The sequence below is a fragment of the Pyrus communis genome, chromosome 15 (assembly GCF_041283825.1).
Source record: "Pyrus communis isolate YQ-2024b chromosome 15, ASM4128382v1, whole genome shotgun sequence".
Lineage (NCBI taxonomy): Eukaryota > Viridiplantae > Streptophyta > Magnoliopsida > Rosales > Rosaceae > Pyrus > Pyrus communis.
In genome coordinates, this window is record NC_142579.1 from 3,945,667 (window position 1) to 4,017,755 (window position 72,089).

The 72,089-nt window shown below is 36.3% G+C and overlaps 3 protein-coding genes across 20 annotated transcripts; all 3 read left to right on the forward strand.

Annotated features, from left to right (window-relative positions):
- Positions 1-5,947: 5,947 nt before the first annotated feature.
- LOC137731170 (uncharacterized protein At5g65660) lies at positions 5,948-6,646 on the forward strand. The gene is made up of 2 exons (XM_068470278.2): positions 5,948-6,231; positions 6,331-6,646. Exons 1-2 carry the CDS (start codon positions 6,016-6,018, stop codon positions 6,475-6,477), a joined length of 363 nt encoding a protein of 120 aa, XP_068326379.1. The 5' UTR covers positions 5,948-6,015; the 3' UTR covers positions 6,478-6,646.
- Positions 6,647-38,738: 32,092 nt separating this feature from the next.
- LOC137709054 (auxin-responsive protein IAA8) lies at positions 38,739-43,580 on the forward strand. 18 transcript variants are annotated; one of them, XM_088686947.1, is made up of 9 exons: positions 38,780-38,967; positions 39,099-39,167; positions 39,896-40,049; positions 40,127-40,577; positions 40,672-40,889; positions 40,995-41,221; positions 41,368-41,506; positions 42,824-42,885; positions 43,185-43,580. In XM_088686947.1, the coding sequence occupies exons 4-9, from the start codon at positions 40,170-40,172 to the stop codon at positions 43,220-43,222; spliced, it is 1,092 nt and encodes a 363-aa protein (XP_088543073.1). In that variant the 5' UTR covers positions 38,780-38,967; positions 39,099-39,167; positions 39,896-40,049; positions 40,127-40,169; the 3' UTR covers positions 43,223-43,580. The 18 variants fall into 18 exon arrangements, with proteins under 18 accessions (XP_068304319.2, XP_068304297.2, XP_068304330.2 ...); XM_088686950.1 differs by having other exon boundaries at positions 38,792-38,967; positions 40,124-40,577; XM_088686948.1 differs by having other exon boundaries at positions 38,794-39,032; positions 39,140-39,167.
- An 11,571-nt stretch (positions 43,581-55,151) lies between these two features.
- On the forward strand, positions 55,152-58,107 carry LOC137727527 (E3 ubiquitin-protein ligase WAV3-like). The gene is made up of 2 exons (XM_068466376.2): positions 55,152-55,836; positions 55,947-58,107. Exons 1-2 carry the CDS (start codon positions 55,516-55,518, stop codon positions 57,855-57,857), a joined length of 2,232 nt encoding a protein of 743 aa, XP_068322477.2. The 5' UTR covers positions 55,152-55,515; the 3' UTR covers positions 57,858-58,107.
- Positions 58,108-72,089: the final 13,982 nt, after the last annotated feature.

Consider the following 72,089-nt stretch of genomic DNA (forward strand, 5'->3'; position numbering starts at 1 on the left):
AATACCTTCGTCTCGCAATATTATAGCAACTAACCAGGTTTCGTTGCGCAATTGTAAACTGTCATCGCGCAAAGTTTCATGAGACGAATACTAGTCGTCCCACATTTGTTCCCTTTAAATTTTATGCTACGAAGGCTAAACCGTCGCACTGTGTTTTTACGACCAAAGCTATTGTTCGTTGCGCAAATTCTCTCTTCATGATCTTTGCGCGACGGATTTTAAATCCGTTGCGCATACATTTGTGCGATGGAATGACACTTTGCGTGATCAACTTTTGTTCGTTGCGCAAATAGTTAAACGTAGTAGTGTTTATACCCACATGAGTGCGTGAATAGATCCATCGACACTAAGTCGAAGTAGCTATCATGCTAATGAGCACTAAAATTGAGCCATATGTGCATCGTGATAATATCGTTTTGATAGGGTTGTGTAAAATACAACTCCTTTCATTAGCCCCCACGACCGCGACCACGACCACAGCTTGAAAAATTACAACCAGCGCAATGGGAATTATCCAGAGGGTCAGGTGGGTCTACCATCATAACGGTTTGACTGGAATTGTAAAATGAAGAATCATTATGTTGAAGAATTTAGAGACGAAGATTTTACTCAGAGCAATTGAGCTTAGAGTTGCTTTTCAGGATTTTATTGGTCAAATGTGAGAACCCAGTAATCATGATCAATACCACGGAGTATGTTCAAAACTAACTCCTTGTCAAAGATATATGGTTGATTGAGCGGAGCTTATCATCGATGTACTGGATATGTTGGAGATACGCATCAACAAAGAGACTGCCACAAATTCTCTGTGACGTACTAAAATTCGTCATACAAAAATAGAGTGTAGGATTTTTGTAAGTTCGCCAAAATTATGTGCTCTCTGTCCATTCGATTCTCTAACATTTGCTTGACGAGTCATTCATTTTCATTTTTTATGTGATGACTAACTCATCTCATAAATATTTTCTTTTTATTCTAAATCACATAAATCTTTTTAGAAAACTTATAAGATCCAAAACGGAAAATATTGACACGTTACTAAAATCTAACTGTGACAACATTGTTGGAAGAATAAAGGAAAGTATTTTAGAAATTTGATTTAATTAGGGATTTAATTTGATTGGTCTAGGTTTTTTTGTTTTGTGGACAAATGTTGATTTAATTTATTTCCTATTATTGCTTCTTTGTAATCTTATAAAAACCTCCTTATGGAAAAAAATAGAGTCAGTATTTGAGTTTTGTGAGATTATTAGAAAATATAAATTTACAACAAACTCTTTATTTCAACTTGGTATCAAAGAAGATTTCCATCCTAGGTTGAGTTTTGTTGTGAGTGTTTTTCTCTGTTCGTGCACCCACTGACTATGATTGTCTACAATTGTTAGAAGAAAAAGAAGAAGAAAAAGTATTGCTTCTGCGTTTTCCGCTGCTGTGAAATAAGTAAAGAAAAAATTGGATGAGAAACAGATTTGTTTTTTATTTATTTATTTTTTTTTTTTTGAAAAAAGTTCTTCATTTATGGATATTTGACAAAGATTGAATCTTTTCTTGTCGGGTTTTGGTTCTACACTCAGTTTGTTTACGTCTTCCTGGTGTTATTCCCTCCTTACTATGTGGCCCCGATTGATAAAACACAGAAGATAAGTGTTGGTAGGCGTGTTTTCTCCATCATGAAGTTTTATAATTCTATCTTAGTTTTCAATTTATTTTTATACTTTTTATCATGTTTTTTGGAATAAGAAAAGCAAATGAAAAAAAAAAAAGAAAGAGAAAGGAAAAAAGGATTTGGTTGCTGCACTTTCGAAAAAGTTCGCATTAGTTGTAGCATGACAAAAAAAGATTTGACTGTTGCACTTTCGGAAAGGTTCGCGTTAGTGCCGACATAACAAGAGTTTATTGATGGGGTTTTCAAAAAAGGTTCACCTTAGTTTCACCATGCTAAGAGATTTTGTTGGGGTATCGAAAAGCATCGTTTGCTCCTGGTAGAAGATTGGCGTTAGTTCTAATTAAATGTTTGAAAAAAGACTTTAGTTCCAGCATATTATGATTTGTTGTTCTTTCAAAAAGATTGGTGTTAGTTTTAACATTTTGACAAAGGATTTCCTGCACATATGACTCTCTAAAATGAGTGATCCCACGTGAGGGGTAGTTGAACTTACATAGATTTGATTTCCTTCCACTCATGATTCCAAATCAAGAGTTGGGAGTAAAAGGAGGAATTTGATTTGATTAGGTCTAGGTTTTTTGTCGGATGGACAAAGGTTTGACTTGATTTATTATTGCTGCTCCTTTGTAATTTCATAAAAACCATCTTATGGAAAAGAATAATGTATTTGAGATTGTGATTTATTAGATAATTCTAAAGTTTACTAGAAACCTTTTTATTTTCAATTGAAATTTCACTCGTTGTCACATATAATATCTCAGGGTGACGAATCAAGTTGTCACTTTGGGCCGATATACAAACATAACTCAAATGAAATTTTGTATTCTTCTTTCAGCTTAGCACCCACTCACAGATTCACAGATTCTTAATCTCTTACTCTCGTCCCTGACTCTCGCAGTGCTCTCCATCTCTTAGACCTACTCCAATCTTTGGAGTAAAACTCAAATTTTAGGTTCTAAACTCATCCCAAATTGCTCCAATCCTTGGGGCAAATATGAGTTAAAACTCAAAACTCATTTCTGGGGCAAATTTAGCTCAGGATTCCCTTGGTCTAGTGGCGCTGATCCATCATATATTTTTATTTTTTTTTAATTTTATATTCATAAATTAATTGAAACCAACAGCTAAGATCTAATATGATCTAATCCAATGGTAAAAAAAAAAAAAAAAAAAACAAAATCTAACAATTCAAATTTAAATCCAACCGCTAAAGTAATTAAAAAAAATTATTTTATGTGTTCCATATTCTTTCATAATGTTCCACAAGTTTCATGGTGTTGGTTTTGTGATTTTTAATATTTAGCGGAATCTAAATATTTTTAGGTTAAAATGTTCATAAAATTAAATTAGGAGAGACTACATATTATCCTAAATTCATTCTTTAATAATCTTAAGCTAAAAATTTAGGGAAGTGTTATTAGCACTCCAAAAATCTCATTCTACACTCCTCACAAGTGTATTTTTCTTTCTAAATATATAAAGTTTGAAGTGTAGAATGAGAAATTTGGAATGTCAATAATAATTCCAAAAATTTAACCCAAAAGGATTGGAGGAGAAAAACTATTTTTGAGTTAAAAATTTTAAGTTTTAACCCAAGGATTGGAGGTGGTCTTATCAAACCTAGTGACTCGGTCAGGGCCCATCTCTTTCCCTCTCTGATTCCAGACATCCGAGGTGGTATCATACCCAATAGATAGAGTAAGAAGGGGCTTATAGATAACACCGGTGATACAAATAATAACCAATAGGTTTTGTTGAATCCAATTAAAATAGTCAGGATTGGGAATATGGCGAAGAGGCGTTTTCTTTGGCTTATGTTTAGGGTCGGCAATTTGAGATGGTGGTAGAAGTGAGAGCCATCCACAAATTTTCAGTGAGGTAATTGATTCAGTGAGTTTGAAAAAGTGGGTGGCGTTGGAGTCAAAGAGGGATGAGGAAGCCAAGAGAAGAGACAAGATACCCTAGAGAGCAAAGGAAGAGGGATGGATTGAGGGTGGACAAAAAATTTCGAAAAGGCCTAGGACCTAAATAGGATGATACCATATAATTAAATTATAAAAACGATCCTTATTGTGAAATCTTACACTAATTACAATTAATAATTACAAATGGCAACTACGAAAAAGATTTTGAAGTTCAGAAATATATTCCAACAATTAAAACCTGGAGTAAATTACACGGTAGATGCAGGTGACATATAATATAATCAAGATTCAAGAAATTAATGTAAACTAGGCGACAAACATCTTACTTCTTTATAATTGGTGTGTGTGTGTGTGTGTATTCTGTTCTTAATACTTCTTCGTTCATTTTCTTATATCTGGCTGGTTAGATAGCCATCAATTTCTATGATCTATTGTATCCATCTGTGAGTGCTTTCCTACTTAAGTTTATCTTGTACGGTTCATCAATCATCTAGACAATCTAGCCATCAAACAAATGATTGATTTGGATAAAGTACTTATCTTTGGTTACGCAATATCAATCATGAAGATAATAGAAAAAATCGTTTAATCATTTATATATATATATATATATATATATATGTATGTATGTATGTATGTATGTATGTGTGATTAAACAATCTTTAAATAAAATGAATGTTTCTTTGTGATTTTTACTTCATTTCTTTTAAAAGTGTAATGGTCGTATACCATCTTATATGTTCTTGCGGCCCATATTAACAAAGATGGCGTGATCTTTAAGGGAACCGGCCCTCCTCAAGTTTAGAAGTCCTTATTATAATTGTATTTTTGTACTGTATGCTATTATTTCTTGTACGACAAATACTACACGTATATATAAACGCACTGCTATCAATAATATTCATTTAGTTATACAATTCTATATATATAATAGTCAACAACCTTTGATTATCCATTGATCACATCAATTCACCATAGGTATTATGTGACAATTAAATCAAGGGAATTTTAACAAAAAACTTCAGGTACTGTTCATTTTAACGAAAAATCATATTTTTACACTAAAAAATCAATCATTATACTATTCACTTTATCCTTTATTTTGTTCTTATTCTTAAAACTCAAAGTTTTCAAACTTTTTTTTTATTAGTTTTCTTTTAAATTAATGCATGTATGTCTATTCTTTCTACCCATTGGCACTTAATAATAAACAAAATAACTGTGGACTTTAAACCACTAATCATATCTGTTGGTCATCCAATAACTACTCTGCAACAGTCTATCTAGTAAGGCTCGTAGTTTCTTCCCTAAAGAAACTTTTTCCTTTTACTTTTTTTAATCAATGATATTGCATGCTTTTTAAATTCAAAACCGAAATTGCGTCACTTTCCGTACTGTAACATATAAGCGTACGAGCACTACTGCCGCTATCACATATATTATAGTTTTATACTGAAACCCAACCAACCCACTACTAATCACATGTATTATGGTTTTACACTGAAACCCAACCAGCCCACAGACACACGCCCCCACAGACACGCATCTAATCTCATCTCTTCCCCAGCAAAAATATCATAAGCAGCACTGCAGCGCCACTTACACATACATTGCATATATATGATTAGGATTCGGTTTGACACAATTTTTGTAGAGCTAATTTTGCAATGCATTTTAAAGATATGATTATTTACATTTTGTCCTTCTTTAAAAATTATGTTTATAAAAAATCATACACATCTGCAACCCTATAAGCGTTGGATTAAATTTAGTGTTTCTTTGTAGAACCATATTTGTCAAAATTTTCACTACAAATGAATGTCTTAATAATTTTATAATTGCCTAATTTTTTGCAAAGATAATGTATGAACAATGTTTAAAAATATCAATAATTTGAATTGTTGAAATACATTTGAGCTACACAAAATCAAGATTCTAAAAGACGCTAGGCGCTAGTTGGATGACAAGTTGGGGCCTAGCGGCTAGATAGGGCCTAGGCGGACTACGCGAATTTAAGTAAATCTATTATATTTCGTATAAATAAGTGTCTGTTTATACTTAAAATATATATAACTTCATTATAAACTACAAATAAAATACAAAATGAAAGTTATCTATTTTCTGTCTAAGTGAGTCGCAACCTAAGCGGGTGCTTAGGCGGTCTAGGTGGGTGCCTTAGCAAGTCAAGGTACCCTTTCTTAATTTTCAAACTCTTAGGCATTAATCGGAATGGTGGCCAACTCTCTAACGCCTGGGCGGCGCTAGATGGGGATTTTTTAAACAGTGCACAAAATATGTGTCAAATGCGTTAAAAGTGCGTGTTTCCGGATCTAACCATATCTATATAAAGCAAACCCACTTCATCAATCTTTAATGTTTTCTAGGTCATAAAAAACAGGTGAGAAATTAAGCAGGGCAACAAGTATGGAGCGAAACGATGAAGTTTCAACTCGGCCATCGCTAGCTTTTCCTGTTAGCTTGGCGCTGCTTGTGTTGCTGTTATTGAGCGCCAGCATCTTCTTCTTGTGTTGCCTCCAATGGGACAAGCTTCGGTCTCTATTTCTGTCCTCTGTGGAAGAAGGCAACCCTGACGATCATATCCTACCAGATTTAGATCAGAAATCTACTCGTCCAAACATGGTACGTACGCAAATAAGTAAATCTGTGCCTTTTTTTTATTTTTTTTTTAATAAAAATTAAGTGTTGTAGTTTGATTGGTTTTAATTGTTCATGTGATAGATGGAAAAGCAAAATCAGCAGAAGAGCCTGACAGTGCTGATGCCAGGAGATCAGGTGCCAAAGTTTATAGCAATTGCTTGTCCATGTCAGGCTCCAGTAATGGAGAAGCTCACTGTGATTGTGCAGAAGCCTACCCTTTTTCTTTAATGGTGCTACTGTATCTAGCTAGTAACTGACTAGTTTCAAATGCTTAATTCAAGTTGATTTTTCCCTATTCTTAACTTTTTGGTTTATCCAAAAGTTGGAAATTGAAAAGGAAGTATATATTCTTGTACAATATTATTTGTAAAGAAGAAAATATGGTCCATTGTTGTTAGATTTTGGAGCTCATTCAACACAAACCATCATAGTCCAAATCAGTTACGTATATATTGAGCCTAATCCCTAACTTCCCTTTTCGTTCTTAATTCTGATTTTTCAGAATTTTTTTTTTTTTTTTCCCTTGAATACATGACAACCACCCAGTAACCTTTCGTAAGATGTTAAAGATTTTAATTTAATTTGTAGAACTATCACTCAGGTGCTAATTAGTTAGTAAGTTAATACACCGCTAATTAATAACTTGTTTTCATCTCATAATTGAATCTTATGGTCTGAAAGGTTCATTTTTAAGTCATTATTAAAAAAATTATATTTATAAAAAAAATCAATTAAATCAGAAATCTTTTCACTATTTACTTGTTACCCGTTCTTCATCTATCGACATTGTCACCGACGCGATTGTGTCCCTCTACTTTTTTATTTGTCATGGTCAGATATTTTTCAAATTGAGTGAGTTTATATATGTATGATTTTTCATTGACGATCTGAAACAAGGTATATTTGAACAAATGATATATATTATCTACACTAAGGACATGAACGAATGCACTAAGCCTCATAATGGGTTAGCAATAATGTGGTTCAAATTTGTCTTTGACAAGAATCGAGTCTAAGAATTCTTACTTAGAAGTGAAAAGTAATACCACTAGACCGTAATATATTACTATATTTAGATCATGAAAAATATCATGTAGTGGTTTAGCCACCAATCAACTTACAAACTTATTGCCATTTAGTACTACACTTTAGTGATATTTCTCTTCATTTGTAAGTGAGGTATTAGGTTTGATTTTCATCAAAAGAAAATTTGAATCACATTATTACGGATTTTCATCATAAATAACCAAAATTTAACCCTAATTTCATATAGGTCAGTTTTTGCAATTTCTTTCAGATATAGCCGAATTATTATTTAAATAGACCTTAGTACCCTTAAAATTAGAGCTCAATTACGTATAATAAGCCTCGTCAAGATGACTCCCGATTTTATTTCTTCCTTCTTTTATTATCACCACAAGACAAACAAAGAAATTCAAAAGATCCCCAGGCCATAAAGATATCAGATTGTTTTTTCCTTCTTGTAAAAATCAAAATCTCATTATTTTATTTTGGGAGAACTAATAAGGGTTTAGCTAAAGCTTATGTCTTTACTCAAATAATGTGTGAACGCCTTCAGCCAAATTTTGGAATTAGAACCCTTTGAGAGAAAGCATCTCTTGTTGATTGTTCTATCCCAACTGGATACGAATGCAGTTTCTTTTTAATTTTAATTTGAGATAATAGCAAAAATTGTGTTAATTCAGTTTAATACACTCATCTCCTCCTTAGTGTAAATAATATAGTTGGTTAAAAATAAAAACTTGCAAACTTGTTTGTGCTTCTAAGCACCTTTGAATTTGTAAAACCAGATCATCAATAGTTTTCTACACCGAGGATTCGAAATTGGCGTACCAGATTGTTGGAACCCAAATCATAACCGAATCAACATAGTGTAGAATGTGTGAGGATGTCAATGTTCACATAAAGCTTCTTTTTTTTGTTTTTTTTTTTTCGTCAAAATGTTCACATAAAGCTTAATATTGTATGGTTGTATTTGGTTGTTAATTTTCATGTAACAGTTCTAAGCTACCATTATTTGATAAGTCTGAAATAAGATTTGTGGGTACTCTGTAAGTTTGTCTTTAGGGGTGATTCTAAATTTGGTCTTCAATCTTTTATAACATTACAAAGAACTACCTAACGTTTTGAAAATTAAACATATGTTGAGTCACTAGCGATAAGTGTTGACGTGGATAAATGTTGAAGGAGTTCCTGACTCTCATGTTATCAATGAAATTTTGAATATGCAAATTGAACCCTTATAGCAAAGCAAAATTAGGGTTTAGTTTGGCTAAAAGGGGCGATTTGCGAATTTAGAGTTCCAAAGACAACGATTAGTGAAAGCGAGTTTTAATATTTGTGCATGTCATCACTTAACTCTATTAATTTCATTATTTAATGTTGGTAAAGTCACCACTTAAGGCTGGTGACTTAACGATATCAACTTCATCATTTATTACGTGGAGCTTCGATAAGCAAAAATGTCTTAGCCAAGTCAGTTAAGTGTAGTTCGATCAGAAATGCTCAAGTCCAACATATAGGGTCTAAAGAAAGGATTCTCCTTAACGAATTTTCGTTAAAGATTCACTAGGGATGAACATGCAATTCAGATTGAGAAGGAAACCCCTCATGGTGATATGTTGTGGCTATTAAAATCCTCAAACACAAAATGGAGCAAGCTGAAAAAACAAATGAAATCAAAATCATGCTTTTCACAACAACACTTAGATTAATTTTCTACAAGTGTTATCAACTATTCCTACTCAACGAACACAGCATCTCAAACATGTCGAACAAACATTAAGATCTGGAGACCGTTTCGGACACAATTGGTCATTTTCTCATCCTTAATCCGATCAAGGCATTAGAACAAGTTCCAAGCAAAAGATTTTTCATGGGTCTTAGACCCGGTGTCGAAGTAGGGTGATACTTCAATTATCGTAGTGGAAATCTTTATAAGCTTTGAGTTCGAGAGATGACATTCCAGACTTCAATGTTTTCGAGGGGCCTAGAGCTCTGTTGTGGGTCTACAAGCTTATTTATGTTTGACTCTTACTTAATACTCCTAAGTTAGTTAACTTAGGAAAGATTGTAGTTTACTTAGGAAAAATTGTCGGATTAACCTATATCCCGCAATAAGGAAGTGTTTTACTCTAATAGGCTTGATGACTTGAATAAAATAAACTTAAGAAAATATTTTCTAAGTCATCTAAGTCCTTTCAGGAATACATAGGCGCATTCCGAATTGCATCCAACTTTCAGCTATGCATTGGAACTCTGACCAGGGGTCAATAATATGGTTCGAAACTTTGAAAGATCAGATATTTAAGAGATAAGCAAGAAGGACTAGCTGAACTTGGCTAGCTCTAAATCAAACAAGTAAAGCGCACTCTTAGAAGTATAGTTAGGGGCAATTGTGGGACCATGACACATGGAACCTTGGGTGGCAAAAAGGACCGGAATGCTATAGCCCATGAAATTCAGACGATTGGACTAGTCAGACAACCATTCCACAACTTGTATTACTTATCTCCCAAGTAAGGAACCCCTAATTCATGTCAAATTAGGATATCTTAGGAATTAGGCAACGTAATCAAAATCCTAGGAGGATTGGATATCTTATCCTAGATTCCTTCCTGATTTAATTAGGATTACTTTCCCTACAATGACTCTCAAGATCTCTATAAATACCCTAACTTGAACATTTATCTCTCTAATCAACCCCAACTAAAGATACATATCTCTTGGGCCTGATATATTTTACAAGACGATTCATCATCTTCTCGACATGACTACCATACAAGACGATTCATCATCTTCTCTACATGACTACCATACACATATTCTTTCATATACGTGACCATCTATGCGTAGACACGTCCATAGAGAACTCATCTTCTTAAAGCCCCGCCATAAGCTATTCGTCAACAATGGTTCACGATGTACTGCACATCGCATTAGTTCTTCTTTAGAATTGTACGCATAATTTAATTCTCCATCCCTGGAGATATGTAGGTAGTCTGATCTGATTTAATCACACCCCTCCAATCAACCATATTCTCCCCTTGCGGAGATCATTGGCAATTCCAACTGGATTTTGCCCCCGTCTGTAGATATGCACAAATTTGATTTCAACACAATCCTTAGTAAGAATGCAAGTTAATCCTAGAAAAGTAATTGAAGTGCTTTTGAAATCCAAATTTTTTTTTTCACTGAAAGTTATTTCAAAGTACTCTTCAAACGAGCCCTAAAGTGCATTAATTTAAAGTTGGAAAACTATAAATGTTCAAATAAATGAAGAAATTGAGCACATTGACCCTCTCCAAAAGAGGTCAAAACTCAAAAGTGCCAAATGGTATAAAAACGGCAGTTTCTTCCAACAGATGAGTTTTATCTGAAGTGGAATTGAGGACTAATATCCCAGGCTTTTTCCACAACATAGTCCAATAACGTCAAATCCATTAATTTGATTTATTTAATAAATGTCTCAAACTATCCATAGATCACATACCGTACCCCAACCAATTTACACAACTTTTTACAATTTTTGTACCACTAGGCCCACAATATATAATAAAATGTTAGAAATATAGTATGGCATCTGAGAGAATAGAGAGACAAGATAGAAAATGGAGAATGAAACAAAGTCCATTTCTTTCTTATTACATTGCATATTTATAGGCTTCGGATTTACATAAAAAATGTCTCAACCATTTACATATTAGATATTGATCGAGAATGTGAACATTCACATAATAAATGTTATTTATAAAACTTCCCCTTGGATGTTCACCAATCAATGGTAGTTGCCTCAATAAAACCTTACTTGAAAAATCAGTGGGAAAAAACCTAAGCGAAGGAAAGTAATTGGGCACCATGGTTATGAAATATTGATATTGTCTTCGACTTGTAAAATGTTGCCTCACTAAAATCTTGACAAGAAAAATCCAATGGGATAAAAACTTGGTCGAAGAGAAAAGGGCACAACACGCTTATATGTCCATTTTATCATATTGTCAAAGACTCCCTTTGATGAATAACTCTGCTAAGCAAGTGACTCCATTTGATGATAGTGACCCTTGATTTAACTGGTCATCACTGTCAAGTTTGAAGTTATGTAACTTTGGACTTCAAGAAATTAAGCTTGAGTAGATCTTGACATGGGGAAGTGCGAAAATTTATCGAGAATTGATAACAGTTGTTTGTGTTCCTGCATAGGACAAATAAAATATAAAATAAACTATGAGTAGTATAAAACTTCATGGTAAATAATATAAACCATATATGCAAATAGCCTTGTAGGCTCTTCAAGAATTTGATCATAGACTTGAATCTTTTAAGCTAAGTTGCAACAAAATAATTCAGTTCAAACTAACAAAAGTACTCGCTAAGGCAATTTATATCAAATTTATCTAGAAAATGAAGGTAAAAGTAGACGAGATCTTAAAGAAATGCATTATCTACTAGCTTCATGGAGAGCGATTATCTCTGCATAGTTGCATGAAGTAACTACCATATATTGTTTGGTAGATTTCCATGAGATTGTTGTATTACAGAAGTAAAGACATACCCAGTCTGGGAGCGTCATTGGTGTGGATCAGATAGGTATCTAGAGTCTGCATATCCCACAAATTTGGTACATGTGCGGAGGCAGTTGAGTAGAATAGAGAAAATGTCTACATATAACATATTAACCCAGTATGTGAACAGTCACATAGTAGATATTATTTATAACATAAAAAAATAATTTGAGTCATCCTTTGAAAAAAAAAAAAAAAAAGAAGAAGAAATTTAACGTTTAACTTCAAATTGCCTTATCAGCCATCCAATGGAATTTGACAATCAAAATTTAACATCTTCATTGAAGATGCTTTTAAATTTAATTTCTATTGCCACTTAGTATTACGATCTAGTGATATTCTTATTTACTTGCACATGAGAGTTTTTAGATTTGATTATGCCAAAGGTGAATTCTAACCAAATTAATATGGTTAGCTTATTGTGAGGTTTAGCTCAATTCCTCAACAAAAACATATAATATCAAACGTATTAAAAGCCAAATCGAGAGTTGTCACCGAACTTAAACTCACCATCATCGACGCCGTCTGAGGAAGAGATCGCCATACGCGATCCAACCCTCCCGACTATTTTTCGTCACTATGTTCCCATCTCTATCCAGACTTCATCCCATCCAATTAATCAAATATGCCCTTTATCTCATCATTGTTGTATACAATTATCCATGGCTAAGTATGGTTCAGTCTTTTTTTTCTTTTTTTTTTTTTTTAAGGGTTTTTATCACAAATAGTCAATGAAATTGACCCCTCACATCAAGATGGTACCTGAAATTGAAAATCGATCAATGTAGTCTCTGAAAATGGGTGTTGCAAATTAATGTGGTCATTCTGTTAGAGTTCCGTTAAAAATTATGTTAAGTGTTGCTATGGCACATAAATAGGTCCCACAAATCTATTAAATATTACCATATGAACTAAAAAAATATTTGAATAATAAAAAATAAAAAAAAAACTTTTATTTTTACAAAAAAGAAAAAAGATGATTGTTCACCATCTTCTTTCCACTCCCATTGAGCAACCACTACAGCCCCACACCACCTTGTCGACTGCACCTCTGGGTCGAGTGACACTAGAGAGGTTTCAGTTCGATTATCAACGTCGAAGAGCACAAGGACCGCGAGAACGGGAGTGCGACTAATTCGATTGGCTGGAGCCAACGGCGCTGATACGATCGTGGGATGGGAGATGTAGGTTGGGGAGGGCATGTGGCTAGGCTTGGAGTGATCAGACGGGTGAGGGTGGTGGTGGTGGTGGTTTCATTGGATGGCGGGGAAAGGTTGGGAGCGGAGGAGGAGGAAGAGGAAGACATTGGTGGTGGGTTTGGTGGTCAATGTTGGGTAGGTGTGGGGGTATATGCATATGGCAATTGCATTGTGTGGTTTTACAGTGCTTGGGTTGATGGTTGTGTCACTGTAGGAGTCAGGGTTGGGTTTTTGGGGAGGGGAAGAAGATGTTGAACAGTCATCTTCTTCTTTTTATTTTTAAATTTTTAATTATAAAAAAAATAAAAGTAAACTTATTTAAATATTTTCTAATTCACATGGCAATATTTAATTAGATTTGTAGGACCCAGTTATGTGCCATATCAGCACATAACAAAATTTTAAACACAATTATAACAAAAGGACCACATTGATTTGTGACATCCATTTTCAGGTACTACATTGATCGATTTTCAATTTCAGGGATCATCTTGATGTGATGAGTCAATTTTAAAGACCAATTATGATAAAACCTTTATATATATATATATGAGACTTCAGCAAAAAGTGGAATAGCCCATGGCCATGGCGTTGGAAGAACTCAACTTAACAAAATAAAAAAATAAAAAAAAATTGCAGAAAAGAAGAAAGAAGAGAGAATAAAGGGGAATAAGGTTTCATCAATGTGATTTTCTGCAAACTCATCATTGTGTTTGTGCACCAATTTCTTCAAAATCACAGCATATTACCTACCAAGTGGGGAAGAAATCCCCTTCGGATCTCTCCCACCAAATTTTAGGGATCCAGAGATCTGGGCCCTTGAATTTGATCAAACGGGTACAAATAAAGGGCCCCTCTAAAGTTATAATAATTGTAGGAATTGGATCAAATTTTAAGGGTCAAAATCTCTGAATCCCTAGGACTTGGTGGGAGAGATCCAGAGGGGATCTCTTCCCACTTGGTAGGGAATATGATGTGATTTTGAAGAAATTGGTGCACATACACAATGATGAGTTTGCATCAAATCTTTATGGGATCTCTTCCCAAGTGACTGAGTTATTTTATGGGATCAAGTATCCCGCATCAAATCTTTATTTTCCAAACGTGTGTCAGATTAGGATTGGAATCTGTAAATGGCTTGAGTCTGACCATGTTGATGTCAAGTTAATGGCAACAAAGATGTCAATCAAGTTTGAAACGTATTGGCATAAAATTCATGGTGCTATGGCAATTGTAGCTATTCTAGATCCAAGGTTCAAGATGAAATTGATCAATATTATTTTTCTCTTATTTATAAAGAGAATGCTCCATCGGAAATTTAGAAAGCCTTTGACTTAGCTGTTAAGTTGGTCAAAGAGTATGAATTGAAGCATAAACCTGGGCTTCGGTCTTCTGAATCTTCTTCTTCGACTGATTTTCTATTACGGTCATGTGATTTCATAGTTGGTGATCCTTTAACATTTTATGGGCAGTTTGTTAAGGATTCTACCATCGGTAATGAACAATCTGACTTAGACCTATATTGGGGGAGAAAGTCTTGCCTAGGACTCAAGATTTTGATATATTGTTGTGGTGGAAGACAAATGGGATTAAATATCCTATTTTGCATCAGATAGCTCGAGATATTTTGGCTATTTCTGTATCTACAGTAGCTTCAAATTCTTCATTTAGTACTGGTGGTAGGATTATTAGTCCACACCGTAGAGGACTTCATTTAAGCACAATGGAAGCACTCATGTGTTCTCGAGACTAGTTGTGGAGTCAGATGCGAGGTAATTACTGTAAAATTTCATATAAATTATGTATATGTTAAGAAATTTACTATTTTAGCCTAATTTTAAATTTTTACTATTGAACCAGATTCAACTCTACTCCTCGTGTTGAAGATTCCTCATTCGGTGATGATACTAATGTGAATGTGGTAAAAACTGATCTTTATTTTTTATTTTTACTTTGGAGTTACTGGTGATACTAATTCAACTTATGCATATGGGTGTGTGAAAAATCATGGAATGTATACCTTCTGTTTATGCATATTGATGAATGGTGATACTAACTCAATTGATTTGGTACTCCGTTTTTGTTTGCTTTTTTTTTTTTTTTTTTTTTCCTCTAATAACTGAGTATAAAATGTAAACCTTCTGTGATCACTTACCTCTGTTGGATTCATGCTAATTGGTGTCGATGTTCCTAAATGGGATACTAATTCAATTTATACATTTCTTTTGTAGGCGTCTTTTGATGATAACAAGTCGATGAGACTTTGTGATTGAACGTGCTAAAGCATTAGTGTTCGAAAATGTTTAGTTTGGGAATATTTTGGAGCTTTGAATGACCTAGTATTCAAGATAATGACTACTTTTTGTTTTTAGAAGCTTTACTTTGTAATCATATGGACTATAATTAAAGACTTGCTTGGGTGTAGCTGAAAAATATCGTTCGTAAACTATTATTTCAATTATTGGAATTGTATGAGGACTTAAATGATTAAAATAGGGAAATGCATGCTAAAATGTACCTATAACGGTGTTTAATTGTTAGAAAACGAAAATTATGACAAAATTTTCTTTTGTAATTTTCAAGTTGTTAAAAAAAACAAAACAAACAAACACGTAGACGGGTGAAAAAAAGGGTAAAAGGGTAAAAAAAAAAAAGGATAAACGAGTAAATGGTTATGATTAAATGGTTAAACGGTTATAGTTAAATGGTTACAAGGTTATGGATATGATTAACCGTTTATAAACGGTTATGGGTATGAGTATAACCGTTTATGCAATTACCCAATGGGTAAACGGTTATGCAGGGATGAACATAAACGGTTATGGGTAAATAACCTCGGTTACCCGTCCACCATAACCGTTGTCCATCCCTAGTTGGGCCTCTGGTTGTAGATTAGGCTTGTGTAACTATACCTAATGTATTAATTAATCAACACAAGCGAGCATTGGAATTTTAAATTAATTAGGGTTAATTAATTTTTAATTTCTGATTAATTTTTTTAATTAATATTAAGAACGTTCTGATTAAGAGACAAAATTGGGTTAAAAGAGTTGGTTACTTTCAGATACATTCAAGAGGAATTTGAAAGGGTATGAAACAATCTATATATTTACAGTTTCATTTTCAATGTTGAATCATCTCTTTTTTTTTTTTTTTTCTTTTCTTTCTCCTCCGTACAAAACATTTCAGAGAGTAAACACACAAAAGCAATTCGTCAGAATTCTATAATTCGGTGCAAATTGTAGGATTAAATAGTTGTATCTTGGTCAAGCAGAAGTCATCAAACCACAAGCACAAGTGTGGGACGGAAATACTGTTCGAATGAGATAGCTTTGAGCTAGCTTCTATCTATCAATCAAGTTAGTATCATTTTATTTTCTGTAATTATTTTTGTTATTGCTTCATTATGTATTGCAAGTATATTTCGTTAATAAAGAATCATTATTTCAAATTTTATTATTATTTTAATTTCTTAATTGTTCTCCAACAATTATCCCCACCATTGTTGCCACCAGGACTAGCACCCCCACCACCACAACCACGACATTGCTACAACCATTGTTGTCGCCGCAGCCATCACCACCACCACCATAACCACAACCACAATCATTGTCACCACAACCATAGCCACCACCATCACCGCCTCTACCAGCATCGTTACCTTTGCGCCCTAACCACCACATCCCACTACTGACACTATCACCATACCCCACCAACACCACCACCACCACTGCACTTGCTGTTATTGTCAACACCACCATCCCCCACTACCATGTCCATATTTGTCACTTTAACATTAAAATTTTACCAAATGTTTTTATACTGCTTTTCAATCTTACAACACTTTTAAAAGTACAGTTTATCAACGTTCATCATCTTTATTTTACAACTAATTATTCTTTAAACACAATATAAACAGTTTTTTTGTTTTTTTTTTTTTTAAACACAACAATTCCAAATTGGCCTTAGCCTTAGATACTATTCTATCTTGCAAACATGATTAAATTTATCAAGCCGGGCTCTTAGATCCTTCTTTTTTTATGGCCCAATTTGCAATCCTGGCCAACACAGGACAAATTAATGAACAAAATTTGGTTAGAATTTTGATTTTTTAAGGAAAAAGAGTAAAATTAAGTAGATTACATTTTGTACTATATTGGTGTGACCGGATATATATAAATGTCATATCTGTTAATGAATTTGCCTAATTGAATAATGATTGTATGAATTATTTAACGCATCATGTGATATATCAATATAATGCAAATATATGGTTTACCTATAATTCTAGAGAAAATTATCGTATGCAAAGGAATTGCTCCCTTTTATATACAAAAATATATACGTTATACAAGTAGCGGCATACAGTCTTAATTTGGGAAAATTTTGGATTCTCCCTCCAACATTTCTGGCAAAGTGACAAATTTGGAGGACAACATATCTAATTTGTACTCCTTTGATTCATGCATGGTGTTTATAAGAAAGTATTTGTAACTGAAAAAAGTTCTAAGCTATAAATTGGTAACTCTTTTGCCATTTGATAGAATATATTCTCACTGCTGATTTCTCAAACTTTTAGTATATAAAACTACTGCAACTATAATTTAACTTTCAAAATTATTTAGTTTAAGTGTTTGTTCTCGAAGGTTATTCCTTTTTTTGAAGAGCGTTTATGCATTTAAAGAGAGAACACATGAAGTTTGTTGAAAGAATAAGTAACAAAAGAAAAACATGAAGGTGGTGAGATGGTGCTTCCTCAATTTCGTGAAGGAGTCAATGATAATTGTAAATTATTGTGGCGATGGCCAGCATTTTATCTTTAGAAGTAGCTTTCAGAATTCCTAATGTTGTAACCTTTTGCCGTACGCGATTTTGTATTGTTTTAATTTTATTTATTATAGATATATAGTTTTTTTATTAAAATATATTTTAGAAAATAATGAACTTACTAATCACTTTACTTGTCTTTTTTTTTTTTTAAATTTTAATTTTTCGGAATTTTAATCGGAGAGGAGCAATTTGGGTATTATGAAAACTTCATCCTTTTTGCCTTCTCTGTTTATCTATATAGATTACAATGTGATGTAGCTTTTTTTTCTATGATGGGCATGAAAATTGAAGTTATACTATAAAATCAATTGATAATATAGGGAATAGTCAAACTCCTTACAATCACATGTAATGCCCTTTTTTTATCCGATAGAGGGTTCAAACTCTCAACACACCCTTTCACATATGGCAATTTTAAAGATTAACATGTAGACAACACAAATTGAGTGGTATGGGGCACGTCTAGCTGTTGGGCTTAACACGTGAGTCAACTTGCTTCGTTAGCATGAAGGAAGTTTATTATAAAATCAATTGACAATATGGAGACTTTTAGATAATTATTAGAAGTTTGAGCCTTTTAGTTCAATTTCGAGATTATGTATCTTAAAGTTATGAGATTTTAAATTTAAGTTCCGAAGTTGATAGTGTGGATGCAAACTTCTTCCTTCTTGTTCTTGGATGAAAATACACTTGCAAAAACAATTAACACCTTAGGTCAAGGCCAAGAGCCTTATGCGCCCATGGTGAATTTGGTGGGGGGGGGGGGGGGGGGCAAGGCTTTGGCCTAAGAACCTCTTATGCCAAAGTTATTTTGAGGGAAAAGTGTTTGGAGAATTTAGAAAATTTTGCAAGAGGATTCAACTCAGGTTTTTGGATGAATATTTGGAGGTTACCTTGTGGGGAGGATTTGATGAGGATGGATGAAATAGGTTTTGAATAAATACCTATTTTGATCACTTTTGACCTTGATTGAGTGATGATTGTCCGCTGCTTGTGCGTAGGGATTTCGATGTGCCTTGACGGTAATCTTGTCTTTTTAACCCAAAAATCCACGTGTTGCCTCCTTATTTTTCTTGATTATTTTTGCCTTTACTTCTGAGGGTGCCGCGGCTACTGAAGGTGTGGCGACCGAGTAGTTATGGAGCGTCTAAGCTACTGAGGAGTAGTATTCTATGTAGTCTTTAGGATTTTCTTTGTTTTCCTTGTTGCTTTCATTTTGCTTGAACTCCTTCAGTCTTTTCTAGTTGTTATCAATTTTGCTAGAAAATTTAATAAACTTGCTTCATTCGCTTTTCTCCATCTTCGCTTCTTTTGTTCATGCCCTAACATTTAGACTTTATAGACCAATGGCAGGCGTGCTACTTTTCTATAAGTAGACAGGCCGCATAGCCTATGCAGCCGTAGGTGTTGGTGTATAACTGCAAAGTTGTTAACCATAGGGTCGGCAGCTGGACATCTTACTTACAGAAGCAGACAAGTCCGTGTTACCACTGGGCTGTAACCTTGACTTCCTCCAATTCCGTAAGTTGCGTTGCAAGTATCACAACACTTTAGGACTTGGTGTAGGTCGTTCCACGCTTGGCAAAGGTGAAGCTTATCGACTACGTAGCATGTCGGCAGTGGATAAAGCTTCGTATATGTGCTATCTTATTTAACATTTCACAAGAATGTGCGGTTGTATAAATCTAGCACGGCTTTACTATTCGAAAGGCAAGTCGTAGGTAGTCTTTCGGAAACCATAGGCTACATTAGTGCACTCAGTAGCAACTTTAGGGTTCCAGAGTAGTTGTTTATAAGACGTACTGCGTAATGTGTCTTTTTCATCTCTGAGGCTCGGTTCCCCACGGATTAGGCCAAGAGACTGAAAATCCTTCAGTTAGCTAAGCATTGAAAAAGACCATTGTGGCTATTTCTAGGAATCCTGGCGCAAGCTATCATGCACCTAGTTATACTAGGGCAACCCGGCTCATCCACGTCTGGATATTGGGAGTGTAAGTTTATCCTTCCACCTTAGAGAGCAGACCCATGTGGGTATTGGGGAATTGGTTTACTCTCTTGTACTGGAGAACATGGTTGGTCCCTTGGGGTATGCAATTCCTGCAATAAGTTCATAAAAACGGCGCAATCTTCTTTTGAAATGCAGGAGTGATCAATTGTTGTAGGCATGCAGCCGAGCCAAGTTGTAGATTACTTCTAAATTCTTCATTGAAAAACGAGTGAAATGAACGAGAACTTAGCTGTAAGGTAGGAACTGCATAACAATTGGATAATCCTCGGCTTGGGAGGTGGTGCTTGTCGAGTTGCTTAAGTCTTCGAGCTTTGATATGGTGGCGAAGGTGTAACTACCCTTGCCGCCTACTTTGCTGATCTTGTACGGACCTTCCTAGATAAGATCCATTTTTTTTTAGTCTTCTTTGTGGCAGTGATGAAGGTTTTTCTTAGGACTAAATCATCAGGTTGGAATTGCTGGATCTTGGTCCTTTTGTTGTAGCTGGAGAGAAGATGCGGCTAGTAGGCTACGATGTGGATGATGGTTTTGCTCGCGTTTCTCTTCTACCAGATATAAGCTTATGGCCATCTCCTTACTATTCTGCTCAATGCTTGGCAATAGAGTGTTTATACTTAGCACAATGACATTTGGGATGAATGATTTTTTCGGAACCAAATGCCAAAGAGAAATGAGTCTCACTGGTGGCTCGTCATTTGGTCATGCGATATGCCCATAAACATCCGGGGAGTTCATCTGTCCACTTTCCCTTCTTGTCGGAGAGGGATTTCTTGAGGTAGTTGAGAATCGTCTTGCTGGATGCTCTAGTCTGCCCATTACCTGGAGGATGTTTTAGTGTGGACATGTGCTGCTTGATGCCATAATTTTGGAAGAACTTCACCAAATCTTTGCCCACGGGCCGTTGTTGGTGACGATGGATTGGGGATGCCAAATCGGCAAATAATGTTCCCCTATATGAAGCGCTCTATGTCTGCCTGAGTTGCAGTTATAATGGGCTCTGCTTCTACCCATTTAGTGAGGTAATGGGTTACCATGATAATCATGCATCTGCCCTTAGTAACCGGCGACATTGGCCCTACTAAGTCGATTGCCCACTACATGAATGGCCTAAGACTCGTCTGTGGGTGTAGCTCGCTGGTAGGCAATGCTGGTACCAGTTTGTAACATTGGCATTGGTTGCATTTTTGTACTAACTCCTTAGCGTCTTGATGCATAGTAGGCCAGTAGTAGCCTGCATTAAGAGCCATCTGCGCTAAAGATCGGCCTTTAAAGCGATTTCCACAAACGCTTTCGTGGATTGAGCTTAAAACCTTTAGGTCATCATGAGGCGCTAAGTAGTGGAGATGTGGTCCAGTGTAGGTTCTTTGGACGAGAATGCCATTCCACATATAATAGTATGCTACCTTTATTTGGAGCTTTCTAGACTCCAACCTTTCCGTGGGGAATGCGCCATTGACCAGGTAGTCTATAATATAACTTTGCCAGTTTGGAATTATACTAACCTGTGACATTTCGGCTGCCAGCTCCGCCTCTATGCTTGGCTTGTCTAGATATTCCACCGGGATAGAGCATTTAAGTTGGTGATTAACTGAGAATCGGAATGAATTGCAAGCTTTTTCAGCGTTAAGTCTTATGCCACTCGGAGGCCTGCTAGTAAGGCTTCGTACTCTGTTTCATTGTTGGATTCCTTGAAGCCTAGAGTAATCGTCTGCTCGAGCATTGAACCATCTTGGGTGACAAAGACCATGCCTGCTCCTAAACCTTTGTAGTTGGATACGCCGTTAAAGTGCAAATGCCAGAAGTCTCTATCAGGCAAAGCAGGCGTGGCTAGGGCATGCTCGACTACCTCTAAAGCATCATTGAGTTGCTCTGTTGTGTCGCCTAAGCAAGGCGTGAAGGTGCGGTAAGGAGCCGTGGAGCTGGGGTCATGTTACACTTAGCAGGAGATGCTCAACTGCCGGTATCGAGCTGCTTTAGAGTTGAATTATGGAGCAAGGGTCGACTGGGGCCGTGTGATGCGCAGCAGGAAGTGGTGTTCAACTGGTCGGTACATGTTGCTCCTATATAGAATCTTCTGGGGCGACGAGGACAAAACTTGCTTATGAGTGTCATTCTAGAGTTCGTCTGCCCTTGGCATGCCTTTTGAGCTGAGTTGGTGTGTTCGTAAAAAAACTTTGTACCACCAATGTCTGCATATTTATCGTCACGCATTTGGATTGGGCGAAATAATACGTCATGAGGATGACTGCATGAGTCTGAAAGTATAACTTGAGCATCCAGGTTGCAACAACTATCGCCAAAGTTAGCTTTTGAATTTCTGGTAGTTCGTTTCTGTTTTGAGGTTAGCTTTTGAACTGTGGAATACAGGTAGTTTGGCCCCCAGCTTTTCTCGTATAAGGGTAGAGCTTATTGATGTTTCAGATGTGGCTGCTTGTCCAGTCAGACCTTGCATTTCCTTCAAAGTAGTGGGGGACTTCATATTCAAGATCGCTCGGATTTGCCTTGAATGTGCATCGACGAACCTCGTCCCAAAACACATGCTTCTTCTCTGCTAGAGTTAAAGACTCTGCCAGAGTTATATCTTTCTTTCATGATTATTTCTCTGAACAGCGGGTGGTCTGTTGGGAGTCCGTTTTGTAAGGCTGCTCTAGCTATCGAGTCGTTGCATCCGACTATCTTTGCCTTCTTTGCTTTGAAACTTTTCACATAGTCGCGAAGTGACTCCTTTGGGTTCTTCTTGACGTTGAACAAGTGGTAGGACTTTTTCGTGATCGAGCTATAAGATGAATATTCTTTGGTGAAAACCAAAGAAAATTCGTCGAAACTCCAAATGGATTGTGGCGACAGGGTGTAGAACCAATCTTGCACCTCGCCTTGTAGAGTGCTGGTAAATATCTTGCACATGAAATCGTCGTTGTTTCGATAGAGGATCATTGTGCTTCAGTGCTGCTTTAGGTGTTTCCCCGGGTCTCCATCCTCTTTGAAAGATGTGAAATGTGGCATGCTAAACTTGCATGGAGGCTCTACTTGCTTGATCTCGTCCGTGAAGGGTGACCTGCTTATATTGGTCATGTCTCATCGTAGTGCCTCATTAGTGACCTTGTTGCATTGGAAATCGTGCAATCGCTCAGTCATGAGCCTTTTTACTTTTTCCTAAATTTTCCTTTGTTAGGGTAACGGAGCTTTCGGTTGCCCCCGGTCATGACCTACTGGTCTAGGCTGTTCTTCTACATGCTCCACTCGTCTATGCCGCAACTGCGATACATGTGGTTCGTTCCTAGCAGGCGAAGGAATTGTTCGCAGGTTGCTGGTTGAGCTTGAGCCGGACTGAGTGACTGTTTCTCTTCGTCATTCGTGCTACCTACTCCAATGTGAGGTGGAGAATGCTTTTTGCGGGCCTAGCTGTAAATAAACACTTTGCCTAGAAGGTTGCTCATGTTGACTACTGGAGTGTGACCCCAACGGTGAATGTATAATTGTCCATGGGCCTAGTCGAGAGTGCATGCTCCTCTGGGCGCTAAAACGGGAGTATACGCTATCTCGGGGGCCCAATCGGAAGTGTGCACTACTCGAACACTCAGTTCATGGCTAGTCGAGTAGCTGCTTGCTGTGACATTGCTGGAGAGGCTTTTCATCTGCCCTTGTCCTACTTCGGGACACCTCGTCTAGGGCACGTTGCATCTTAGTGCGCTGGAAGAGCTAATTGACCAAGGTTGTCTGCTGTGCGAGGGCGCTCATCAATTCTATGACTTGTCGAGACAAGTGTTATTCTCCATTTGGGTTGGAAGATCTTGGAAGAAATACGTCTCCTTGAGCAGTGGAAGTGTGGTAGACTCCGGGCGCAAGATTTAAGTTGGGAAATGTCAAATCCGAGGAGAAATGTGGTGAAAATGCCCATGGTTCAATCGTAGGCCTAGAAATTTAAAGCCAGGACTGTTGAACTAATCTTGGACCAATTTGGGCTGCTTGGAAGGCCAAGGGAGCAGGCTAGACCATGGAAGCAGATTGGGCCGCGGGAGCAAACTCGGCCACGGTAGCAAGCTGGGCCATGGAGCTGGGCCACGGGAGTAAGCTACTTGGTGTATAGCGCACATGGGTGCGAGGCTAGGGCTCGACTTGGCAACACGTTGGGTTCGAGTCAAGCTTGAGTAGCTCGGGTCGTATCACCTTAGGCTTGGGCTCGTGTGGGCTTGAATGGCACGACTTGGGCCCTGGTTGTGGCGCCGTGGGCCTTGTCAAGGGTGGCTGCCGTGGTGGTTAAATGAATATTTGGATGTTATCTTGTGGAAAGGTTTTGATAAGGATGGATAAAATAGGTTTTGAATAAATACATATTTTGATCACTTTTGACTTTGATTGAGTGATGATTGTCCGTTGCTCGAGTGTAGGGGTTTCGATGTGCCTCGAGGGTAATCTTGTCTTTTTACCCAAGAATACACGTGTTGCCTCCATATTTTCTTGAATATTTTTGGCTCCTCAGATATTTTAATGATGATTTTTTTTATTTTTTATAAATTGATAAGTTTACAGTTTTTTCGAACACATACTTCAACATGGCTATGGATTTTTTGTTTAGTAGTAAATGCATGAGAAACCGCAAAACGAATCAAACCAAACCGCAATATTGATGAATTGATCATATCAGTTTTAAGCCTTGTGGTTTAAAATTTAGACAAATCAAAGTGTGCGGTTTAGTTGGTAATTTGAACCTGGAATCGATTGGATTATGACTTTCACCCGCCGTATCGTGCGCGAGCCTACGAAGAGGGTGGCGAGTGAAGCAAGCAAGTTATGTGTCGGGTTCTGAGGCCGGCAATACTAAAAAAAAAAAAAAAAAAAAAGCCGCTTTCTTTGTCCCCCAACATCATTTCGTTTGGCCCCTGTTTTTCTCTGTCCCCCTCTTAATCTCTCTCCTCACTATTTATACTAATACTAATACATGCATTTCTGTAATTCCACTCACTGTTCTAAAAATCCCTGCCTAACGCCGCCTAGGCCCTGCCTAGGCGTTAGGCAGTTGGTCACCGCCCCAATTAATGCTTAGGTGTTTGAAAATTAAGAAAGGGCCCATAGACCTACTGAGGCGCCCAGACCGCCTAGGCACCCGTCCAGACCCGCCTAGGCACCCGTCCAGACCCGCCTAGGCATCGACTCACTTAGGCAGAAAATAGATAACTTTCATTTTGTATTTTATTTTTTTTCAATAAATTGTAAGAGACTTGTCGAATACTTAAATGAGCACACATTATATGCTTGTTCCCCATGTTTTCATTATGTTCCAATACTTCATAATATATGTGTTATTCTATTTTGTAATTTATGATGAAATTATATATATAATGGATTTAGTTAAATCCGTCTAGACGCCTAGACGCTAGGCCCCAGCTCACCGACCGACTAGCGCCTAGCGTCTTTTAGAACCTTGATTCCACTTGCACCCCAAGTTTTTTTCCCCAATATTCTTTGCCATATAGGCATGTCTAAAAATGATTTGGCATCATAATTTTCTCAAAACATCAAGTTGTGTGTACAACATAGGACATTATGATGCGGGTTTCCCACATTTGCCCTTTAATAATGTAAGGTGGGGCCCCGGTTGGGTACAAAATAGGGCATGTGAATGCAGCCCGTGGGCTGTGGGATTCAATGGAACTAAAGTCATGCATGTGAGTTTGTGAGAAGAAATTACACGACATACGTATACCGTTACGGTAACGTTTCATATCAATAACATAAAAGTATGTGTAAATTTTTTGTTCACATGTCTTTGTTTTATTAGCATAAAACGCCACATAATGGTGTACATGTGCTATGTTCTTAAATAGTAATATGAAACGTCACGTAGCAGTGCACTCATGTCATGTGAAGAGTGTTTATGGTTTAAGTAGGAGTTTGGATGTAACATGGCGCAATCAGGAAGGGGAATCTCTTGTTTAGTATAGGAGAATAGGGAAATCAACAAGTGGGGTGGTTGAACTTGAATTATGAAATTTCTGGCTATTGATATGAATGTCTTTGTTTTTGGTTTGTATTTCGTAATGGAAATTAAGCCCTAATCATTTGCTTGTTTATAACTAGAAAGTGTGCATATTATACAAGTGTACACAATCATAATGTGTGTCCAAGTGATCAGAGTTAAAAAGTATGGAATATTAAGAATAATACATGTGAAATAGAATTAATTGGTCCAGTGGCGGATTTAGAATTATTTTAGGGGGTTCCCAAAAAAAATTTAGACAAAAATTGAATGAGCGACGCGAAGTGAGCAGCTGAAGGCAACTGCCTGAGTGGTGATGGCATGACAACACGTGGTTTGGTTTGGGGCTAGAGTTGGGATTTGAAGTGTACAAGTTTATAATGTACAACAGCCTATGCCTGTATAAGTCTTTATTTACAAAGGTTGAAAGCTTTCTATATTCTACAGAGAGTAAAGAGAGTTCTTCCTTTCTGAACAAAAGAAAAAGAGTTTTTTCTATTTTTCTCTAGTAGGTTTAGGTCATTTAAATAAATAAAAATGTCAACTTAGTGGACTAATCCTTTGGATGCTCTTAGTTTTGTGCCTGTCTTTGGGCGTCCGTCTCCCATTGGGTGGATTAAGATTAACACATACCAGTCTTGTAAAGGGAATGGTCAGGTGGGTATTGGTGGTGTTTTTCGTGACTCCAGTGGTATTTTTTAGGAGCGTTTGCCTCCTCATCTTCTTATCCAAGTGCAGTTGTTGCAGAGATTGTAGCTGTGATCGAGGCAATTCAAATTGCTTGGGATAAAGAATGGCATAACATTTTGTTAGAGACTAATTCTATGCATGTCATCAGCCTTCTATCAGCTCACTCTATGGATGTTCCATGGTTTCTTAAAGTTTCTTAGGCACATTGTTTATGGCATATTGCTTGCTTGCGCTTGCGTTTTTCCCATATTTTCAAGGAAGGGAATTGTTTGGTAGATGCTTTTGCTAATTTTGGTGCAATGAATTGTAGTTTTACGTGGTGTGACTTGGTACCTAATTTTGCTGATGTGTCTTATAGAAGAGACTGTGTCGGGCTTCCCTTCTTCCATTCGAGGTCATGAGGAGCAATTGTTGTTGTGGAGGTGGATTTTGGCAACGAAATATAAGCAGCATAATTATGGGAAATCAATTTCAGGTGATTGAAGCTGAAGAAGTCTTAAACTAGAACATATAATTTTTGTTAATTGTTTTTAGCAGGTATTGGCCTAGTCCCCGCCTCTTGTTTTACTTTCCCTTTTTGTTTTTCTTCGTATTATTAATAAAACCTAGTAGAGGGGGGACGAACCGGGGTTTCTGGGTGCAATGGTCTTTTCTCCTTCAGGAGAGGGTTGGTGTCTCGTACACGACTGTTAGCGAAGAGCTAATCTCACCTAATCCGTCTCTACAAAACATTTATAAAAATAAAATAAAAATAGAGTAAATAATTCCATGTGGTTTAAAGAACCTCAACATCCAAAACGCTCGTTTCATTTAACGTTAGTAAAAGCAAGAAACGACGACGTATAGGAGAAAGTAGAAAGAGTTTCGGAGGTTTCTTCCTTGCAATGACGCCACTGCATGCGTCCTTCATGGATGTACCAAAATTGCTGGGCTAAAACTGCTCCGTGAAGGAACCATTGAACAAATCGCATACATTCAATAACTCTCAACTACCGCCACAACCTGCCCAGACAATTAGAGGCGCTCGAAATATCCTCACATGCGTTTCTCCTAGACTTTGGAAGGTCTTGAGACCACCTAGGTTCCTGTATGGATTCGATAGGTCGAAAGAAGAATATAATGTATCAAATAACTTGAAATAGAAATGCACAATTACAAAAATATCATACTTAGATATTTGTTTTCATTGTGGCAAATAAAGACTTTATCCTATCTCACAAAGTTAAATACTGAGACTCGCAAATTGGTATTGGTTCTACACTCACCTTGTGAAGTAGAAAAGAGGGGAGGAGCTGTTTGAAATAACATGGATACTTGGCTCTACAGCCGATTCTAATCCTTTAATAATTTACTAAAAATATGACTTTAGCCCTTGAAACTCAAGTTTCTTTACATAAAACCTGACATTGTCTTTTTATCTGAATAAAACCCAATGACTAGGCTCCACATAAGTAAATTCATTAATTTTGTTTGCCTTTACACATTTTGCATTTTTCAGATGCCTAAAATACCCCTAATTACAGTTTTGATGTAGACATTTAATTCTATGTAGATTTGAAGGGAGAGAGTAATGAAAAGAAATGTATTAATGTTTAAAATCATTGCATTAATATATCAAAACAAATTGTATGTTAAGGCAAAAAAGAACTAATAATGTTAATACTTTCCTTAAGAGTTTGTAATTGTTTTTTAAATTTGCATAAAATTAGACAATTTTAATTTAACCTTGTCATTTTCTTACCAAATGAAAATTTGAAAGAGCACTATAAAATAATTTACCTATATTTAAAAAATATAGGTAAATTATTTGGACATGTGTATTAGTAATAAATTTGCCCTACATATGTAATGATACATGCAAAATAATTTACTCCAGGGTACCCTCTTGGATTATTGCATGTCGCCTTCTTGACATTAATAAAGTCGCTATCGTGTCAACTCAAAAAAAAAAAATTACTTATAGAATAAAAAATGTTATTTGATTCAAAATAAATTTATCTATATTTTATATGATAATATAGGTAAATTATTGCACACATATATATTAGTAGTAAAATGTGCCCAATATATATAATAATGCATGAAAATAATTCACCAACAAATAAGGGAAATTTGATTAAAAATTAATATATCTACTACTTTTTGTTTATGAATTTCAATTTCTTTTTTTATATTACATGTAACATCCCACATCGCCCAGGGGAGTGATCCTTATATGTATATTCCCATCCCTACCTAGCACGAGGCCTTTTGGGAGCTCACTGGCTTCGGGTTCCGTAGGAACTCCGAAGTTAAGCGAGAAGGGGGCTAGAGCAATCCCATGATGGGTGACCCCCTGTGAAGTTGCTCATGAGTTCCCAAAAACAAAACCGTGAGGGAATGGTAAGCCCAAAGCGGACAATATCGTGCTACGGTGGTGGAGCGGGGCCGGGAAGTGATCCGCCCCGGGCCGGGATATGACAATTGGTATCAGAGCCTAACCCTGGCCGCGAGTGTGCCGACGAGGATGTCGGGCCCCTAAGGGGGGTGGATTGTAACATCCCACATCACCCAGGGGAGTGATCCTTATATGTATATTCCCATTCTTACCTAGCACGAGGCTTTTTGGGAGCTCACTGGCTTCGGGTTCCGTAGGAACTCCGAAGTTAAGAGAGATGGGGGCTAGAGCAATCCCATGATGAGTGACCCACTGGGAAGTTGCTCGTGAGTTCCCAAAAACAAAACCGTGAGGGAATAGTAAGCTCAAAGCGGACAATATCGTGCTACGGTGGTGGAGTGGGCCCGGGAAGTGATCCGCCCCGGGCCGGGATTTGACATTACAAACATAATGTACCTACAATATAATTTACCTATTGTTTAATCTTATAAGAAAATAATGTATCTATTATTTTATTTTATTTATTTATTTATTTATTTATTTTTATGTCGAATATGTACTGTTTTATTTTAATGGAGATAATTTGTCTTGGTTTAATTTTTACGAAATAATTTAGGCACTGTTTAACTTTCCCAAAATAATGGAACTACTATTTTAATTTACCTACAAAATTAATACTATTTGATTCAAAATTAATTTACTTATATTTTACATATAAATATAGATAAATTATTTTTAACAAGCATATACGATAACAAACAAAAAATGCCTAATGTATGTAATAATCTAGGTAAAATAATTTACCTACAACATAAAAGAATATTAATTGGTTTTTTGTTGCTTTATAAAACAATTGTCACATCCCAGCCCAGGCCGGATCACTTCCCGGGCCCGCTCCACCACCGTAGCACGATATTGTCCGCTTTGGGCTTACCATTCCCTCACGGTTTTGTTTTTGGGAACTCACGAGCAACTTCCCAGTGGGTCACCCATCATGGGATTTCTTAAGCCCTCTTCTCGCTTAACTTCGAAGTTCCTTCGGAACCCGAAGCCAGTGAGCTTCCAAAAGGCCTCATGCTAGGTAGGGATGGGAATATACATTTAAAGATCACTCCCCTGGACGATGTAGGATGTCACAATCCACCCCCCTTAGGAGCCCGACGTCCTCGTCGGCACACACGCGACCAGGGTTAGGCTCTGATACCAATTTGTCACATCCCGGCCTGGGCCCGCTCCACCACCGTAGCACGATATTATCCGCTTTGGGCTTACCATTCCCTCACGGTTTTGTTTTTGGGAACTCACGAGCAACTTCCCAGTGGGTCACCCATCATGGGATTGCTCTAGCCCTCTTCTCGCTTAACTTCGGAGTTCCTACGGAACCCGAAGCCAGTGAGCTCCCAAAAGGCCTCGTGCTAGGTAGGGATGGGAATATACATTTAAGGATCACTCCCCTGGACGATGTGGGATGTCACAACAATATTATTATTTGATGCAAAATAACTGATTGTACAAAGGATTTTTTTTTGTCCAAACGAAAAATGTGCCCATAATTGTTTATGAACATGGCTATATATATATATATATATATATATATATATATATATTCCTAATATTTATCATACAAGAAAGGTAAAATTTTCATATGGGGTTAATTGCTAATCATAATTAGGGTGAGTAATAATATTTATTGACATAACTAGAGTTTTGTGGCATAAGTTGTAAATATGTGATAATAATTGGTTACATATTTGTCTACATGGTACTCTATTTGAAATTTGGATTTTATTTGGAAGTTTAATATTATGTGGGTTTTTGTTTGGAAAATAAGAATTTCAAAGGTCTTTTTCTAAAGAACCCATTAAAATATCTGATCATATTCTTTAGTATTTGGATATTGGGGGGCGGTCTGATTACACAGTCATTCCCCTGATTCTCAATTAAAAAAAAAAAAAAAAACATATGAAACATTAATGTGATGTTCTACGAAACTTAGCTTAAACGTTGATTTATGCATGTTTCATTTTTTGAGTTCATTCTTTACAAACCATGTGACAAGCGCATTTTACACTCGTTTCGTTTTTTGTATGTGTAAAACAAGAATTATTCTACAAAATATAACAAACGTACCTTAAGTAATTTAGCCACATTTATTATATTTTAGAAACTAAAAATTAGATCGAAGAAAGATATCAATCAATCTTTTCGTTTCAACATAAAAATCACATTATTGAATCGTATTATGGGGCTCTCACATAAAAACCCTTAATAAGATTATTATTTCAAGCCCTTAATTAGGATATCAAACAACCACTTAATTAGTTCGAAATTCTCAATTGTTGATAAGTACATATATATTTACATTAAGAACTAACTCAATTCCTTTTTTCCAACAAATGATAAGATTATTACATTAAATTTATCTAAACAACAGAACAAAACAACAAAAGAATGAATTTAAACTCCACTAAACCTACATCTGCAAAAACTAACTTAGTTCGAGTTTATACTCTTATAAAAAAATTCAACTCGTACCACTTCAACCAAAATAAAAATTTTAAAAATCAGCTCGTGTTGTTTATTGAGCTTTATGTCTTTGAAGTCTTACCAAACTTTTTATTTCATAAAATCGATTTGTATTTATAACATGTGGGAATTTTATGCAGTGAGGAATGTATTGAACTTATTTAGCGAGGAATGTCTTGAACTTAATCATTTTTCTATCCTTAAAACAAAATTAATAAATGAATAAAAAATGATTTGGTAATCGTTACTTAGGGTAATGTTAGGGAGATTAAATTTTATACACTAAATGACATGAAAGTATTCCCTTAAATTATTGCTTAAGCGTTGATAAAATACTCATTTCCTTTTGGTGACACTGACATATTATTTAGTTTGTAAATTTTATCTATAAATTTAATCTATCTAACATGACCCTTTAACTTAACTTTTTCTTTTCGGGAAGTACTAGAAACATTTACACTAACTTTTGCATTTAAATCTTTACACTTCCTCAAATGGCATGTGTTATTTTGCTTCACAAAAAACAAGACTTTTGTTTTAGACTAGGAATTAATGATGAAAAATATGAAATATAAGGGGAATGCTAGCAGGACTGGCTCAAAAAACGAGTCTACTGCGACTTGCTGACACGTGGATGTTTACTTCTCGATCAAACTCTTATTTGGGTTCCAGTTGAAGAAAATTAATTACAGAAAGAAATAAATAAAAAAATGCAGATCTACATAAAGAAATAAATTAATTGCAAAAGGAAATAAAAATAATGATTAGTTGAAGAAAATTAATTGCAGAAAGAAATTAAAAAAAAAAATTAGTTGAAGAATATAAATTGCAGAAAGAAACAAATAATTCTTTTGTTTTTTGTGTAAAAATAACGCGTATCATGTGAAGAAGTGAAAATGTCCAAATACAAAGATTAATGCAAAGATTGCTAGCCTTACTCTTTTCTTCATCTATAGATAAAGGCAACCTGACCTTTTTCTATTGTATTTGTTCCACCATTGGAGTAGTAATCTTTTGTATGAACAATGTCCAAAAACTAGCTTGCAAATTCCAAGATATCTTATTCTTATTATTTATCGTGAAGCAAGTTTTTGTGACGGATCCTCTTGCTAGTATTGGTTAGTCTTCTTCTAATAGTTGGTCATGATGACATACTCTTCCTCCTGAGGCGCGTTCTGCTTGGCTTCGGGCTTTCTGTGGTTTATTACTTTCTTAATAAATGTTGTTGTCGTCGTTGTGGTTATTATTATTATTTTATCATTATATTCAGGGAGGATATGAGTTTGAAAACTATTACATTAATTTGAAGGGGGTTTTGGACTCGAAATGTATGGGTAGAAATTCAATAGCTTATTCACTAAGATATTAGACTACATGCATGTGATGTGAGTTGCTATGAGCAAATCCAAAAAGAAATGATTGCCCTATAGAGGCTATGGAATTTATGTAGTTTAGCTACGCCATACATTTGGTAACCTAATTTCGTATCGAATTCGCCTTCCACGAGATTCAAACCTAAGACCTCTTCCTTACAAGTCAAGAGGGATACCACCAGACCATAGTACTAAGTGGCGATATTCCGCTTTTAAAGTCAAGAACAAGATTATCGAATTTTATTATTAGAGATAACAATAAGGAATATATTTTTTTTAGTACATCGATATTTTTACATTAAGGGGAAGGGGAGTTCGGCAAAGCCACATAATGGGTAGCCTAATTTGGTATCAAATTCACCATCCATGAGATTCGAACCTAAGACCTCTCATTTTCAAATGTAGAGTAAAGATGAAGATGCCACATCATGACTATAGTTGGTTATTAGTTGTTATAAGTTTGTTACAAATGTAATTAGTTTGTTACACAATGTAATTAGTCTTAGATAATTAATAGCCAATAGCCAAAAGGCTATATATATATATATATATATATATATATATATATATATATGTATGTAATTGTATTATTCATTTACAATTAATGAGAAAATACATCTTTCTTCATCTCTATGAAAACCTCTCTCAAGAACTCTGAGTTTCTATATGGTATCCTTCGCCTTTTGCCTCACAACCATTTCGATCTTCACTTCCGCTTTGTCTCTCTAATTCTCGACGATCTGCTCTTGTAATTCTTGCCTCTGACTGCCATGGCTTCTTCGTCTGATTCTTCTTCTCCTCATGAATCTCTTCAGAATTCGGCCCCAAATCCCTCAACAAACCCTAATTTGTCGAATTCGTATGCCTCTCTCATAATTCAGAACATTGGAAGCATGGTTCCAATTAAGCTCAAGAAATCTAACTATCTTCCATGGCGTGCTCTGTTTGCACCAATTCTCCGGTGATACAAACTACTCGAAATTGTTGACGGTACTGAGCCGTGTCCACTGCCATTTCTTCCAGATCGATCCATTAATCCATCTTTTGAGCTCTAGTATGAAAAGGATCAGAATCTTCTGATTTAGCTTAATTCTACACTCTTGGAAGATGTAATTCCTTTCATTGTTGGTGTGTCTTCCTTTCGAGATCTTTGGATCAGGCTTGAGCAGCGTTTTGGTGGAATCTCCAATGCTCACATCCATCAGCTTCGGTCTCGTCTTCAAGCAATTTAGAAAGGTACTTAATCTGTGGCAGATTATCTTCAACAACTAAAAAAATTCTCTGATTCTCTGTCTGCTGCTGGTGCACCTATCTCTGATCGAGATTTAATGGCAGCTACTCTCGTTGGATTACCTTATGATTTCGAATCATTTATTGATTCTGTCATGTTACGTCTCTCTTCAACATCTCTGGATGAGTTACATGGCCTTCTACTTATCAATGAGCTTTCAATGTCTCGTCGTAAGAAGCTTTCTTCCTCCAGCATTGAGCTTTTTCAGGCATTTTCTATTCAGTCTGAACTGCCTCTTCTTCCAACTCGACCGCCTCAAATTTATGCTATACAACCTCAACAGTCTTTCTTATTCAACTCTAATCATGGAAAGGATAACAATCGGGGCAATCAATATCACAATACTGGCCGGTTTAACACTAATCGTGGACACATAGGAAATTATCGTGGTCAATACTCCAATTGCAGTCATTAGCAAGGGTTTTGCAACTCTTCATTTTCTGGCACTCATATTCCTTGCCAAATCTGTTGATTTACAAGCCATAAAGCCATTGAATGCTTCAATCACATTAACCCTGACATTTCTAGGAAGATTCCTCCTGCAAAACTTGCAGCAATGTGTGCACATTATACCTCCAAGCCTTCCACATCTTGGCTTCTGGATTCTGGGGCTACATCTCACATCACTAATGACATTAACAACATTTCTTCACCAACATCGTACATTGGAGATGACAAAGTTTACATCAGTGATGGTAAAGGTCTCTCTATACACCATATTGGTCATTCTTTTTTGCATTATTCTAATGTTGATTTAAGTTGAGCACTGTGCTTCATGTTCCTCAAATGAAACATAATCTATTATCTGCATCCTAAATTCTTAAAGATAGTTACCGTGCCTTAACTCTTGACTCTGATGGATATGTTGTGAAAGATCATGCTACAAGGATGACGCTTTTGCAGGGTCAAGTTAAAGATGGCTTTTACCCTTTGCAAAGTTGTCCCTCTACTAGTCAATCTCTTGGATCTTCTTATGCTCTTGTTAGTGCCTAAGGTTTAGTTACACTCTGGCACAGCCGGTTGAGACATCATTCCTTTACTATATTTCGAAGAGCAATCTCTAGTAATAAGCTTGTTATTCAAGGTACAACATCTGTTAATTTCTTTTGCTCCAAGTATGTTATAGCTAAAAATCATAAACTGCTATTTGGTTCATCAACTATATCAACCTCTCATTCTTTTGAGCGATTACATTATGATTTGTGGGGACTAGCCCCTGTCACTTCAGTGAGTGGTTTTTGGTATTATTTTCTCATAGATGATGATTTTAGCAAATAGAACTGGTGTTTTCCTTTAAAGACTAAATCGAAGGTGTACTCTACTTTTGTACTGTTCAAAGCTTATGTTGAGAATATTGTTGGTAATAATCAAGATCTTACGTTCAGACTCAAAGGGTTAATTTACAAGTTTACAATTTAAATCTTACATACTCATGGTATTGTGCATCAACTTAGTTGTCCACACACACCAGAACATAATGGTTGTGTGGAGAGGAAGCACATGCAACTTGTTGAGACAGCTCGGACTTTGTTAGTTGACTCTAGTGTTCCCCATCATTATTGGGTTGAAGCTTTTACCACAGCCATTTATCTCATCAATAGGCTACCTATATCTGGAAATACTAATCACCATGGGAGTTGTTGTTCCATAAGTATCCAGATTATTCCAAACTTAAAGTTTTTGGTTGCAGTTGTTATCCATGGTTAAAACCATATATCTCATGTAAGCTTGATGGAAAGAGTAAGAGGTGTATTTTCATAGGCTATAGTTTACAACACAAAGGTTATATATGTTTGGATTTGAACACCAATAGGTTTTATATCTTAAGGCATGTCACATTTAATGAGAGAACTTTTCCATTTAAAGATGTCAAGCCTATTTCATCCTTTGTTGATCATTCTTCCTCTCTGTCATCACCTATTGATCTCCACTTTTCTATGCCCACATCATCTATATCCACTACACTTATGCCTCCATCACCATAATCCTCCACTTCTCCACAGCATAATGCATCTTCACAATCTGTGCATTATCCTCAACCTGTGCCTATACACCAACATGTGCACTCTTCTTTATCTACACCAAATGTTCATCCCATGGTCACTCGAGTTATAGTACTAGTCTATGTTGATGATATTCTAGTTAGTGGCCCTGATTATAATGTCTGCAACCGGTTTATAGAAAAGATAAGTACTATATTTCCTGTCAAAGATCTGGGGCCATTACATTACTTTCTGGGTTTAGAAGTCCAAAACACCACTGATGCTATGTTTCTTGATCAAAGCAAGTACTTGTTTGATCTGTTACAGAAAATAAACATGGTTGGATCTAAACCATGCTGCACTTCTTTTAGCTTTCCGAAGTTAGATCACAGTGGTGAATTACTTGCCAATCCCACTGAATATAGATCTCTTGTAGGTGCTCTCCAATACTTAACTTGGACAAGACCTGACATTTCATTTGCAGTGAATTAAGTCTGTCAATTCATGTATGCCCTTACTGTTATCCATATGCAAGCAGCTAAACACATATTGAGATTTCTCAAAGGTACCATTGCTAATCGCCTCTGGTTTAAGAAAGGTCTAATGCACTTGTTAGCCTACTCTGATGCAGATTAGGCTAGTTGTACTTATGACAGAAGGTCTACAAGTGGTTCCTATGTTTTTCGGGCACTAATTTAGTTAGCTGGAGTGCCAAAAGCAATCCACTGTGGCTCATTCATTCACTAAGGCTGAGTATAGATCCTTGGCTTACACTGCTGTAGAGGTTACTTGGATATGCAAAGTGCTCAAAGATTTTGGTTTTCCTCTATCTCACAAACCCACTCTCTAGTGTAATAATATCTTGACCATCTCACTTGCATCCAATCCTATATTTCATGCTCGAACTAAGCATGTAGAGATTGATTATCATTATATTCGTGAGTTAGTGCTTGCAAACTTAGTTGCAGTTCAGTATGCTTGTAGCCAGGATCAAATTGCAAATATTCATTCCAAAGCCTTGTCTAAAAGTAGGTTTCTGTTTATGTAGTCTAGGCTTTCTCTTGGAACCTTTGATTCTTCCAAGTTTAGCTTGGGGGGAGTAAAGATGAAGATGTCACATCATGACTAGAGTTGGTTATTAGTTGTTATAAGTTTGTTACAAATGTAATTAGTTTGTTACACAATGTAATTAGTCTTAGATAGTTAACAGTCAATAGCCAAAAGGCTATGTATATGTAATTGTATTATTCATTTACAATTAACGAGAAAATACATCTTTCTTCATATCTAAGAAAATCTCTCTCAATAACTCTGAGTTTCTATAAAGAGGAATACTACTAGGCAGTAGTATTGAGTGGCTAAAAAAAAAATAAAGAGTTAAATCAATTACAAAAACCATTTTAACTAAAAGCTTTTATTTAAAGAATGCTACTAGATCCGTCCCATTGTCCTATTTCTACACCCCACATTATAATCTCAGCCATCATAAAAAATTAAAAAACTAAAATCCTATTAATCCACCCCAATTATTCCTAAAATAACCTCAAATATCTAAATCCATTTTTTTTCACCTTAACTGCATCATTAGTCAAACAGGCTCAATTTGAAGCTAGTTGACGTTGGGCTGTGCAGTCGCCATTGGACATGAGAGGTTCTCTCCTCGAAATTCCAACTACATCTACAACACACAAATCGAATGATGATAGGTTTATCAAACCCCTAATACCAACTTTATGATAAATCTGAACGGAACAATAAACAACCATGGAATAATCTCGAGATGCGGCCGCTGCGCATGAGACTTAACCTGGAATAACTAGACCATCAACTGTCGTCGTCAATATTGTGGAGGCAGATGGTGGGTCTGAGAACTCAATTTTCTTGGAGCAATTTGAGATTGACGAAGGGACCCGACGAGGTGTTGGGGTTGTTAGTGACTGATAGCGTGTGGGTTTGACGGTGGTCGTGGTGGTTTGCGATCTCTCTCTCTCTCTCTCTTTCCCTCTCTAGGGGTTGGACATTCGGGCGAGGCCACCATGGGATCAGATGTTAGCAAGGACGCGCTTGAGAGCTATGATAGCGTATACCTCCTCGGCGATGCGGGCATGGGTGGGGAAAATTTTCCAAGTCCTTTGATGTAATTTTACAAAAGGGTAAAAATGGTAGTAAAAGTTTTATAAACTGGTGGGATGGGAAGATAAGACAACGGGATGTGTTTATCAACACTTTATTTAAATTATGTAAAGAGGAGGATTTAGGTCTCCAGGTGTAGAGATTTGCGTCTAGAGAGCGAGACATTATTTTAGTCAACTTGAATGAAACCATATTTTCATAACACTTTGATTTAAAATTTGGGTCCTCCAACAGTATCCCTGTTTTATTAAAATTATGTTATTTTAGAGTAATGTTATTCATACTATATTTTTATACCACATTTCTATATCTCCTTAAGTGACATCTGATGTGGACAACCACATCATTTGAAAATTTTGCAAAATCCAAGGAAAGGAAGGAGAAAAACTTCAAGTATACCACAATCATCATTTAATTAACTAGTTTTTCTTAATTATTAGTTTATTGAATAATGAACTAAATTTAAAAATCTGATTAATTCAAATAATGTGATTATCCACATCAAATGACACCAAAATAGTATGAAAATATAATACAAAAATATAGTATGAATAACATTACTGGTTATTTTAGCACGCAGAGAGAGGTACACATCGGACAGCCAATAAGCTTTCGCTTGTGCCGTATGGAGGGTCCTTAGCTCTCTCTGTGACTCTCAGCTTACTGTCAGCCAAATCAAAGACCTCTTCTTCTTCAATCCAAAATTTGTTTTGCCTTTTGTTCAGCCACTGATCCACCCAGTCGTTTAAGGTATACTCGCCGTAGTCTCCAATCAGCTCCGCCGAATCGTTTCATTTTTGGAAATTCAGTTTATGGTAATCTTCACTTCTAGAGACACGGACAGTGAGTTTTCTTTTCTTTTTTGGTTGTTTTGATTTCAGCTCTCTCTTTCTTTCTTTTGCTCTGGTTTTGGGTATCTCAGACTTTGAAGGGAAGAACTGAAAAAAAAGGTAACATGGCTTTAAATCCACTCTTGCTTTGTACATTGACTAGTTTAGTTTACTAATTTCTGGGGTTTTACCCATAATCTCACAGAAAGGCATGGATTTTAATTTACATTTTATAATTTTATATTGCTTTTCAGCAAAAGCATGAATATCTGGTTTTTCCATTTTATTGCTGGGTTTCTTTCTGTCTCTTGTTTTGAAATTTTGATTTAAATTTAACTGGTATTAATTCTGTTATTTACTTGCATTGAATTTCCCCACAAAACCCTTTATTTCTTTTTAGCACACAGAGAATCAAGGCTCATCAATTTGAATTTCTTTTTTTCTAGTTTTATTTCAAAGTTCTAAAACCATTTGTCCTGAAATCTGTAAAACCCACCATCAAATTGTTTTATTTTGTTTTGTTTTATTTTATTTTATAATTCCTCAGCTGTTTGCTGTGATTCGGGATCTGAATTTCTGTAGATATGATGATTGCAACTTGATCAGTAGATTAGTCTTTAATTTTCTTCAGTTGTCTGACCTGAAACAAGTTCTATGCTTAGTGGTAAAATTTCAGTTTTGTACATCTGTCCTTTAATTAGATATGCTAACCCTTTACCAGGGATGTTAATATTTAACAAATTCTTCAGCTTCACACCATTTAATTTTTTAGTGTATCCACTGAGAATATTGAAATTTTCATTGTAATTTATTTCATGGCGCTTGCTTATAACATGGTTTCTGGGCAGAAAACAAGAATCTCTTTATTTTAAGGAATGCTTGATTAAATTAAGAAGGTTTCAAGTTAAATCTTTCGGCTACTTCTGCTGGATTTGTTTTCTCGTTAAGGGTGGACAGCTTTTGTTAAATGCAACTTTTGGTGCTTCTTGGTCCTCTTTTCAGGTTTCTGAGTTCTTTTGTTTCTCATTAACTTCTGCTTTATAGGTTTTTTGCTGAAAAAATTTCGTTCCTTTTAGCAGGTTTAAAATAAACCTTTAAAAGTGATTTTCATTGTGAATTGTGATGTCACCGCCACTGCTTGGTGTTGGTGAGGAGGAGGGTCAGAGCGATGTTACATTTGTTTCTTCTTCGGGTTCTATGGAGAGTGTATGCCAAAACAGCTTGGAATTGAAGGAGCGAAATTACATGGGATTATCTGATTGTTCTTCTGTAGGCAGTTCAAAGGTCTCTACTGCCTCTGATGAAAGTAAAAGTAGTCTGAATTTGAAGGCCACAGAACTTAGACTCGGGCTTCCTGGATCCCAGTCTCCCAAGAGAGACTCAGATTTGAGGGTAATCACCACTCAACTTGATGAGAAGCCCCTATTCCTGCTGCATCCTTTAAAGGATGGCCACTATTCTTCATTGCAGAAAATAGTTGTTTCGGGAAACAAGAGAGGTTTCTCCGATGCTATGGATGAGTTCTCAGAGGTAAAAACAACTGGTTTGTTTGAGGAGAGAATTGGATATGTTTATTTATTTCTTTATTATGTCTGGCTTTACAATCACCCGATTTGTGATGCAGGGGAAATATGCTAATTCAGAGGTAAACCTGTTGCTGTCACCCAGACCTTCTCCAAACTTGGGACTGAAATCTGGTTCTACACTTGAGAACCTTGGGACTCATCCACCCAAAACAAAAGAGGTGGCACCAGCAAAGGTATTACAAGAGAGGCCTCATGCTGTCAATGATACCAGACCAAATCATACCGGAAATAGTACTAGCAGTGCGCCTGCTTCCAAGTAAGTGATTCGAGAAAATTGCCAGACCATTGAAATATATTTGGCAGAAATTTGTACTTTGGCCTTTCACAATGAAAATGGAGTCTCAGCTTTCTTATATGTCAGGGCGCAGGTTGTGGGTTGGCCACCTATAAGATCATTTAGGAAGAACTCATTGGCCACTACATCAAAAAACACTGAGGAAGTAGATGGAAAATCGAACCCTGGTGCTCTGTTCGTCAAGGTCAGCTTGGATGGTGCACCTTATTTGAGGAAAGTAGATTTGAAAAATTACTCTGCATACCAGGAACTTTCTTCTGCCCTTGAAAAGATGTTCAGCTGTTTTACCATAGGTGAGCAGTTGTAAACATTCAATGTTTACAGATGTCTTGGTCTATTTTTTCATACATCTGATTTACTCTGGCTGAATTATGAGTTTAACTAGAAAGTTTCTGCATTTTGCATGGATCTAGTTACTGCTATGGTTGTATGATTTCAGGTCAATATGGATCTCATGGAACTCCGGGCAGAGAGATTAGCGAAAGCAAGCTGAAAGATCTGCTTCATGGCTCAGAATATGTTCTAACTTACGAGGACAAAGATGGTGACTGGATGCTTGTGGGCGATGTTCCTTGGGAGTAAGTTCTCATTCATCTGCACATTTGTTTATCTACTAAGTTCCTTTGGTTATGTACGTAATTGACTTGCTAGTGATTCAAAAAAGCTTAAATCTCAAAAGCGGCCCTTTTAAAACTTAACTTTTGCCCATAGGCTGGCAATAGAGTTACACTTTGTATCAAGTAGCATAGGGTTACGTTACTTATTTGGTAAAGAGTGTTACGTTACTTTGGCTATAGTTTAAAGGGAGCTGTTATCTGCACTCCGCCCTAGTGAAAAATATAATGGCGGAAGGAGTGCAAGATGACTATTTTGAGTGCTAATTACATTCCCAATATAAAATCTGAATTGATTTTGAAATCCTGCAAGTCAATGAACCGGTGAACTTTCATGGATGGTTGTTAGATATCTACGTGGATTATTTATATGAGCTTCTATATACTGCATACAACATGCAAGTAACTTTAATGCGCGCATTAAAGTTGTTCCATTGGAAGATTAGGGCCATCAGTTTGATATTAACTTGGGATGGCTTGAACTTGAAGAACATGTGGAAAACTGATGAACCATGGGAATGGAGGCAAAACGTGATATTTTAATGTGTAACCCATAGAACTTGATGTTAGTCGTATTTATGGGCACTCTTGTTGAGCAATGCGATTAAAGTATATCTAAAGAATTATAAAGATGTGAATGTTGATGTAATTGCATTTACCTAGTTAACCATCAACTTCTATAGATGTAGATGCATTTTACTTCCTTTGTTCGTTACTGATTGAAGTCAATAAGGCAGCTTCACCAAGATTGGCATCTTTGTTACATCTATTAGCTGTAAGCCAACATTTCATTGATGTTATTTTATGATATTCATAGACATAATCTTTAAAAATTCCAACTATCATAATAAATAATATATGGGAAACTTGTATTTGCATAATGATGAGAGAAAATTAGCTTTACAACCGAGAAGGAAACTACCCAAAACAGCTTATGCATTATGGCGCAAAAAGGAATCCAGAGTCTTTTGACAAAGTTCTGCTCTACTATAGTTTTCAAGAAACGTCTTAACCGTTAATAAGATAGATTGTTTCTTATTCTAGGAATGTGATCTCTTTTCTTTTATAGCGCTGACCTCTCATGGTCATGGATAGGTATGGTTGGAGTGTTTCAAAATGTGGGCATGGTGTGCTTTAATGTGTTGCCCTGCATATAGTTAATTGTCATTTTGCTTCAATAAAATATGTTCAGGTGTAATGCTGTTAATTTTGAATTTGTACCAGGGCTATTTTTTTAATTTTATTTTCTTAAAGTCTAATGCAAATATGAACTTTTGACAGCATGTTTACTGATACCTGCAAAAGGATGAGGATTATGAAGAGCTCAGATGCCATCGGCCTAGGTGCGCTTAGTATATGTTCCACGGATTATCATTAATCAGTATCACATAATTAAGTCAGCCTTTCACTTTCCCCTACTATTGACATATGCATTCTGCTGATTTTTTTCCAGCTATATAATCGGAGTTTAGTTTTATCCATAAATTTGGAATTTTTCCTTGTTAGGATTGAAACGGTAGAACTAATTGGTTGCTGATTATGGTGTTTTTTTTTCATTAGTACATAATTAAATTGAACAAATAATTAGGATGGAACTTTTCCTTCTTGTCTTTGTATTTATATTTGTTCGTTTTCTGTGCAGCTCCGAGGGCCATGGAGAAGTGCAGGAACAGGAACTAGCCATTAATATACATTGTGATGCCTTCCATCCAACAGTCTATGAATTTGGAATGAAGGTAGGGCCTAAATACAGGCAACCAGGTTATTTGGAGTGCAAGGATTTGTAGATCTTGGCGCTGGACGGGATGTCACGGGTGGCTGGTCTTATTTTCTTATTGCTACGTCTGTGTTTTTTGTTTACCATGGATTCATGTTTATGAGAGTTCTGTGTCTAACTTATTGACGTTATCAAAACTACCGAAAGTCAAATCTCTGAAGTTGTATGTGCACAGGTTCCTGTTCCCATGCAGGATCCTCAAGTTTGTGAACTGCCAATTGTCTGTGAACCCTTTGTTATGAATGCGTGTATGATCCAAAAGCTATGCTGAGTTCTCCTAAGTAACCATAATACACGGCTACACTATATTTATAGTGCTTTATTCCTTATCCTACCTAGATAAGATCTTGTAATAATCTAGAAATCTAATTAGCACAATAAATAAAGGTTTCTTATTCAAAGTAAAATTCGGATCACACTTTTGACTAATTAACCAAATCAGCTTCGATTTGGTCCCAAGAAAGTCTGTTTTTAAAGCTTAATGTGTCCTCTTTCAATCCTCAGAATGAACCTTCCTCTAAAATTGCCATCTTGACCGTCAAAATGGCCAAAATATCCAGAAACGTTAATTTGGGAGCTCTTATTTTTTCATCACGGTCAAACGGTTGGTAATACAAATCTGGAATTTTAACACGATCATCTTGAAAGATTCAAGAACCCTCTCCAATTGGATTTACTTCAAAATTCCTCCAAAATATATCACAAATTATCAAAAATAACAAATAAATTATAACTAAGAATAAGGTAAAGTATATAATATAATATAATATGGACTTCATCAAAGTTTGTCATCCTCGCTAAAGCCCGTTAAATACACAAATGAAGCCATGCAATTGAACAGTTTTCGGTCTGTAAATCAGATAACACAGACCATGACGAGTGAGGAAAGAAGTGGTTTTTTAATAAAGGAGGAACGAGTTAATTTGTATCCAAAGAAAAGACCCTCCATTCCTTGTGACAAATGAGTTACAATGTGAGCTGCTTTATTACACGAACTAGGGTCATAAAAATTGTATGCAACTTTACAAATAAATAATGCTAGAGAGAACACATAATAATGCATGTCAAAGGTCTTGTGCAAATAGAAAATCAATAAAACTAATCGAGTAATGCCAAAGAGATCCACATACATATATATCAAAGAATTTTATACTTTTATGTGACAGGTGATATATACAACTAATATTTAATGAGATAAATATATTAATTAATGTGACGTGTTACATCAAATAATTTACAAGCGTAGTAAAGAAACAAATGAACTTCCTTATATCTTCCAAGTTCCACTTTATATGTACGGGGGCTTCGTTACCTTGTTGGAATTACTCGAAATCTACTATATAATAGGCCCTGATTGTTGTTTGTACGTTTATATGCATTTGTTTTGACAACCTCTTATACCTCATGTTTTATTTAACAGATGATATTATTTACATTAAGGGATGAGATAATGCGTTAAGCTTCATAATGAGTTAGCAATAATGTGATCAAATTCATTTATGCGATAATCGAATTTAAAACTACGTACTTACAAGTAAAAAAAAAATTTATTAGAATGTAATACTAAATTACCTTTTTACCGCTTGGGTTGATTTTGGAAATGGACATAAAAGTCGGTTAGAAAGATAATAATTACTATTATTAAACAAAAAAAATGGATTTAGAAGTTCTCTCGAGACAAACAAAACATTCCTTTCATGATTTCTTACTCATGAATATACGACTTAACAGCTTTGACTCAACTGACTTCGGGCTGGTTTGGTATTACTGTGCTTTGAAAAAAAACTGATTTTGCTGTGTTGTGAGAATAAGCGGCTGTGAAATAAAGCAGCAGAGTGTTTGGTAAACTTTTTTGTAAAAGTGCTTTTGAAAAAAAAAAACAGTATTATAGTGTTTGGTAAACTTTTATGTAAAACAGATGTGAAAAAAGCCGATTTTTCAAAGCTGGGTTTTGCAGCTTCTTGTTTTTGGCTTTTTTTCACCCAAAACTGTGAAAAAAGCTGAAGCTGAATGTTTACCAAACACAAAAACAGCTCCCAACTTTTTTTGATACCAACTTTTTTCAGAATCGCCTCAGTACCAAATCAGGTCTTCGGCTGTGCCACGAGACGATGGACTAAGTTAAAGGAATAGGATTCTATTTGGATTTTTTGTGAGAATTTCAGAGATTATTTTATTGTGTTCGTTCATCAATTATTCTACAGTCAAAAATTATTTTAAATTTTTTATTTAAAATTGAACACAAATAATTACTAATAAAAATTAATCGCATGATATAAGATAAATGAACATAATAAAATGATCTCTGAGATATTCACGAACAAGATCTGAAGAGAATCCTCGTCCCTAAGCCAAACACATTTGTTGATGATAATGATGGTGAAGATGATGACATGGTATCCCACATGGTATGCTAGTGCCACGTTGGCAACTAAAAAGGGTCCACGCGCGGAGAAATTAGATACAGACCACTAAAACCGAACTACCTCGGTAATCACAATCATGACTGACTTGCATGCATGCATTTACTTAACGGACTGCTGCATACGTAGGAACTAAAGAGCCCACTTCCGGTGACCACGCGCAGTGGTCCTCGATTTAATTGGGAATATAATATATTTATACGAATTGTATTATATTTAGAAAATTGTTATTATCATTTCAAAAATCTCATTCTACATTTCAAATTTTTTATATTTGAAAAGAAAAATACACTTATAAGGATTGTAGAATGAGATTTTTAGAGTGTCAATATCACTTCCCTATATTTATTATCTATTTGTATTGTACTATATTTTTAATAGAGTTAAAGTCAACAAATATTTTTGGGTTTCATCTCTATTAGAGAGATGCCATAAAATGTTGGTACAAATAGATGGTAAGAATTTTTTATATTTTCACATTTTTTTTTTGTTTTTTTGACAATTAGATTACATGAATTAAACAAAATTGGGATTGTTATCAGTTAAGTTGGAGGCAAAGAGTCGTGTCAAAAATAAAATATTGATACTACCTTTAATATAATGACTAATTGACGAAATGGACAAAAATGAGATGAACTGAGATTAAATGAGATAAAAATTGTAATTTCAGAAGACCAAGCAAGACAAAATCAGTTTTATGGGTTTAACTGAGACTATCTGACAATTTCAAGAGGCAAATCAAATAATAAGCCGGAAAAAAAAATAAAAAATGTTGTTTAGGAGTTTATCATGTCCCATATAATATCCTTTGTTTTTCATGGATTATGCTTCTCTATATTTTACCTACTATATATTATTGCTCAGATAGTCTAACAGTTGGAGAATAGCTTGCATGAAACATGTTGATAGTCATTGTGAATGGACAAAGTATATTCCGTTCAAGTTTTCTCTTAATCAAAATCGAACCGCGAAATCTGTTCGGTAGGTGCGGTTTTGCTCAAGAATTGTCATATTAACTAAATTGGTTCACAAATTGTTCGACTAGGGGTCACGTTCATTTGGTTTGTCTCTCTTGCATTTTCGAAGGTTTGACCATTAAACAGATTTGGCAATATCCAGAGTGAATTAATTTTTAATAAACACACGCAAGTCCTGGATTTTTTTATGTGAGACTCAAATTCTCAGCATGCCTCCTTATATGTGGCGTGAATCAAGTTTATGGGAAACAAATACTTAGTGATGTGAAATCATGAGACGTTGAGCTCAATATGTAAGTTAATCTGCTCTAATGCTATGAACATCACCTTTCATTCATGGCATCATAGTGTATTTACACCGCCTCATATTCCTACTTAGGAATTGATTAAGAGACTTGCGTGCTCCAACATAACCCAATATGTGTTTTTCACGTACTAAGTTTAATTGATCTCACACATCAAAGTACCTGTGGCAAGTCCGAATCAATTGCATGTACCACATTAATTAAGTCCCCATTAAAAGAATCATTATCTTCATTTAGATTTCAACAATTTCTCATTGGAGCTGGAATCAAACATAGTCCAGAAACTTCATCTTTCAAAAAAGATCCCAAGCTGTTTAGCCAAATAAATAACAGAAAAGAAATTTAGAGGTTGAGTGTTGTCTCCCAAAACAAAATAAAGAAATAATTAACATAGGGTGAAGCAGGACCATAACCTCAAAATTACCTACATCTGTAGGCCATCAATCCAGAAAAACTGGCAAACAAAATACACAGAGACTCATCTTCTACACGGAAGCGATCCGCAAGAAGAAAGTCTTGCAATCGAAATTAGTAAACAAACGTTAAAGCCACTTTTACAGCTTCATTCTGCCTAACATTGATTTGAAAAGATTAAAATTGGTAATTAAAAAATGATTAGGTACTAATAAGATTAGGTTTTTGCACACTTTATTCCTTAAGGAGTTGACATTGACAATCCCTTTCAGCATCGGGCCTGAAAAAAAAAACGTCAGCAGTGGGAAGAAGCTACCTAGGGTTCGTAGTATACATAGTAGCCAACGGCGTTGGTTGGACTAGTCAGAGAGCCATAGGGACCCCATGCGTGTGTCTAAATTATTGACCTCTGATTACTACTACAGTCACACTCTGCTGTCCAAATCACTCTGTGCCACTCTGTGATGCTCTTTTTGGGAAGGTACGAATACTACACTACTCTCCCCTCACGGCCCTCTGCGAACCCTAAATTTATGGGAATGAGGATCCTCTTTGTTGAGAAATTTTTTATTGTAATGGAAAATGTTTGGTAGATCACGTGTTTTTATGTAAATGGTAAAAAATTTTATTTTTTAAGTTATTAACTTTTTAACACACATGTCCTATCATTTGTATAATAACACGTGATAAACCACCTCGTGTGTCAATCACATTGAAAATTCTCTCTTTGTGGGGGGATCTTCACATCGTGTCCATTTATCGTACATTGTGGGGTAAGTTTTCGTCATGTACTGTTCAGGTTTAATTTTGAATAAATTTTTTTAATAATTTATGATCGCACGATATACAATAAACAGATACAATTTGAGGATCTTCAAGATCCTGATAGAGAGGATCTCATTCAATTTATGGTATTACCAGTTCACCAGTGCCTTGGTTTGCTGAGTCCAGGAATTTACCTCCACAAATGCTAAGGGACTATATAAAAAGAGTCTGGGTCCTTGTCGTATCATTTTTGTGAGGATATTGGAAATCCGTAAATCGTGTCCGTTTATCGTACATAATGCGGTCAGAAATCATTTAAAAAAATTTTATTTAAAAATAAATATAAACAGTACTTAACAAAAATTAACCGCACGACTCATGAATCTCCATGATCCTCACCAAAAGGATTCGGAGATGATCATGTTGGATATAAAAAATATAACTCTTTATTGACCTTTTGGTATTTCATAGTTTGAGGTCAATTTTGCGTCAACATTTGTAAAATATTATAATGCTGAAGGAACTATCTTAAAAGTAGAACTCTTCATAGATTTTCTGACATCTCATAATTTATATGTTAATTTTCGTGCCAACATTATAAAATATTATAAAATATGAGATCATAGAAAATCATAGAATCCCACTTTTGAGATAGTCGTCGTAACATTTCTTATTTATCTACCTCGTAAAGAAAAGTATATAGACTTGATTATTACAATTTACTGGGAGCAGTTGAGAAGCCAATTTGGGGCATTGGCTGCTGCTAACCTCAATAATATATAAAATCCCACTTTTGAAATTTCGTTTGACCTCTGTACCAGCTTAAGACAAATGAAATAAGGAGACTTTTAATCAATTTTCTTTAAGTTGATACAAACCAAAACTGCATTGTTTGTGTTTTGTTCTACTTAAGAAAAAGTTTAGCATGTTAATTCTCAAATAAGCTGAAGACTGATCAAACACGCAAAATTCTTATCCACCTAGACTTCATATCTCCAAATTCAAAGCTTTTCCGGTGTTCAAGTTTGATGAGGCGCCCTTCATCATGCTTAGTTGTATCACAAAATCCCAATCATATTAGTTTTTTTTTTTTTTTGTTTTTCATCTTGGGCTTATTGGGGGTTTTTAGGGTTTTTGTATTGATTGATTGATTTGGAATGAAATTTTTGCAGAAAAAATTATAAATTGGAATCTATAAGTAAAGGTATGATCACTTTTTGAAAGTTTCTATTTTATGACCTCATCGTTATAAATTTCTAATTCCGCCACTGACTAAGAGTGCTTAAGTCAGGGAGTACGACTTATCTGAAACTCATATCTTTTTAATCACGTGTGAAAATTTTTCAAGCTTGTGGACATTCAATGCACATTAGATGACAATATGAGAAATAGTTACTCTATTTACTAATACATTCAAAATCTCTTTCCTCCGCAATGTGAGATTTACTGAGATTTACTAGATCTTAACAGGACATAGTTTTGTTCTTGCTTTCTCCCTTAAGTGTCAATTACGAGATGAAGAATAAAAATATATTCCGAGATCAGTATTTCCCTTCGATTCCCTTCTACAATGACAGATATTACAAAAAAAAGTAAAAGAGAAAAAAAGCAAGCCTGAGATGGAAAGGGCAACGAGACTACAAGTCAGATTTGGATAAAGGTGATCATACAAACGGACGAAGGTTGAAAACTTATACTTACAGAGAAAAAGAGATAAAGAATAAAGGGAGAAATTCGTGTATATTTGAGAGTGCACAACTTGTTGGTAATCTTGGATAACATTATTTTTTCATAAGAATCAATTGTTAGATTGAATTTTAATGATTATGTTCATCATGGGTACAAAGTTATAGGTAGAGACGATCATATTTATAAGGCATTGTTGGCCTAAACCAACCGATACAAAAGCTTAAACAACTGATTAAAAAGCCTCCTGCTATTTATATATATCAGCATATATGTCCAATTTATCAACACCAGTGTGGGTTAAGTGATGGGATCTTGAATATCTAAGTTAGCTAGACTTAAAAATAAATGACGATTTAAGAGCTTAAGATTTGTTGCAAGATAAACTACCTATAGCTCATGATTGACGAGCTGAACTCGATGGTTACTCCTAGTGGTGCAGTGGTGCAGTGGTGCTTTGATGGTCGGTTTAAGACCCTGTCACTGGCTTGAGACTCCTTATTTTGCCTATCGAGCCAATTAGTTGTTTGACTTGGAGAGACGCAATGAGGAACGCCTGGCGCCATACTAGACATTCTTGGTAACATTCCTGGTTGTGCCACAATTTTTGGGTGTGTTGATTACAACCAACCATACTGGGTTTCCTTATTAGGCATTGCTATGCTTAAGATTTGTTTTGACGCAGCGGTTATATTGAACAAGGAAATCGAACGAAATCCCCATGCTTAAGAGTTGTTTTCTCCAAACATCCGTTATTATTTTGGCGGCACTTAATTAACGGGAAATTTTGGAAATATAGCCGTTTTAGAGACCACGTATGGAAATAGGGTTGTGATTTTCACACACTCCTAACTACTTTTTCCACACCCCTTCATATTTTTTTAATACTTAATTTGTATCATACTATTTAATCTTCCATAAATACCCCTCCCTATTTAATCTTTCATTAATTACCATAAAAAAGTAGGAAGGGTATATATGGAAGATTAAATAGTAGGATACCAATTAAGTATTAAAAAATAGAAAGGGGTGTGGGAAAAGTAATTAAGGATGTGTGAAAATCACAACCCATTGAAATATGGCTTACTTTTTCCAACTATTATAAATCTAAATGACTACTCTATTACGACTTGGGTGTCAATCATGAAAGTACTCGTCATGTGGTCAAGGGCATTAACTACAAGGTTTGTGGTAAGGAAAAAGTGGCACTTGCTTGGGATAAGTGATTTGTGTGCTGATCTCTTGGTTTAATTGCTTTGGAGTAGAAATAACAAAGCAGTGCAGTGGTGCCTAGACCCTGGTGGTTCATTAGTGGAGATGAGCCTTAGGGTAAAAAAATCATAATGTTGGGAGGAAGAGAGAGTTTTAGCCTAAGTCTTCTGGACATCTATTTTGGTTAGTTTTATAAGAATTGAATAAACTAGGTTATATTTCAAAAATTGGTCTTTAAAATGGTTATAGTTCCAAATTTCCCATTTAATGGTTCTTGTGTTACAACATTTCTCACATTCAAAGATCAACTCTTCTCTTCCCTGATCAGTTCCCCTCCCTTAGATTGGAAAAAAAAAATTACTCGATGATGCAACAGATATATGACAAGAAAAATCGTACGAAATCCCCACGCTAGAATCCACTAGCAAATAAGTTGAAATCCATCAACAATTCGAAATCTACCAGAAAATAAAGAACTTTAAAGTTGGATGGATAATAATATGAATGATTACAAACCTAAAGCCAAGATTACCTATTTATAATGTAAATTTACTCTAGAAATCCTAAGAATCCAAATGTTGGGGGACTTTTAGGTCGAGGTGGACTTGAGTTTTGCAGATGTCTTCTTGTTTCCCTTGGTTTGGTTTTGTACAAGTCCCGGAATATATTGTAAGAAGTAGCATGTCTTAGGAAATACCTCGGTTGGATCTATGACTCAACGATATATATATAGCATGATTAAGCAAATAATGGCTTGTTCAAGTGAGTTATGGTGTGGAAGCTAGAAGTTTATCAGTTTAGCGTGAGAGAGAGACTTTGCATGGTTGCATAGTGTTTTATGTGGGTTAATCTGGGTTTCGTAGGGTAATAACAAGGTTTCTAATGGTTGAAATGCACAAAGGAAGGTTATGGAAAACACTAATTATGGTTGCAGGGGTGATGCTTACTAGGGTTTTAGGTTGTTTGCACTAAAAAAGTAATTTCCCTAGATTGTTGCAGCATAATCCTTAATCCTAACGTTCTCTCATTCCCCCTGGGTTAAGTTCTTAGATCCTTTCCTAAGGTTTTTGACCTCCCTTTTGTAGGTGAATGATTCCTTTCTAGGCTTCCTAAGGAATCTCTCATTGTGTCTAAATGTTCCTCCTTCTTTATCCTGGCATAGATGCAACCTTCTCTTTTGGTGTAAGACAGCTGAGCGCTACTGCACTCATGAAGACTGTAGTGCGCCTCATTCCTTAGGCGCTGTTTTCTAGGGTTAGCTTCCATATGCGTTACATCTAGTAGCGCGTCTCCTAGCTTTCATGTGTCATTCTTCTACGTGAGTTAGGAAGGGAAAGTACTCTCTATTCATTAAATGCATGTCTGGCTGGATTCTCACGTGAACTTAAGGGAGATTTGGGTTCTTTCTAATTAGATTGGTTGGCTTGCTAGGGAAAGAAGGAAACTAAGTTTGTTCTATCTCAAATTTACGGCCGTGAACTTAAAAAATTATGGGCTTGGATCTTTGATCCCCCAAGCAACCCAAAGTCTTCCATAATCTTGGCTTTGTATAGGCCCGGTAAACTTTCGTAACCATCACACCACAATTCACTTGGCAAGCCCCGAGCACGTGACTTGGGCTTATTTTAGCATGAATAGTAATTAGCGTGATAAGACATGACATGATAAATATGCATGGACTTGCATGAGCTTGGCGTGATTTATACAAACGTCTTGTATAACTATTGTACAATGACATGATTCTGAATATTATCCTTTCTCAACTCCGCACCCTTGCATGTATTTTGGGCTTGGTTTGAGGTTTGTATAACAATTGGGTTTTGAAACATGATTTGGCTTACATGTGACATTTTTGGATCTCAATACGAAGTAGGAAAGAACTTAAACAAATAACAAAATATAAAATCATCTTAAAATATTAAAATCCGAACAAAACATGGTAAACGACATAATTCACTCAAATTTTGACTGGTTTCATGCATAGCATCGAGTCTTGTGTATCTCGACGTTCTCTTTGAATCCATTTATTACAGACCCAAACACAGCCATGCCAAACCAAAGATGGGTCAATATGTACAACATGAAAAGTTCACAACATCCACTTTTGGGATATGACAACAACAAATAATCTATTAACCATTGAATTGTCAATTCTTTGATCTCATTTCTTCATTAAGACATAGCTTCCTCCTTGTAATTTTATTGCATATAAAATAACACGAGCCTTGGGTCATATCCAACATGTCTAATACGTGAGCTACACAAAAGTGGCCATAACTTGTAGCTCGTAAATCGAGGCCATGCTTGCCTCGTTAAACTAAAGGGGTGTGATATTCACACACCTTTTTGATTTTCGGCCATCAGATCAGATAAATTGAAGAAGATCAAGAGACAGAAATCAACAAGAGGTATGTGACAAGTAAAAAATGGTGTGTGGATAGCACACCCCTAAACTAAAATGCTACTTTTACCATATTTTTCATGTCATATTTGTACTATCTCTGTAATAGTGATGAGAACCTCATGTATTGGTGGACTCTATCTCTATTAGAGATGTAATAAAAATATAGTATGAAAAATGTGATAAGTGCAACATTAATCCTCATTGAATGCAGGATGGATAATCTTTATTGTATTCTGTGTGAGGCAATCTCATTAGAGTAGTGTTTTTCAATCCATGGGAAACTCCCTCATATGACGATGAAATTCAGTTTCCACAGATAAAAATAGAAGTTTTTACATATGGTATCATATGCCAAAACTTAAGAATCCGATTCTCAATATTATTCTTAGAGGCTAAACCTTTTGGTACGTGCAATGTAATTTCGACACATCTTACCAACACATTACCTAAAACATATAGACCAAATATACTATTGTAAGACCCAGATATCTTTGAGTGTGTCAATTTTATGTCTTGGAATAAAATAATTATTTTAACACTAACCTTGATCTTGTTGACACCTTTCTACATATACATCTTTAACTTTTTGACACTAACCTTGAACTGGTTGACACCTGCTACATGCCATTTTGTTATGCCATTGCTTTGGTTGGGTGTGGCTAATGTTCTGCGGCTCGAAGTGCATTGAAATATTAATAAGCTAGATGAATTAACAATACAACACTTAATACTATAGTTTAGTATTATTTTTCTTTATTTCTAAGTGAGAAGTCTTATATTGGATTCTTTTATATTTTTAATGTAAATAATATCGTCTGTTAAAAAAAAAAAAAGTACATTACTATACCAGATTGTTTTTTTTTTTTTTTAACAAAAGATAATATCTATACTAAGGAGGTGGAGGGGTGGACTGAACCTTACAATGTATTTGTCATAATAATGTGGTTCAACCACGTCTTTGATGAGAATCGAACCTAAGATCTTTCACTTATAAATGAAGAAAATTACTACTAGACCGTAATATTAAGTGGTATTACTATACCAGAGTTGTTACCATATTTTTTTGGATTCTACAGCCCTATCATTCCATGTGCTCCATTTTTCTCTATTTCTCTCATTCCGTACACTCCATTTTTGTCTCTTTCTCTCTTTCTCTCATTCCATGTACTCCATTTTTCCTTTTCACCACCATCATTTCTACTGATGCAAGGGGGGTGAAAAATGAAAATTGAAATGACATGTCATCTCCACAAGGATCACGTCCCTTACACAATGGAAAGCAGCAGGCGCGTGAGACGACAAGTCTCTACACAATGCATGGAGAGAATGGTGATGAGGAGAGAGAGTCCCGGTGAGTTGGGTGGGGACGGATTTGAATTTTATCTGGGTGTTCTCTTTTGAGAATCTTAGTCATCTTTATATTTTATCTATCTATTGTACATTATATAATTAAAAATTATTTTTAATTTTTTATTTACTGTTACACCCAAAAAATATTTAATAAAAATTGATTGCATAAATTTGGGAGGATGCGAATGATTTTCATCCGTTGGGGACTTGGGTTGGTGGTTATCGAGGGTAAAATCCTAAATCACCTTTTCCAATGAATGCGAATAAATATTGAATTTCAGAAAATCTCTTAAGCTAAACACGTAAAAAAGAGAGAGAGCAGCAGTAGATCTCTGGTCTTTTGGTTGCAGAGATATTTCTGGTGCTCTCAATACAAAGAAAAATAAATAAAAAGCCAAAATAATAAGGAGAGAGAACGAAGTCTACATGCCAGACCCAGAGCATAGAGGACCAGGAACTCTCTCTCTTGTTATTAATCCCATGCTCTCTCTTCTCTTCTTCCTAAATTCCTTCTTCCCCTTTTGTCTTCTGCCCTTTTCTCAATTATGTTCTTCTTCTTTCTCGTCTGCTCTCTTAAAGTTAAACTAGATTAATTATATACATAAGATTATTGTGCTGCTTTTTATGATCTTTTATTTTTCTGTGAGTTTGAATTGAGAAATGGGAGCTGGTTGGAGGCGACATTTCTGCACTACAATCCCTCGAGATCCAGCCGAAGAATCCACACTCTCTGAAAAGATAAGTCCCAGCCCAAGTCCCACTCCCAGAAGCTGTACCAGGCTCGGTTTCTTCTCCGGTGGCAGCAATCCTACTACCTCGAGGTTGCAAACCCAGGTTGGCGACCATGAAAATCCCCGAAAACTTGAGTGCAAAACCAGTACTCCAAACAGTATTAGAACGTCGTTTCTCTCGAGCTCCAACCCAACTTCTCCTCGATCACCTCTCAAGCTCTCCCTCTTCCGAAACAGCTTCAAATTTCGGGTAATTAACTCTTATGTTAATGATTAATCCAACCATTAATTCGTTAATCAGTTTATTACCCAGTAAATTGAAATTTGTTTTCATTTCGACGTGTTTTTGAACTTTTACAGAGCAGATGCGGGATATGCTTGAACAGCGTCAAAACCGGCCAAGGCACCGCCATTTACACGGCGGAGTGCAGCCACTCCTTTCACTTCCCTTGCATTGCTACCCATGTCCGCAGCCAAGGCAACCTCGTCTGCCCCGTCTGCAACTCCACCTGGAAAGACGTCCCTCTCCTCGCCATCCACCAAAACCTCAACAACAACAACAACAACGCCGCCCAGAACGACGTCATCCGAAGCCAAACCACCCCAAAGCAGAAACCCAAATCCAAGCCCGCCGAGGCCAACAAAAAGATAGTAATGGAGTCCACATCATCACCGAGAGCCTTGTCGAAGCCATTGTACGACGACGACGAGTCTCTTCTCTCTCCGACGTCTCGGATCATCCCCATCCCAGAAGCCGACGACGAGGAGGCAGAAGACGAGGCCGTCGCAGACCCCAAGACCGACGACGTCCAAGAGTTCCAGGGTTTTTTCGTCAATCCCAACTCTTCATCTTCCGATGCCCAGACCAACTGCAGAGATTTTAAAACCAATAATAATGTTCAGGTGCGGATTTTGCCCGAATCCGCTTTGCTCTGTTCGGGTCGGGGCTCCGACGCTTACGTCGTGGCGTTGCGGGTCAAGGCACCACCGCCGCCGATTTTAAACCCTTCGCATCGCGCGCCGATCGATTTGGTAACGGTGCTCGACGTCAGCGGAAGCATGACCGGCGCGAAGCTCCAGATGTTGAAACGCGCCATGCGTTTGGTCATTTCATCGCTCGGCTCCAACGACCGGCTTTCGATAATCGCTTTTTCCGCTTCGACGAAACGGTTGTTGTCGTTAAAGAGAATGACGGCTCATGGTCAACGTTTGGCTAGAAGGGTCGTTGACCGGCTTGCATGCGGCCAAGGTTCGAGTGTTGGTGACGCCTTGAGGAAGGCGACTAAGGTGCTTGATGATCGGAGGGAGAAGAATCCAGTGGCCAGTGTCATGCTCTTATCCGACGGTCATGATGAGAGGGTGAAAACATCGGGCAATCATCGTCAAATTTCAAGCCAAGTATCGTCCACCCGGTTCGCTCACATTGAAATCCCGGTTCATGATTTCGGGTTCCGCGAAACCGGCGGCGTTGGCCAGAAGCCGGCTGAGGACGCCTTCGCCAAATGCGTTGGTGGAATAGTGAGTATGGTGGTGCAGGACTTGAGAATTCAGCTGGGCTTCGATTCCGGCTCGGCTCCCGCGGAGATATCCGCTATATATTCGTGCAATGGTGGGCCAGCAATGCACGGCTCAGCTTCTGTTCGGCTCGGCGACTTATACGCTGAGGAGGAGAGGGAGCTTCTTGTGGAGTTGCGAGTTCCACGAGCTTCTGGAGCTCGTGGACCCCGAACTGTAATGTCCGTCCGGTGTCTGTACAAGGATCCTGCTACTCAGGAGATAGTGTATGGCAGAAAACAGGCACTGTTAGTACCTCTCGCGGATGCCGTGGGATCTTCGTCGTGTCCGAAGAGTGAACGGTTGAGAGGGCTGTTTATTACAACCCGCGCCGTAGCCGAGTCACGGAGATTGGTTGAGCACAATGACTACTCTAGTGCGCATCATTTGCTTGCGTCGGCTTGGGCTCTGCTCATGAAGTCCAGCTCAGTATCGACTGACGAGTACGTGCGCGTCTTGGAAACTGAGCTGTCAGAGCTGCATTGCAGAAGACAGCACAAGATCATGGAGGAGGAGCAGCAGATGATGATGATCCAACGGTGGAGAGGCGGTGGTGAAAAGGACGCGGCGGCGACAGCGGTTTTGGATGAAAATGAGGAGCCCCTCACTCCGACTTCGGCTTGGAGAGCGGCTGAGAAGCTGGCTAAGGTGGCCATGATGAAGAAATCGCTGAATAGAGTTGGCGACTTGCACGGCTTTGAAAATGCTGGGTTTTAATTCTTGTTTTAGAGGGAAATTAAAGCAACCTTAAAAAAAAAAAAAAAAAAAATTGATAGGGACAAGGCCGGTTCTAGTTAGGGCCCTGATTGCTCTTCCCCCAATAATACCCACACCCAGCATCAGTAGGTGTCCAAAAATGGTACTAAGTTTTGTCCTAAGCCTCCTCTACTTATCGATGCCGACATTGCCGATGGTACATTCAACTTCTGATAATTTAATTCATGTTGAAGTTATTTATTAAGGGTTAGTTTGTGATTGTTGTGTTTTTTACAAAAATGATTTTTACAATTTAAGAACAATCAGCTGTAAAGCAAAGAAGATGAACGTTTGGTTAAATGTATCTTGAAAGTGCTGTGAGTTTAAAAAGCAATATAAAAGCATTTGGTAAAATTTAATGTAAAGGTGATATAATTAGTTCATACAATGACATAATGGACATAGTAGTAGGAGTGGGGGCGACAATAGTAGCGGCGGGGATAGTGGTGGTAATGGTGGTGGGGGTAGTGGTTGCAGTGGTGGTGATGGTAGCAGCAATGGTGGAGGTATAGTGGTGCTGCTAATTATAGTGGGATATGATGGTTGGGGTGCAAAGGTAACAATATTGGTATGGGTGTGCTTTTTACAAAAATTGATTATGTTGTACTTTGAGAATAATCAGACGTAAAGTAAAGTAGATAAGCGTTTGGTTGACCGTATTTTAAAAGTGATGTGAGTTTAAAAAGCAGTGTAAGAGCGTTTGGTAAAATTTAATGTAAAATCGATATAATTAATTGTATGCAACGACAAGTAATAGGAGTGAGGCGACGACAGTAGTGGCAGGGACAATGGTGGTAATGGTGGTGGCGGTGACGGTTGCAATGGTGATGCTAATAGTGAGATATGGTGGTTGGGGTGCAGAGGTAACAATTGTGGTAGTGGCAGTTGCGGTGGCAATGGTGGCAGTTACTGTTATAGTGGTGACTGTGGTGGCAATGATGGTGGTGACAATGGTGGTATGGAGGTTGTGGTTGCAGTGATAGTGGTGGGGGTTGCGGTTGTGGTGGTGGTGGTGGCGGTGTGGTAATGATGGTGGTGGCGGTGTGGTAATGATGGTGGTGACAATGGTGTAGTGGTGGTTGTTTTTGTGGTTACAGTAATGGAGGTTGTGGTTATGGTGGTGCAGTGACAACAATCGTGGTCTAAGGTTGTAGCAATCACTTTATTCTCTAAGAGATAAAAAGTGTGTAGAAGGGTAAATTTGTTGTTTTCAAAAGATTAATGAAGGTATTACAATAATTGAAAATATTTATTAAAGGCTCAAGTTAGCTTTTTATTAAAGCAGCTCTAATAAGCAATCTACAGGCTGCTTTTAAAAGTTATTGTTCGAAGAACATTATTTTTAAAATAAGCAGGATATTTTACTTTTACCAAACACTTTTTTACTAGTTAACTTTAAAGTGAAGCAGCTTTTGGTGAAAAAAGCAATACCAAAGGGGGTCGAAGTTATCTAGAATCATAGTAGAAGCAAGGTTCTAAAAGGCGCTAGGTGCTAGTCGGGCAGCGGGCTGGATCCTAGTGCCTAGGTGAGTTTGGGTGGGTGCCTAGGCGGTCTAGGCAGCTGTCTCAATAGGTGTAGGCGCTCTTTCTTAATTTTCAAACGCTTAGGCATTAATCGGAGCGGCGACCAATCATCTAATCCCTAGGCGGCGCTAGGCAGGGATTTTTAGAATAGTGAGTAGAAGTGTGGTTGATTTCATATATACTTGTTTACTAATGCACTTAAATCGGGAATTGAAACCAAATTGAAATTGTTGATGTACAAAATCAGTGAGACTTTAGAACAATGTAAAGTGTAAAGTTTGTGGCCTTCGCAAGGTTACTCCGATCACCTAGTGAGGATAATATGTAAAGAGATGGAGCTAGGAAAGCAAACACAAGATGTACGTGGTCCATCCTAAATTGGGCTACGTCCACGGGTAGAGGAGTTCTCATTCATAATGAAGAGTTTACACAATACATAGGTTCAAGCATAATCATTATTAGTGAGTTCTATTGATGAGTTTAATATAATAATAACATTAGGAACTAATTGTAGGAGAATGATCTACCTTTATTGTTGAGAAGAGTTGCTCGGTTTCGTTCGCGGTCGATTGGGGACTTTAGGTGCTTTATTTTGATGTTAACATGTGTCCCGTTGTGATTGGACTTTAGGGGACTTTAGGTGCTTTATCAGCAGGGATACCTCACCACGAGTCCTTCAGAAGGTCCTTGAAGGTATGAAATTGACCGATACTTGATAGTTTAGGAATTAGTGAAGTATAATAGAAACATAAATCAAGTTGATTATCAAAACCCTAATTACATTCAGATTTTGATACCTCAGTAAAACCTTGGTATATTTCAGGATTGAACTTGGCTTACGTCCTAACATCGTCATGAATATAATAAAGGATTGTAATGCTGTTTCAATCGTACGATTTGGTTTGAACAAATTGGTTCACCATTCCACTGCGTTCATTGAAACACGAGTATAGGCGTGCAACCGGAGGTAACCAACAAGGTTTGAGATCCTGTAGTATAAATAAAGCTAGGATCTAATAGTTTTCTAACTTAAGAATTCTATTTTTAATTTGAACTTTTGAAAAACAATAAGTTGCTGAACTTAGGCTAGCTAGATTAAAATGTCAACTGCAGATGACGCTGTATCACAGCGACGAAAAACAATTTCGCTTATGCATCTTGGTGTGGATTCAATCCTCATCCATTTCTCTTTTTCCTACCAACTAACTATTAAAGTCAGTAATGCTATCACTACAACAATAACAAGAACAACAACGAACCAACCTTATCCCACAAACTAGGGGTGAGCACAGTTTAGTTCGGTGCCATTTTGGGTGAAACCAAAACCAAGACCTCAACCAAATTTTTTTGCAATTTGGTTTCAGTGCAATTTTGAAGCTTGAACTAAAATGGAAGCAAACCATTTAGTTGTGTTAGGTGCGGTTTCAAATTAACGGTTTTGGTTTTGGTTTCAAACCATTTGCAAACTAAATGCTTTTTGCCATTAATACAACGCAATTGAAAAAAAAAAATTAATGATCACCATCCTCAAATTTAACTTGAAATAAACATTAATGTTGTCATATAGGTACTTACGTTTTATATTGTAAATTTGTATCACCGTCTGTTTAGATAAGCATCAATTTGACTGATGAAATAATTACACAATAGTTTATATATATACACACACACACACACCTTTTGTTGTTCTGCAGTTTGATGATCAGTCTTTTGATGATTTTGGATTAATTAGATAAAAGCGCTCCAATTCTATATCTTATTAATTAAACATTTGTGCTTTTTTAATTTTTTATTAAAACACTTTGTATTTTGATTAAGGTACTTCCATCTTTATCCATGTCATTTTTAATTTCCAACTCATCATTTTGAGTAAATTTTAAAGAAAACAAAAAAAATGAAAATAAGAGTTATTTATATTGAAACTGATACGATCTAAAATCCCTAAATTTGTGGAAAGAAAATAAGTTTGAAAATTTTGATTGAGTCATTATCCCAATAATTAATTGTTAAGAATTTGATATAATTAATTTTCAATACAAAGTTTTAATATGAAAAATTCTTTTTTTTTTTAAAGGTCATAACGTACCACTAGATTGTACGTACCAAAGTTAGGTTAACACATTGTACCAATACCATGGTACATACTAAAACAAGAATCACATAACGTACCAAAATTAGTAATCTATAATGTACCAAAATATTAATACGTACCAAAACTAAGATTATATAATGTACCAATTATGTACCAAGTTATTGGTATGTTATGTTTAATACATATGTGCATTCATATATCATGTTCATAATTGGTACGTTATGTTTAATAGGATGTTAGTTGCATTTTTAGAATTTTAATGATATTTTTTTATTTGAGTAATGAAAAGTGTCGTTTGAAATTTGTCATTTGATTGGTAAACCAAATATATGTAATTTTTGTTATTAAAAATTAGATAAGAATGTTTGATCAAAAGTCTAAAAGATATGGATGTTAAATCTAAGAATTTCAAAACTGAGGCGCCTATATCAAAACACCCCTTTGATTTTTCCGGCGTTGCATCAGTCTCACAAGGTGCACCTGCAATGCCTGGTAATTAGTGTTCATCTGATGAACTGCAAGATCAAAATAGTTTATTATTCGAAATACTTGCGTAAAAAAATGTATTAGAGAATATAGTAGTAGGAATAGCACCATATCGTATCAATTTTTCAAAGCTGAGAAGCAAAAACACTGACTAAATATTCACGTAAATATACCTCATTTGTTCTATGCTTGTTTTCCATATATATGAGGCCCCTTACAACCCAACTGCCAATGGTATTAAGCTAAATATTTATTTAATTTTTGCGATGCGTGCGTTTCGGTTTCAGTAGGATTCAGACGTTCAAAACCAAAATCAAACCATTTTTTTGAACTGCGGTTCAATTTCAAACCAAAACCGTTTCAAAACTGCAAAAATCAAACCGTTCGGTATAGTCCGATTTGGTTCAAGTTTCGGTTCCAAGTGCCCATCCCTACCACTAAGTAGGGTCGGCTGTATGAATCATAGAACATCATTGCATTCGGTTTTGCACCAAGTCTTCTGTTTACTACAAGTACTCCATATCTTCTCTTATAATCTCTTTCAAAATCTTTTTGAATCTTCTTCTACCCCTTTTGTCTTGAACCTCTTTCTCACTAATGCTACCACTATACTAAAAAAATTATGATCGACTGAACAAATTCATACTGATATATAATATTACTTTCAGCAAGGCATTTTAGTATAGTAGATGGATTACTGTAGAAAGTAACGAAAATAATTCAAAATTTCTGGTTACAACATTGTTATTATTATTTATTAATAACAATTATTATTATTTGAGGGCTGGATTAGGGTCTTTGCAGCAGTACTCTAGTCTCTAACCCACTGTATGTCTGTTCAAGACGTTGCCGTCTGGATCAAGCACATGGTACACACGGTTGCATCACAAATTTTCAAGTCGCACACGCCTGGGGAAGTGTCACAACTGTAAACAGGCGGGGTTGTGTGATTATTTCTTGCACTTCCTTTGCAGGCTTTTCAACTACGTATATTTTCGACTAGCATATGGTCTTCTTATATATGAATTTGCTCCTCTTGTCATTTTATAATGCTATATTGTCAACAACATTAATTTACAGGGAAAAAGAATTAAAACCTAGGCGCAAGGGTCCATCATATCGACCTAACCCACAAATGCATGCATTTGTTCGTCTATAAATGGTAAAATATTCAATTTGGATTTAGGAATTAAACCAATTCATGAATATACAAAATTATAGAGTATTTCTCTTCTAAAAAAAGCCAATGTGATTCATCTGAATCAATGTGAATTTAAATGGAAAATATTGTTAACAGTCTTCCCATTTTGGATGACTATATTGCATATATATATACACAACATCTGAAGGTCATACACATGAAACCTCCTCAGCTAATCAGAAGCAGAAGAAGATGGCTACCTGGCCTCGTTACCCACCTTGTGCCAACGATGGCTGCACCAATCCTGCATGTTGTGGTTGAGGTTGTTTTCCTTTGCCAAGTTTTCATGTTATATTTATTTTTGCCACATTCAAACTATATGACAATGACATTTGTATTGTCTACTAAAGTTACCTAATTCTTGTGGGTAGAAATTTTGCTAAGTAGGTATTGACTGGAGAACTTGCAATAAAAAAGAAGAAGAACCCCGTATGATCAATTGACAAAATTCCCTGGTCCTTGGCCAATGGCCTCGCCTAATAATATGTTCGAGGGAAATTGAATAGTAGAAGAGATTTCTGATTTCAGTGTGGACTTTACCAGTCTCTTTTTGTGAGTTGGCTACTTATAAGGAAGAAAGTCATGTAGTCATTTGTAGCAGGTCAATGCTCGGTTGGAGAACTCGGAGCAGTCTCCCTTATTGGGTGGAAGGATATTCCCTTGGTAGAGGATCTTAATATAGATTATTTTATTACTTAGTTGTTTTATTTTTATGTTATTTAATTAAGATGTGGGTTTTATTGTTCTCAAGGAATTGGGTTTACTTATTCTATTAGGTTTGTATCTTGTTCTTTATAAATACCTTCTTATGTAGAAGAATAAAGATGTATTCGAGTTTCAAATACTTTGTTTAACTCCTGAATGGTCAAGTTTAGCGAGAAATCGACGACCACGCCCTACAAAGTAGGTCCTGATGCCTGCATGTGTCCAAATTGTCTATATGAGGCCATCTCCAACCGAATGGTCCAAAGGGCCAGAGGGCAGAAAATAGCCCTAAAACCGTCTCCAATCAAGGGCCAGGCCAAAGGGCTCGTGGGCCCCACTAGACAAAAAATAGTTAAAGGGCCAACCGGCCTCGGGCTGGGCTAAAAAATTTGAATCTCAACAATTAGTTGACGTCAGCTAGCCGTTATTTTTGAAACTTTTTTATACAATTTTTTTTTTTTTGGGTCAAAAATTTAAAAAGAATATTTAATTAAGACCCACAAATGTGATTGGTTATATGTGGGGATGTTGCTTTTATAAGCATATTTGATTGCTCAAACCTTTCCCACAGCTGATGTGGGACAAATATAATGGATGCCACACATGCAAGCTTTTGCTTGCTCAATTCTGTCCTGATGTGGGACAAATATAAGGGGTGCCCCAAATATAAGCTTCCTATTAGAGATAGTAAATGTGCATTTATACATGGTAAATGTGCATTTAATTTAAGTTATTGTAGTTTTTAAATTTAAATAATATGTTTGGCCCTTGGTTGGAGATGATTTTTTTTCACAGGGCTAAAACGAGCCCTATGGCCCTTTGACCCTCGGTTGGAGATGGTAAGAAATACGGCCCTGTACTGTTCATTAAAATATTAATTTCTTGGAGGGCCAGAGGGTTAAAACGAGCCATCTGACAAACCTTCGGTTGGAAATGACCTGAGTGCTCGACAAGATTTAATCCTTTCGGCTGGATAGTTGTGGACTATGACTATTCTTCAGTGAGTTAGTCTGCTTAGCCCATTATAGTTGAGAATCATGTCTATTCACGTCATCAAGCATACCCATATTGAGCTCATAATCCATGTGATCCACTCCAATTCAGCATGATTACTTTAGGTCTCCACAATTCTTATACCGTTCAAGTCAAGTTGACATTCTTGAAATTTATTTTCCACTTTCAACCATTAATTTAGAAAGAATTAAAATTCTAAGTACTTGAGAAACATAAACAACCTATATCGAACTCTTCTCCCGCCTTTGATTCATAAGTTGATTAAATTTAGGTTAGATTTACTCACGTAAGCAACATACATTATATTCACACATTCTATTATGCTTTAAATGAAAACTTGCTAGGTTAGATGCAGAGGCTATATAGATAGATTTTGAGCAAAAACAAATATTTTCAAGACGATGAGCTCGATCTAATTATAATGGCTGACTCATTGTATAGCATATCCAAATCTTTCACTTGTTAATGCAAAAATAGCATAATATAAAATAAAAATACAAACAGATTTCTATATTGACATTTTATCCACGTGGTGCCAATGTCGTTTCTCCATTAAAACGAAGGAAATTTATTTAGTTTTAACTTTTAGATAAATAATAGCTTGATTAAAATGATGATCGACTGAAATTTCATACTGGTATATAATATAAATTTCAGCAAGGCCCCTTTTTATTATAGTAGATGGATTACAATAGAAATAAGTAATGAAACTTATTTAAGCTTTGTGGGCACAGCATTATTATTAATAACCCACTTTAATTAATTAGGTCCTCGCAATGGTCCTCGAATACTGGATTAGGGTCTTCGCAGCAGAGTCCTCGTCTCTAACCCACTGTAGGTGTCATCAAGACGTTGCTGTTGTGATCAATCACAAGGTACACACGGTTGCAACAAAAATCTTCAAGTCGCACAATGCCTGGTGGAAGTTTCAGAACTACAACCGAGGGGTTGTCCCTCGTGATTATTTCTCCCACTTCATTTGCAGGCTTTCCAACTAGTTCAGGCCAAATATATTTGTTATCGGCCTGTAAGAAATCAACACTAGCTTCAAGTTACTATATATATATGAGAAGCAAAAAATAAATTAAAGAAACCATTGTCTTAGACTCTGCACATAAAATTGTACATCAAAATGTGTAGGTTTCGAGTGGCTCTTGTTTGTGTTTTTTTTTCTCATAAAATATTGAAAAAACCCCAAAATCAATCGAAAAAGAAAAAAAAAAAAAACAAAACTTGACCATAACACAGGTTTTGTTTTTTGATTGAATAAAAAATAATAAGTTTGAGAGAGAGAGAGAGAGAGAGAGAGAGAGAGAGAGAGAGAGAGAGAGAGAGAGAGATAACCTTGGCCACAACATTCTGGTGTAAAGCAACCAGCACTTACACAAGGAGGGTAACGAGGCCATAAAACTCCAGACATTTTTGAGATTTCCTTTCGTCGTTCGGTTGTAACTTTTTAGAGTTTCATATGATCATGAGAAAGGAGGAGCTCATTGTCTTATTATATATGAATTTTTTTCATTTTCTATTTTTCAAAATACAATACTCTAATACATAGAAAAAATTAAAAAATTAAAAAATATCATTAATTGGTTTACCATTTTCAAAGGAACAAATGCATTGTTCCTTTAAAAATGGTAAACCAATTAATGATATTTTTTTTTTCAATTTGGATTTAGGAATTAAACAAATTCATGAACATACTAAATTATAGAGGATTACTTACTAAAAAAGCCAACGTGAATTTAGATGGAAAAATTGTTAATAGGCTTCCCATTTTGGATGATTATTGTGCATCTATTTGGACAGTGTCTGAAGATCATATGCATCAAACCTCAGCAAATCAGAATCAGAGAAGAATGTCTTCCTGGCCTCATCACCCTCCCATATGGTTTTTTAGGACATCAAACTCTCAACAAAAGCACAAATTTGTCGTAGCAAAAATCTTCCGTCTTCAGGCTTGACGAATTTATATATACAGAACAATTAAACACCTAAGATTAAGGACCATAACCATGAGCGCAAGGAGGGGGGCAATGGATTTTCGATGTCTAAGTCAGTCACTTTGAAAAGATAGGAGTTTAGTGCATCATTGCAGCGAAGCAAAAACTTACCATGAAATTGGGTTAGAATGAAGTATTTATTGAGCATAGGGCCAATCATGGGGTGATGGATCTCAAACCATGGGTCAACATTCAGTTGACTAAATTGTGTCATTACTTGGATGGAAGAGGAAATAATCTCATAGATATTATAAATAAATTAATAATATCTTAGAATTATCTTGTTGAATCCTTGATTGGTTTGATTTGCTTCATTGAAAAAAGGAATTAAGTATTTGATCAAGAAAGCTTAAAGGTAGGAATTAGTTATTAATTTTATCTTTAATTCCTTGTCTTATCTTGTTTTCATGGGTAAAGGAGCTTGGAGACAGGGCACTTAACAACTCATATCAACTTGGTGGTTGAATTGTGTGTGGAAATGATGTGGGTCTCACCAATTTAATGAAGGACATTCTTGTCAATTCATAATAAAGTCTATGTGTCACCTCCATAATTTTTGTCGCTCCAACCTATGTACTTACTGATGAAGAAGAGGACAAGCGACCTGCCAAGAAGCTTTACCTTGAGTGTCAACTGCATTTATGAGAGACGTAATAACGGAAGCACATTAGGAGTCTTATTTAGACCATCTCCAACAATGGGCTAAAACCTAAAATTTCCCTCCCCCCCCCCCCCCCCCCCAAACAAACCCAACAAACCCACGTGGGGTTGTTCCCCTGAGTGTTAGATCATCAAGTAGCCCAACGACTACTTTTCTTCATCTAGCAGCTCAATTTAAATGGGCCGTTGGTTAATCCAACAGTCCAGGTTCAAATTATATATATATTTTTTAGTTTTATATTTATATATATTTATTGAATCCAATGGCTTAGATCGAATATAATCAAATCTAACGGTAAAAAAAGATCTAACGGTCCAAATTTAAATCCAACGGCTAAAATAATTTTAAAAAATAATTTAACTTAAAATTCAACCAAAAACTCTATAAATACCTATGTATTTGTTCAAACATCCACACAAAACTCACTTTTCTCCTACAATTCTTCCAATTTTTCTTTCTACCATTTCTTCTCATTTCCAAAATTTTCAAGATGGCAAAAGAGCATGTTAGAGGTCGTAATTGGACCTTTGACGAAGATATTGCTTTAAGTTTGGCATGGATTTCTGTTAGCGAAGATGGTGCCGTCGGCACGAATCAAAATAGAAAGGTTTTGTGGGGTAAAATCGTTGAAAAGTTCCATGAAAGCTCCAATGCCGGAAGGGAGGTTGGTGGTGTCTATGATCGGTGGAAGATTATCAAAAAAGCGTACACTTTGTGGAAGGGAAGCTTGGAGAGAGCCATGGTTGACATGCCTAGTGGAAGGAGCGCCTCATAAATTGTGAGTTTCTTTGTTGATATTTTAGTTGTCATGTACATAATAGTATTTTGCAACTAATTGTTTTTATGTATTTGTTGCATAGGGTGACAAAGCAATGACAATTTACAAGACAATAACTACACCAAAAAATCAAGCTTTTAAGTTGCATCATGCTTGGAACATCCTCAAGGATTGTCCGAGGTGGGGAATCGATGCGAACCAACAATGTGGAAGATTATTTCATAGTGAAGCCCCACCCCCAAATGATGTCAATGAAGGTGTGAATTTTGAAGACAATGAAGGTGTCAAACAAATGATCCCAACTTCTTCTTTTGCAAGGCCCCCGGGTAGAGATAAGCAAAAGGAAGCAAAGAGAAAGGGGAAGTCCCAAGATCCGATACGTGCACAATTTGCTAGCGAAATGGCAAGAATGAACGAAAACCAGTGTCGTCGGCAAGAAGAATCGGCCCAAATGCGTTTGGCCATGAAGGAAGAAGGGGATAGGGAGCAAGAAAGGTTCCAAATTAATTTGATGATGGAGGACCTTGACAAATACACTCCAGAGAGGAAGAACTACTTACGTGATAAACAAAAGGACATTTTACGAAGGAATGCCACAAGGAGTATATTTCAAGATGATGATTCATCTCAAGACTATCACCCAAGTCCATCACCAAGTCAAGATGGTGGATATCATTATTAAGTTTTTATAGTCTATGAGTTTTTGATTGTATTAAGTTTATGTGGTTTATTAGTTGTCTTTTATTTTTTATTTTTTTTATTTTAAGTTTATGTGGTTTATTAATTGTCATTTGTATTAAGTTTATGTGGTTTATTAAATGTCGTTTGTATTAAGTTTATGTGGTTTATCATGATTTTCATGTATTGATTTAGTGATTTTTCAAAATTTATCGGAATTTAAATATTTTTAGGTTAAAAATATTCATAAAATTAATTTAGGATAGTCTATATAATTTTTTTTTTTTAAAAGTTAATTTAAAAAAAATAGCCTTAATTCATTATTTGATAATCTCGGGCTAAAATTTTGGGCCAGAAGGATTGGAGCAGAAAAGCTGTTACAGAGCTAAAACCTAAATTTTCTGGGCTAAATATTTTTAGGTTTTAGGTCATGGTTAGAGATGGTCTTAGGAAAGGCTCATAAAACATTGAAAATCATAGCCTATGTTTGGTCTATGATTATGGAAATTGTTCTTATATCTATTTTGCTGGATCTTTCCGCGTTGAGTCATGCTAAACTAAATACATCAATAGGTCCTTCTGGATTTATTGGATGTATTTAGGCTTTGGTAAGCCTGTTGAGCCCATAAACTATGTGGAGTGGGTAGGCCCAACGTCTTAAGACACAAGGCAGGGAAAACATGATGCTCAGTAGAGGAGAGATTTTCGGTATATCCAGAACATGAGGCAGAACACTATATGTTTTTATACAATTAGAAGAATTTTTTTCTCAATTGTCCTTCAAATTGTATAATGACATGTGGTATTCTACCCCGTGTTTCGGACACATCGAAAAATCTCTCCGGTAGAGATTTTACCTCTGTTGGTGGTGAATTTCGAGGTGACATCACCCTTGGCATTTAATGCTTATCCCATGTGGGGCTATGTATAGGAGAAAGACCTAAGAGGAATTTTGTCCAACTGGTCCATTTCAATAGACATTGAGTATCATTAAGTTTCATTTGACTAGACAACACTAATGTATAGTGTAAAACCATGTTTATTTCACACGAGGACTAACTTAAAAGGTATTAATTGGGACTCGTCTTGATTAACACCTTCATTAAAAGGTCTTAATGAAGGAGATGGATTGCCTGCCTTCCCCTTTCCATACCTTTCCCATGCCCTCCTGTTTTGTGCGGTCACGGTTAAGTCACGTTAACATTTTCCCATGCCTTCCTGTTTTGTGCCGTCACGGTTAAGCCAAGTCAACATTTTATATTAATTTTTTTTTATAAAAATAATAAGACAAAAAAGCAAATGTTAATGTAGCTTAATCATAACCGCACAAAACAGGAGGGCATGGGGACGGGGAGGGGTGGGCAGACAATCCATCTCCCTTAGCGAAACCCCCCAAAAATGAAGGTCTTATCTAATCCCGTCTCTCTCTTCTCCTTCGCACGTTCCCGCATCAGTCTCAACAGTTGCTCCCTTGTCGTCTTCTTCTCCTTTGCACCACCTCGTTGCCGTCTAGCATGTAGATGATCGACGACGGACCTACATCGCCCCGGATGGTCTTTATTTAAAGCTTTTTGTCCTATCGCCAAATTGGAGTCCCAGAAGCAGAAGAAAAACAAATACACAGAGGGAGTCAGAGTGTGATGAAAACAAACAAGTTCACGTTGGATTTGGGTGTCCGATTTCTAAATTCTAAATCATGACTCTCTAGGGTTTGCTAGCTCCCTTTTTCTACATAATATTGATCAGTCAAGTAATGTTCGATTTCTTAGTTTTCCTTTGATGGGTTAATGAATTGGATTAAATTGCTGGGTTTGTTTGCTGGATTCATTCCTTTGATCTGGGTTTTTCTTTTTTTGGTGAACAATTTCGATTAGTGTTCATTTGCCGGAGTTGTTTCTGAGTTAATATATTTTGATGATCTTTATGTTGTATTGAATCATTGAAGGGTTCTTCTGATGATTTTAATCTTAATTTTTTTTATTAATTGCTTAAAGTTACCAAATGTATTTATGAAATTGGTTGATTTTTAATCTATATTGAGTTAAGTTTCTTCTGGATTTAGAGCTTCTTATAGTAGAATGATTAGCCAAATCAAAATATGTATATGTGAATTCATGGATTTTGAGGATCTTATGCAAGTAAGCTGCAGGTTTTTTACCTGTAGCTAGTCTAATCCGAGATAATTCGGTGCAACAAACGCACTTATTGTGTGTTCTCTAGGGTTGATAAAATTTAGTAACCACAACTATAATTTAAATTGAAGAAAATTCAGATTTCAAACAATAAATTGTATATCAAAATGTGTATATTTTCGAATAGCTCTTGGGCTTGTATTTTTTTCTCTTGCAATACTGAAAGACACCCCAAAGTCAATCGAAAAAGTGAAGGTAAAAAAAAAAAAAAGAAAAAAAAAAAACAAAACTTGTGTGTTTGAAAAGTGGGAATTATGTAAGAGCTTATGGTCTTCTTACATGTGAATTTGTTCCTCTTGTATTGTTGTTAGGGAACTTTTACGTTAAGGTGAACTTGGGTTTTCAAAATGTCCTTTTGTCTCCCTTGTCGGTTTCATACCAAGTTCAGGAATATCTCGAAAGAATTAGCACGTTTTAGGAAATATCCCGGTTTGATCAATGGCTCAAAGATAACATGATTAAGCAAATAATGGTTTACTCAAATGAGGCATGGTGTGGAAGCTTGAAGTTTATCAGTTTAGCATGGGCGAAAAAGTGTTTGCATGGCTACATGGTGTTCTAGGGTGGATAATCTAGGTTTCCTAGAGTAGTAACAAGGCTTTTGATGGCTAGGATACTTAGAGGAAGGTTGTGAAAACACTAAGGTTGATGGGGTAATGCTTTCTAGGATTTGAGGTTGTTTACACTAAAGGAGTGATTTCCCTAGCTTGGTGCAGCATAATCCTCTTAACTTTCTTTCCTTTTTCTCTGGGTTGAGTTCTTGAATCTCTCTTAATGGCTTGCAACTTCCCTTTGGTAGGTGAATGACTTATTTCTAGGGTTCATAAGGAATCTCTAAATGTGGCTTGGTTTTCTCTCA

What these genes read in the sequence shown, in the direction of transcription:
- LOC137709054 (XM_068448218.2), top strand. Translation starts at nt 40,170, where the DNA reads ATGTCACCGCCACTGCTTGGTGTTGGTGAGGAGGAGGGTCAGAGCGAT. An exon ending in GTTCAGCTGTTTTACCATAG is followed by an intron (nt 41,222 to 41,367) that starts GTGAGCAGTTGT and finishes GTATGATTTCAG; the next exon opens with GTCAATATGGATCTCATGGA. An exon ending in GTGGGCGATGTTCCTTGGGA is followed by an intron (nt 41,507 to 42,823) that starts GTAAGTTCTCAT and finishes AACTTTTGACAG; the next exon opens with CATGTTTACTGATACCTGCA.
- LOC137731170 (XM_068470278.2), top strand. Translation starts at nt 6,016, where the DNA reads ATGGAGCGAAACGATGAAGTTTCAACTCGGCCATCGCTAGCTTTTCCT. An exon ending in AATCTACTCGTCCAAACATG is followed by an intron (nt 6,232 to 6,330) that starts GTACGTACGCAA and finishes TTCATGTGATAG; the next exon opens with ATGGAAAAGCAAAATCAGCA.
- LOC137727527 (XM_068466376.2), top strand. Translation starts at nt 55,516, where the DNA reads ATGGGAGCTGGTTGGAGGCGACATTTCTGCACTACAATCCCTCGAGAT. An exon ending in GAAACAGCTTCAAATTTCGG is followed by an intron (nt 55,837 to 55,946) that starts GTAATTAACTCT and finishes GAACTTTTACAG; the next exon opens with AGCAGATGCGGGATATGCTT.